At 40.6% G+C, this 72,089-nt stretch overlaps 2 protein-coding genes across 5 annotated transcripts; one reads left to right on the top strand and one right to left on the bottom strand.

The window, feature by feature from the left end:
• Positions 1-5,090: 5,090 nt before the first annotated feature.
• LOC307005773 (uncharacterized protein) lies at positions 5,091-15,250 on the bottom strand. 2 transcript variants are annotated; one of them, XM_079626225.1, is made up of 6 exons: positions 14,993-15,250; positions 12,971-13,347; positions 10,744-10,819; positions 10,344-10,422; positions 8,055-8,241; positions 5,091-7,943 (listed from the first exon to the last, which is right to left on the bottom strand). In XM_079626225.1, the coding sequence occupies exons 2-6, from the start codon at positions 13,343-13,345 to the stop codon at positions 7,419-7,421; spliced, it is 1,242 nt and encodes a 413-aa protein (XP_079482351.1). In that variant the 5' UTR covers positions 13,346-13,347; positions 14,993-15,250; the 3' UTR covers positions 5,091-7,418. The 2 variants fall into 2 exon arrangements, with proteins under 2 accessions (XP_079482351.1, XP_079482352.1); XM_079626226.1 differs by having other exon boundaries at positions 5,094-7,943; positions 14,988-15,206.
• An 11,501-nt stretch (positions 15,251-26,751) lies between these two features.
• ca14 (carbonic anhydrase XIV) lies at positions 26,752-71,755 on the top strand. Of its 3 annotated transcripts, XM_079625099.1 has the most exons (13): positions 26,752-27,172; positions 27,416-27,436; positions 29,299-29,478; positions 32,375-32,520; positions 42,888-42,983; positions 43,086-43,152; positions 43,305-43,462; positions 50,618-50,744; positions 57,947-57,970; positions 58,151-58,235; positions 58,432-58,495; positions 68,770-68,823; positions 69,749-69,876. In XM_079625099.1, the coding sequence occupies exons 1-12, from the start codon at positions 27,106-27,108 to the stop codon at positions 68,815-68,817; spliced, it is 1,083 nt and encodes a 360-aa protein (XP_079481225.1). In that variant the 5' UTR covers positions 26,752-27,105; the 3' UTR covers positions 68,818-68,823; positions 69,749-69,876. The 3 variants fall into 3 exon arrangements, with proteins under 3 accessions (XP_079481225.1, XP_079481224.1, XP_079481226.1); XM_079625098.1 differs by lacking the exon at positions 58,432-58,495 and having other exon boundaries at positions 69,749-71,755; XM_079625100.1 differs by lacking the exons at positions 58,432-58,495; positions 68,770-68,823 and having other exon boundaries at positions 69,749-71,755.
• The last annotated feature ends 334 nt before the right edge of the window (positions 71,756-72,089 follow it).

Raw genomic sequence — 72,089 nt, 5'->3', positions numbered from 1 at the left:
GAGTCATGGGCACCAGCTGGGATGAGGTTAAATCCCACTCAATCCAAACAGATTAAAACTGTCAAGTACCCCCTGCAGAACACACTTGGCTCACTGAAACTATGCTTGATTAGAGAACTACCTGCCTCAGTCAGTATAGACCTCTACCTCAAAAGCTCTGGGGGCAGTCATGGCCTTATGGTTAGAGACTCCGGCTAGTAACCCAAAGGTTGTTGGTGCAATTCCGGTACCGGCAGGAAAACGCCCACATCAGCTGGATAAAACACACCGAGTTTAACAGCCTAGGCTTCCTCTCATTATGAGAGCATTTTGAGGCTGTAGCATCTGCTAACATCTGCATCTGTCTCTGGCCCTTCCCTAAGTGAATGTAGGCCTTTTAGCATCCCTATATGACAGCCTTATCTCATTGTGGGACTCGTTCGGACAAGGCCCAGCCTCTTTCTGCATTCTGGGAAGAGAAGAGTAATGCAGGTTGGTGCAGAGGCATGATTGATAAAGACCTAGAGTTAGATCTTCAATAAGGCCTCCCCAGTACAATGGGTCTTTTTGGGCAGGTTTTAGGTTCATGTGTTTTAGGCCGTCTTTCACTTCACAAAGATACTTTTTTTGGTTTACCCAACCCCGCCATGCAGAGCTAGCATATGGACTTGGGCAACCAGAGTAGGCTCCACTCAGCTCGCTGAGCTACTGCTCAAGCGATGGGTTGAAGGTGGATGGCTTGCAAGCAAGCGCTACTCCCCTAGGCCGGGCGCAGAAAAAATTCTGTCAACTCTAGAGCCACTGGCAGGCCCGCACCCTGTTAAATTCTCAGAGGCAGGTGGTTGGTACTCCCTGTCGATACAGGGTTGTTCTGAGTACTCCACTTTCAGCTCTGTATCATTCTAACTTACACCACTATGGTTTGGGTCGAGCGGAAAGTTCTAACCTTCACTTCATTTTGGTTTTCGAAGTACTCTCCCTTGAAGCCAGAGCATTGCCATGAGCTGACGCCCATGCTTATAGATGGTAGACCCCTCAGTCTGGGGTCTCCATTGAGGCAGAGTGGTGTATGTTGTACTCCCCTTGCTAAAAGGGTGTTTTTGTACTCGTTTTTGCTGAGTATACTGCCATGGGCAACGTGTTTAGGTACCAGGATATTGTAGGTGCTGTATAAACAGCTTATCTGCCAACGAAGGCTGCGCTGTCAAGTAGTAGGCCTCAGCAGGCCTCCTTGACGGGCAGCCCCCAAAAAAGGCTCTTTAGGCCAGTTTGCCTCAGGTGGTTGGCATTAGTAGTTCGGGCAGTAGACTCATTGACGGGTAGTAGGCCTTAACAGGCCTCCTCGGAAGAGAGTCCCAACGTTGTGGGACATACATTATACTTGCGACCATGTAGCCAGCCTCAAGAGGCCTCCTGTAGGTGGCCCCGATATTTGTGTTGGTGTAGTATGGTTCCCAACGGTGTTGTGTTTGTAGCAGAATAGACTTGCTATCAGCTAGTAGGCCCTACCAGGCCTCCCTGAAAGCGAGTCCCCAGCAGTATGGGTAGATGGCTGACAGCACTGGCTTGCTTTGTAGGCCTCTCAAATTCTCAAAGTGAGTTTCGAGTGACGGGGTATACAGCCAGCAGTGTTGACGGTCTTGCACTGGCCTTAGCAAGCCTCCTTGACCTTGAACCCCAATATGGGGTGCTTGGCTATTAAATTTACTGGCTAATCAGACAATTGGCTTCAGTGGGCCTCTCTGGAGGCGAGCCCCGATTATGATCAGCCAAATAGGATTTACCACTGTATGGTTGGCCGTTTAGGCCTCCCAGAAGGCAAACCCCCAACAACGTGGGTAATCTTTGCCAGCTAGCAAGACCACTGTCAGGCAGTTGGCCTTATCAGGCCACCATGTAGCTCAGTCCCCCACCTTACTGATCCATGGCAGTCAGTTTCTTACCTAAGAAAACTTTCAGGCCTTAACAGGCCGCCCCGTCACAAAGCCCCAGGACTGGGCACCTGGGACTGACACCCGGAATCGGGGTTAGTAGCAAACCATTTTTTTAGCATGCTATCAGGTAGTAGGCCTAGGCCTCCCTGTAGGAGAGTTCCCACGTATGGGCAACTGGACAGCTAGCGTGACTGGCTATCAGGTAGTAGGCCTCACCAGGCCTCCCTGTAAGTGGCTTCTCAGTGATACTTGGTTCTGGCAGCTAGAGGCCGCTTGCTATCAGTTCAGCTGGCCTTAGCAGGCAGCTTTTGAAGGCGAGCTTGCGCCCTAGCATGACTAAAGTGTTCACTTTCTGCTACTGGTTCCCTCCCGGAACCTCTTTTTTATCAAGCCCACAGCCTGGTTTACCTACCAGGCAGGCCATGTGCTCCCCTCACTGAAGGTCACTATGAGTACTCGGCCTCCTGGTCAGATGGTCGTAGGCCTCTCGTAAGGCCTCCCAGCTAGATCAGCCTTAACCTGTTAACCTTCACCAGAGCGAGGACGCTCTGGAGCGTTTTTTTTTTTAAATAGTTCAAAGTTACTATCAGATTTAATGTTATTACCTTGACAAACTATACATCATTAAAAATATATAAGTCTCACGTTTCAGTATTTGACCACTATTGTATTCTGAGAAACTTATAGTGACAGTTATGTCTTAATTTGTGTCAGGATTTATGTAATGAAAAAATGAGTCGATACCTTTAATATGAATTATGAGCGTCAGCTGCTCCATTCAGAAAAAAACTCCGGTGCTGTCATGAGAACGCGTGACAAAACAACGTTCCTCAGGGCTTTTGGCTCAAAAATGTGCAGATTTGGAGAAATATTGATATATTATCATAGGTTTACATCATATTTCTATAGACAGGAATAATATTTATTGAATTTATATCCAAATGCGTCGATGTATACATAAAGAGCGCTGGATACTCTGATGTACTGTGTTTTCAATCCATACAGCAGGCTGAGGGCGCCATTTGCACAGTTTTTTCCAAATATGAAAGCTCACGAAGAAGAAATAACCTGTGACCTTCCAGGACGTCACTGACATAAACACAGCTAACGTTAGCTTTCAGAGATCGCTATAACATGCAGATAAAGATGTTTTGAAGACAATAAACATGATTGCAATGATATTTGATTTACCTGTGTTCTTCGAGCCATGTCAGGTATTTTTATAATAATAGATTATATGTATAATGTAATGCTAATCGGTATAGACTTTACAATAGTGCAGAATAATATCAAATCATATATTTTCTGTCTGATTTTCTTTTCTGAAGCCAAATAAGCTCATAGAAGATTATTTAAAACACTCGACTTGCACTATAAAGTAAGTTTGGAGCACAAAAAGGGTTTTAATCTCATAAATTGTCGTGTATTGATGGTGTGCTAAGCTAACATGCTAGCTAGCTCTCTAGTTGCACCTGCCATCTAGCTGTTATTTTTTATGATTTTTTTTCTAAATCGGAATGCTTACTGAAATATTTCTTTATTTAAGAAAGGCATTTGATACAGTTTCAAATGTGAAGTGAAGATTATGAAAGAAATTAGGGGGTGAAACACCGTGATTAGCCAGTCGTTAGCGATTATAATGGAGACAAAGGAAAAGAATATTTATGGCCATAAGCAGGCTGGAAAGGTGTAAATGTGTGCAGGAGAGACTGACACTGAATGGGGCTCGTTTGCACCACAAAACAATAGAGACAATAGACTGAATAGATGCTAATAGATGACAATAAACACAAGTTTGCATTTTAGAGTCAATTCAAAATAAAGTCATTTGAGATGATCTTGAAAAACATTTAACAAAATACAGAGTTTTAGACTTATCACCTTCAAATTTTAAATATAACATGGTCAGACATGTGTCTTTAGCTGGAGTGCATTTCTAGAGTGCTGACGGGCCAACTTCAATTTAATTTTCATGAAGATGTTTCATAAAAATAAATTTCTAATAACTTACACAACTTTGAAGCTATTCATAATTTTTTTTTCATTATGACAATAATTCATTCTACATTTCCAATAAAGTGCCAGGTGTCAGCTTTCAAATGAGACCGTACTTGAGCTTTTAGGACAAAGGGTCAATTAATTGAATCTTTTTTAGGTTGGGTATGCAATTTCTGGGGATTTTTCAAAAGTGGCGCTGAAGGCTAACAGGTTAAGTCCTTTTCAGGCCTCTTCAGTGCTTTGAAACACTAGCGCTGGGTAGATCTGTGGATCGAGCAGAGAAATTCCCCTCGCTAGCAAGGGTTGTAAGCACTATGCTGAGTTATGTTCTCCAGGATACCCCGTCTCTCAGATCCCTCAGGTTGGATGCCTTACCTTAAGGCAAGTGTCCAGAGGCTCTATCTTCGGTCAGACAGGAAGTTGGACAGACTGAAGTGTCCAATGTAAGGCAATGTAAGTCCCTTCCTGGTGGCATTTCAGGTGAGTATGTTCCCCTGAATAGAGACTGGCTGAGGCTCCTTCGGGTTCCCTAGCCACATTCCCTAGAAGGGACCCCTTCTAATTTGAAGCTGTGGTCCTAGGCCCTTGAGCAGGCCCAGGTAGGCCTTTCATTAAACAAAGTTCATGGAGGTTTTCCTGTGAAGCATATAGCTTGGAAATGCTGTCACTAACAGCCCAGTGTGACCTGAGGGTAAGTCGTTCTGGCATTTCATTTGAATTTGCAAGTTCTGACAGTTTTACTGCCAATGGGCATGCACTTCCCTTTAGCATAGTGGCGTGGGTATATCGTTCCCCCAACGAGACACTGCGTCTTTCCCCATGCCTCGTGGCCTGCCTATCAAACAGTCCCTTCAGACGATTCCTTCCAGGTCACACGTTGATGATGTCATGGGCTGTCGGCGGTCAATAGGATTGCCGTGATTCGATAGTAGATTCAGACACCTGTCACGCCTGAGGCGTTCCCCAAAGCGTCAAACGACGCAGTGTCTCGTTCCCTGTTCTCAGGGAACAGAGGTTAGTCGTAACCTAGACATTTTCAGGAGAAAATACTCATTAATGGTGTTGGCATGAATTTGCACATGGTTTGTCTTAAAGCATATTATAAACACCACATAGACAAAACAACATTAAAAACTTGATTTCTGATGTACATACACCAATAAAACAAAACTCATTCAAATAGATCATTCCAAAATGGATTATTTATTAAAAGGTTTGTCGTTGAAAAAAGCATGAATAACAGTAAAAAGCAGAGAAAAGAGAAAAGTAAATAAGGGATGAAGAAGGGAAATACAGGTGAAAGACAACGTGACTGGAAAGGAGGACAAACAGCAGAAAGATTTCCAGTGTGTAGAGTGCATGGTATGACAGTTATTTAAAAATACAGATTGAACAAACAATATACATCCTTTATGAATCTTTATGCTCTTGGTCTTTGTCTTAAATAACATGTACAGTATAAAACATGACAAAATAAAAACAAGTGCAACGTCTACAAAATCATTACATAAAAAGTAAATTACATATAATAAAGGTGATGCAGTTATCAATTCATTTTTTTTTTACCGTGGCAAGAATTTCTATAGCTATAGGGCAGCTGGACACCAAGCAATTCAAATCTCTTTAAAAAAAATCAGTAATTTAGCAGCATGTGAAGTTGATGCAATTGTTGTCCCATTAATTGATGCATAAGTGCAATTCAACAATATAATTCATCAGCTCCAAAAATAATGATCCAAGAGATTTGGTGGTTTCTGGATTCAACTGATTGCAGTAAAATTATTAAATGTAAATGTAAAATACTTTGAATGTTGCTATGACAACCAATTGACTGACATATTTGTTATTGGTTACTGTAATTCACTGTGCTTTTAGTGGTAAATTGATACTTTGAACACAAAGGCAGTTTTCTCATGAATAAAAGTGTGCATAAGAAAGTTTTGAGATTTTGTGTTCTCTACCATTTGATAAAAATACACAATCAACAAATACGAGTATGAATATGAATATCCTTTTTAGAGAATAGGCACAGGTTTTCCAATATCAGATTTCCTTCATTTTTTCCCTCTACTTTCCACGGAGCAACTCCATGAGAAAAATATTCCATGATTGATCAAGCTCTAATGACCTCAGCTGCCATATGGATAAATACATATACAAATAAACATAAATAAATATTAAAATCAACAATTGAATAAATAAAGGTTGGCATATTAGGACTTTTTTATCCTTTCTGCCTTCTGACCCTTGTTTAAATGGATGTTTCATATCGCTGAACAGCCTCATTCAAGCACCTAAATTCACATCTGACAGGAGGAGCAGAAGGTTTTCCCATCTAGCTTTCTTCAGTGCACTGTACACAATATTTCAATCAAGCAGACTCAGACTCTGGAAATGTTCTTTTCTCTTTCAACCTGGATATTACATAATCGCCTACATTATACCAGGTTGAGATATCATCACTTATTTGTATTTTAGTTGCGGGTACTTTTTCCAGTTCGAGCAGTTGTCACAGATTCTACAGCAAATAAAGTGGTTTGATTTACATTTGAAACCCCACCACTGCCAACACACACACACACACACACACACACGCACACGCACACGCACGCACTCACGCACACTTATAAAATGCAGTAAAATAAACTGTAACAGCTTTTGTTACAACCCACTCATAAATTCGCAAGATATCAGATATTGAAAAGTCAGTTATGATCCTGCTACATTTTTCCTCAGAACTACAAAAAGGGCCTTTCATGCTACAACTGTGTTGTATTACTGGCAACTTTTTCAAATTGTAATTAACACAAATATAATGCCAACATTCTCAGTAGCAATTTGAGAAAACAACACACTTATAGTAAAAATGAACCCTTTTATTCTATGCCATATACGTTCTATTAAGTTCTACCGCTGGCTTGACCTTGTGTTATCCTTCCATTAAAATTATTGCTCTCTCATCTTAATTTGATCTCATTTTAGGATTAAAGCAAAGTCAGTGTCTTTCCCTCAGATTTAAACACACTCCTGAAGGCAATGAACATCTGCATAATACAGAATTTCCTTAAAGGTGAACTGTGTACATTTTTGGATGTTAGAATACTGTCATGCAAACACGGTTTGAGCATCTTGCCAGCACAACACTGGCTCAACCAATGCCTTGATTTTTGGGCAAGGCTTTCTGTTTGGCTGACCAATTCCTGATGGGGGAGTGTTTGAAAACCTATTTGAAATGATTATTTTTGCAATTCTATTTGGTGATGGCAGTGGCACCAAACTCACACACTTCACCTTTAATTTAGGTACTCTCATTTCCAGTTTAAAAACAGACAATTTTTTAACCCAATCGATACCAAAAAAGTATTTTATGTCGAGTTTTAACTTCTTCAAGATTCTTTAGAAATACTTTTCCAATCACTGTAATAGACAACTACTTCAACATCCCATACTTCAATTCTTCTCTGACACAGAGAAGACTTTCGGCTGCTTGTGCTTGGTTTTTCTGCATTAGGTTTGCAAAGGACTTTGCTTTTCTAAGTTTGAAGGCTTCTTTGTGATTTGTGGGATCTGGGTGTATTCCTGCAATGGACTTGTTGTCCCTAAACTCACTGGCTGGCATTGGCATCCAGCTGGCTCTGAAAAAGGTGTGGTGGAAGAGATGAAGCTGTCCTGCGTGGCTGGACTGCTCCTGCTGGTGAGAGGGGAAACTGGAAGGAGGACGCTGCCGCTCCCTCTATCATTAGCCATTCCGCCTTTATGAGAGGGACCAGATTTAGGTGGGGAGAAGATGGGAACATTGTGCATCCATGTCAGTCTTGAATCTGACCACCGGATGACCTTGTGCTCCAGGGTTTCACTAACTCGCTTGTCTGATTGGTTCATGCGTGAGGAAAGGGATGGGGTCCCTGAAGAGCCCTCCCCTTTATCAACATATGGCCACTGATGTTGCTCTCCACAACATTTGGTGCGCTTACACTCCATGGGAGGAGAAGATGAGGGTGAGTCTGTGTCTGACCAGCTCAATCTTCGCTTCTGCAAGAGCCAAGAAAATAAGAAAGGGCATCAATGTCTACAAATTCACATAGTGTAAATGGAGTACACCAACTAATATACTGTGTGCCTCTTGTGTGCATCTACACGAACCTTGACTGGAATATGTAATTGGTCTTTGTGCTTGTGTGGGGGAATGGTATTGCTTTTGCCATGGGTGGAAATGTTTCGAAGTGAAAAGTCAGCAGGGTTAGGTGTCACGGAAACTTGAGCAGTCACTTGAGGGAACCAAAGCTTTAGCATTCCCTCTATCTGCAGCAAAGTAGGCAAGTACTTCTCTCTGTACACATACACACACACACAAAAAAAGACAATAAGCAGAATAACATAAATATATCTGAAATACATTTTTGTTAACATTATGTAAAACATATTTGGACAAACATGAGTGAAACAAGCCCATAGTAAATGATGAAGTACATTAACATGTGGTCAATGTGCTAAGATGTCTGTGTGAACTTGAGGGTAAAACATACACTTAACAATAACTTTTTACATTATGAATAATAGTAAAAAAGTGAAAGTGACTGCCAAGTATGGTAACCTATACTCAGAATTTGTCCTTTGCGTTTTACCCATCCAAGTTAGTGCACACACATTAGAAGTATTGAGTAGTGAACACACTCACACTGCAAACCGGGAATGCCCGGGGAGTGACTGGAGGTTAGGTGCCTTGCTCAAGGGCACCTCAGTCATTTCCTGCTGGTATTGAGAATCGAAAACCGCAACCTTTGGGTTACCAGTCTGACTCTCTAACCATTAGGCCAAGAATGCCCATAATATGTTTAACTTTGTAAGTAACCGATTCTGCAACATCTGTGCTAATCTATGATCAGTGATTTTTGATGTGTGAGGAGTCATGTACAGCAGATGGTTTTTGAGGAAACACGGTTTATTGCTGTTTATGCGTCAGTAAATCAAGTCAGTGTCTAAATGGTCAACTTGAACATGAAAATCATTTAAATTAATTGACATAGCTGTCAATAAGTGTTGTCTGTGAGTCTATCAGTGATTTGTCCCCACAACTCTAGTTATAATCAATGATGCTGTCTACACTGCACAATGAATCTCTATTTACATTGTGTTAAATAGATTTCGTGTTCTGATTTTCGCCCTCTCTCTCATCTGATTATTATGAGAAAGAGTTTGAGGCAAGAGGAGATAAATATGTGCATTTATGAGGTTTGCAATGGGATAAAATCAGTGATATGAGCAAGCAACACAGCAGGAGGCACAATGGTCTCACCATTCACTTTAGACTGAATTTAAAGAAAAGTTGCTTTAACTTTAAAATAGTGAATACAAAGAAAATTAAATGTTTTCCCAAAATGAATGAATCCATAATGACCTTAATAAATTACTGAGTTGAAATTCAATCAACAAACTGTCAAATTTGAAAGAATAGATCCTATGAATATAGTTTTTTTAGTGGCAAAAATATAAGTCGAACAACTGATAAAGTTAAAATACAGGTTTTCCAGAAAATTAAATATGTTGTAAATTCTTTATTTTTAATAAAGAAAACCCACTATAAACTTTTTTTTTTTGCTCACAAAAGTCTGCATTTATTTGATCAAAACTACAGTAAAACCAGTCATGTGACATATTATAACAATTTAAAATAACGGTTTTCTATTTTAATATATTTTAAAATGTAATTCATTCCTGTGAAAGTTGAATTTTCAGTAGTCGTATGTCTTCAGTGTCACATGATCTTTCAGAAAGCATTCTAATATTCTGATTTGGTGCTCAAGAATGTATTATTATTAATGTTGAAAACATTGCTTAATATTTCCGTGCTACATTTTTTTTCAGGATTCCTTATTGACTAGGAAGTTCAAAAGAACTGCATTTCTTTTAAATAGATTTTTTTGGTAACAATGCAAAAGTCTTCACCGTCACTTTTTATCAATTTCATGTGTCATTGCTGAATAAAAATATGAACTTCTTATAAAAAGGTAGTAGTTAATCTACACATATAATACAAATTTCCACTGATTGTCTATTTACAAATGAAATTACTTCTTAATTTCTGCCTGTTGGTTTCCATTGTTGTTTATTTTTATGATATATTAAAATATGTTTGCACTTGCCAAAAAGCAATGGCAGAAAGGAGTTAGTATGGCTTTTTATAGCACCTTCTGCAGATTTTTTTTACAAAAGTTTGGTCTATGTTCTTAGAAAGTCCTGATGTCTATACATAACAAGACTTTGCTCAGAAGATGGAGTCTCTAATAATGTCATTGTACATGCAAACAAAAAGGTGAAATTATATATAACAACTCTAAAATATTGCAATTTAACCCTGTTTGAGTATTCTCTCATGATAGAATAGCATCTAATGTTATGCCAGAGTTCTTATAAATGTTCACACTCTCTCACCCAATATGTGGTTTCTGCAGCACTCCCACAATCCTCTGAATTCTGTCCATTGCAACACTCTGCTGAAAACTGCTCAGACCTGCCAATCACAAGCAGGTAAACGTGTTGATGAAATCAGACAGTCAGATTAAATCACTTCCTGCACAGGTTTATGTTTTCTACTTATGCAATGAAATGTGCAAAATCTGAAAAGAGAAATAAATGGACTTTTTATAAAAAAAAGGTTTTAATAAAAAAAAGAGAATCAGAAAACAGGAGAACAGATGCAGATAAATTACCACACACATAAAAAGGCTGATACACTCTAAACTACATATTATTACAGGCCCATTACAGTGGTATAACTTCAAATAAAGGGATGTTTAAGACTGGACACAGAGACAGCATGCTTTTGTCTCACCTTTGTCAAATCTTCCTTTCTTCAGTCCGTTTAGAAGCTCCAGCAGAGGCCGAACAAACCCCTGGAGCTCTAAACACTGAGGAGGAGAGAAAGCCACAATCATGTGATATTCAAACTAACTCTCTAAGATCCTGTTTGCATCTGATATAAATATATCCGTTTCAGGCAATCCCATAAGTAGACAACACTAAAATCAGATTTAAATGGGGTCAAAAGGTTCTGGTGAAAACACTAATGCATCCTGATGTGTCCTGGAAGATAGTGAAGGACCACCAACTCACCTTGCAATCAACATCTGTGCAAAACCAAAGGTTTTAAACATTGCTGGCCATGTGTGTCTTACAGTATAGAGATAAGAACCATCTGTTCTCAGAACATCTTCTGTTTGGCAAGCAGATATAAGCATCTGCTAAATGAATAAATGGAAAGGAATAAAAGTAGACTATGTCGTGTGAAGCATGCTTATCTTATGTTCATTTAATACAGGTACTTGACTATATAAGTCTTCAGCTCAAAACATTGTTTGCAGAATCAAAATTCAGGTATCTTTGTGATAATCACTGTGCCGACATGATGCACAACAATACACTGGTATAGTAAACTGTTAAAGGTAGGGTAGGCAATTTCGGAGAGGTTAGCAATAGCAAGCTAGCTTTGAAAACATGATATCCCACCGTCCCTTCTTTGTGCGCACGCTTCGGATCTGTCAGTCAGCGCGAGTAAGATCGTTTTGTTTACAACCAGCATGAGTTTGAAAATCACATTTCATTGGTTTAGACCAAGCATGCCGCACAAGTCCTGAAAAGTGAAGCCAAAACGTCTCGATCGCCCCCAGGTGGTTGGTCCCAGTATAGGTCATAAAACCCGCCCTCCCCATGAAGTCTATAGAGCATCACAGTCCCGCCCACAGCCCGAGAGAGCTTTGGTGCCGGAAGTAAAATTCCTATTCATTTCTCCCATTGACTTTTGGAAAAATCCGTATCTAAAGAGTTTTAGAGCATGTCTGAGGATAACCAGCTATGGCTGAACTCATGAGCATACAACATATCATTTCAAGTGAAAAAACGAAGAGAAAATCCAAAAAAAGGCAAAGGTACAAGACTGTGTACATATTTTCATCTCCGAGCGAAGGAACTACTCATCCCATAAACCACTGCGCCTCACTGAAGTCGACTGAAGCCATAACTGCGAAAGAGCCTTACCAAATAAATCAATAATTTGACACAAAATATTAATTTAAAAACGATTTATATGGCTTCCGCTAAAGAAAACAGTCCGTTCCGTCTCTACGGTTAGAATCCTGCTTCCATGGCAACGCTCTGTTTTTTCACGGACCTTCGCGGGGTTTACACGACTTCCACCAATCAGATGCATCACTGTGGGATTGTCGGATTGTTCAGGATTGTGGGTAATGAAGTACTTATCGAAGACATCGAGAATAAAAGGCATTTATCTCAAAACAAGGTTAGTGCCCCATGAACTTTTGGCGTTTATATGAGCATATACAATCGCTTAGTACAGCCGTAGCTGGTTTTAAGTCTACCATGTATGGTTACGTTTTTATGGCTTATACCCCAACTGTCAATGGAGAAATTGTATTGAATTCTTACTTCCGGCACCGGCTGTGGGCGGGACTGTGATGCTCTATTGGGACACGATGGAAACTAAAGAATCAAATGACACTTTTTCCGTTTTCTGTTATTTTAGGTAGTTTTTAATCATGCTGATTTAAGTTTAAGTGTTCGTTTTTTAAAACAAGTTTGCTCTTAGTTAGTTATTTGATGCTATAAAAATGGGAATGTGACGTCATGATTGACAGCTGTGATTGACAGCTTCTCTAAAATAAGTAGTCACTTAGGCACCTACAGACTTTTTGGGGGGTTTTCGGGAGGAGATTGGAGCATAAACTTTAATTTCTAGATGGCCATAACTGTTTATTTCACACAGTTAACTTTATACTAACCGTTTCCTCTTTAACCTATTATTGATTGCTACCAGGATGTGAAGAGTTTCAACCAGTATAACAAAAAGTGTTTATGAAACAACCTACCCTATCTTTAATTCAAAGACCTTCAAACACAAGTAGTCACAGGAGTCATATTTGTAATGCATACAAGTACTAGTGGTAAAAAGTAAAGGGTCTCAACTGACTACATTTGATTAGAACACTCGAGACAGACGTTAATACCAGGTGTAAACTATTGAGAATTGGTGGAAAGATTCTCACCTTACGAGCAAACCGCAGGTCTCCTTCAGTTCCTCCATTCTTCCCTCGCTCGCTCTCAGAAATGCTACAACCTAATCCAGACGAAGACGAGGAGGACAGGGAGAGAAATGATGAGATGGACGAAGACGCTGACCTAGCGTGACTGTTGCCCTGTGTCCTCTCAGGGTCACTGAATCCATCACACGCCCACTGAGATCCAGGACGCTCCTGCTCTCCGTTCAGACTGTAACCACTTCTGTTAGAGAGAATGGACTGAGACGAATGCCTGTCCCTGTCCTCCAACAGGTAAACATTTGTCTCACCATCACTGAACAAGAAACTGTTGTTGGAGCATAGCGAATCCGCTTGAGAGGAAGGAGATTCTGAGGACTGCATGACTGTGGGAAAGAGATGGAAAAAATATATGTAGAACAGAAGAAATTAAGTAGGCAAAAAAGCAAATTTGCACAAATTGTGGAACCCGAAAGTGAGACCACTAGTGAATTTTGCATTTAACAATTTTTTTTAATTCCAAATGATTTTATCAGCATACCAATTTAATTTAAATGAGACACTTACATGAATGTCTGTATGTCTATATGTACGATTGGTTTTGCTTTAATGCAAGCAAGGAAATCTGACCTTTTGTACCAGACCTTCAAATTGTAAAAAAATATTTTTCATTTATCAAATGCTTCATTTAATGCTAAAACTATTGATTCCGAGATTCAAATTAGATTTGAAAACCAAGGTTTTCATTGTGGCTTTTCAGACACTAAATATTCCAAAATGAACCCAATTTCGATAAAACCAAATAAAACCAATAACATCCATAATGTTTTGTCTGAGACATTACAGAATACATGGGGTCTGTCTAGAGTAGACCCTCTGAGATTAGAGAGAAGCGAGGAACATGCAAGCCTGTGCATGCATGGTTGTGTAAGTGTGTCGTCTAGAGCAGGAAAATTGGGGGAGGGGTGCAGTGGGATGCTTTAACACTAGTGGTTAAAGAAGGCAGCTAGGGTCTCTCCATTTCTTTTTTATTTTCTCCTCTCCTCCCTCTGGCACACACACACACACACACACACACACACACACACACACACACACACAGGGGCAGGGGCATACAAACACCCGGAGACAAACACACACACGCACACACCCTCACTTTTCACTCGCTCATGTCACCCGCCCCTCCCCCAAACATTTTTAATATCTCTCTTTTTTTTTTCCTGCTCTTTCTCTTCAAGTGTGCCTCTGTTGCAAATCCATAGTAAAAACAAAGTATGCGTCTCTCCTCCTGTATTCCTTTAATAGGTTTCTCTGTCTACCCTTCTTGTTTCTCATTCAGACTCTTTCTCTGTGCTGCTCAGACAGTCAGCAGCAATGAAAATGACAGTTAGGGTCACTTATGGCTCCACTTCTGTTGTGTACACACACACACACACACACACACACACACACACACACACACACACACACACACACACACACACACACACACACACACACACACACACACAATCAGCACTAACTCCCAACATTCCTTTGCATTGTTATGCACTTCTTGACGAAATTTCAATTATTTTCAACTTTATATCCATAAAACATAAAAATTAAATAAACCTTTACATGTATTGCTGTTTGTGTTGTGATAATGCCCTGACATTATCATTTGTGTATAACAATTTTATGTAGGCTATTCATAGAATACATATAGGCCTACTACATACTATACAAATGATCCTTCTTCACACACACACACACACACACACACACACACACACACACACACACACACACACACACACACACACACACACACACACAATTATTGCACGTGACTTAAGTCACACACACACACACACACACACACAAAATACACACGCCGAGTTGCAGTGATAGGACAATTTCAGATAAATGAGGACTATCAAATAACAGTTTAACAATCAAAAGTGAGCAATGCAAATAGCAATCTCATACTATTCCTGTTTAATGACATTATGTTACCTAATAACGAATTGTTTTGAAAACATACCTCACCTTCAGGCGCGCCTGTGAAATCAACGCAAACCCTTCCCGGCGATCCCTTCTAGTCTATCCCTATCCCTATCCCTATCCCACAGACCAGCTCTCTCTCTCTCTCTCTCTCTCTCTCTCTCTCTCACTCGCTCTCCTCCTCACTTCCCGAGTGTCAACATGTGCATAGACGCACGTGCCCAATTTAGTGCCATCCACGCACAGACTCTCGTTGGCCGCTGCCGTCAGATAGTAACCATCTTATTGGTCTACACTATAGCCAGTAATTGCTCCGCTCTTCTGCTACTGGCCAGTGAATGACTCGTAGCTCCGCCCATCCGTGTCATGTGTGTGTTGGCAAACTTGGCATGGGTGCAGCGGACCCGAAGTGTAAACACACGCAAGTCGAAAAGATACAGTACGTGCTGAGGGTGTGTGTGTGTGTGTGTGTGTGTGTGTGTGTGTGTGTGTGTGTGTGTGTGTGTGTGTGTGTGTGTGTGTGTAATGTAATGTAATTTATTATGGGATAGAAGATCATTACGCAAGAAGACAACAAAACCATAACTTCATTCTCATTATCATTATCACGTGGTAAGCGAACACCGAAAGACAGCTAATTTACGGACCCACGACAGACCATGTCACCCGACACACGTGAAGTCTAGTTTTAATCTCGATGTAGTTCATATTAACAAGATTTCGTTTGCACAATAAATGAAGTTTTTCGTTGATGTTTTTGTTTTGGATTTAAATGTATGAAAAAATAATGCACAACAATTTTGGATTGTTTTTAATTGTTGCATTTATAATAAATGCATTACGTTATTGTAAATATATTTTTATACAGCCACACTACACCCACTGAAATGAAATCTATCTATCTATCTATCGATCTATCTATCTATCTATCTATCTATCTATCTATCTATCTATCTATCTATCTATCTATCTATCTATCTATCTATCTATCTATCTATCTATCTGTGTTTACATAATATGCGTTTGTACTGTGTATAATTATTTTGTACATGCTATAAATACATACCATGTAGGCTATATTTTTTTAAGAAATATTTGCATGTCGACTACTTTATATTTATATATAAACTATATACATATTTTATATAAATAACACATTTTCTTAAATATACACATGCATGTGATTGTATTTATACAAAATAATTACACACACATAGAGTAGCTATTATGTAAACACAAACTTTAATTTTGGATGCGTTGCCCAGCACTAATCCTTCGAAACTGCACTGCTGACAAATGCTGTAGCTAGCCTTAATCCTAACTCAAAAGAGTTAACTAATTAATGATTTAACTAATTTATGTATATTTGTCGTGAGTTGTTTGGTATTATTCTGGGGACATTTTCTTCCTCATAATGTTTTAACAGCCCTTCCATTGTGAAATCAGTAAACAAGCATACAAATAAGACGTCTCAAATGTGAAAGTAGTAAAAATGTATCTGATGCGACATGAGTAATAAGTTAAATAATATTGCAATCAAATCACTGATTCTGACCATTCCAGAAGACATGTAAACTGGCCTGTATCCCTTTAAGAGCAACATGCACACGGACGTGAACTGCAGCCTGAGAGATTTGTGAATGAAATCCATAGCCACGCCTTTAATGCTTACTCGGCCAATGAAAATTATGACAACCATTATGACACGCCCTACTCGCCAATGATTGACCAATGGCGAAATCTTCATGGGCCAGGAGCGTTGCGTAAGATTGTGCAACGGTTTCACGTTGAAACGGATCACTACGCTGTGAAGTTTAAAATGGAGGAAAGGTCAGGATTCAGAACACCAAAACTGAAACGTTAAATCATGTATTTTGGGCGGTTTTAAAAATGTATTATTTTATTTATAGACCCGTTAAATCTCAAATGTTGGGAGAACAGGGGCGTATCACGTTGCTTACGCACAAAATGGGCATAGAAATTTGCGTACGAACGCGATTTTCCCATAGACAGTATATAAGGATTTTCCACGCACATATCGGGATTTATAAAAAAATAAACTAAAGGCGTAAATTTGTGCGCATGTGGGATTGAATGGGTGCACCCAATAACATCCACTATGGTTTCGGACACTGTCCCCTCAATAGCGGGGGCGATTTCGGATTCAGTCCATTAATAGCCCATTATTTTGAGAATAAATCACATAATAGTGCATAATATAGCCTATCAATTATATTGAGTTTTAATCGCATAAACTCAATTGTGTAGCCTAGTTTTATTTTTTCTCCAACAGCTCATATATCTATGGCATTTTATATATATTTTCTCCAATAACTTATATGCATATAGAATGGTGCATAAAACAAACGTATACGTAAAAAGGGGTTTAAATAATAAGCTCATGGTGAATGCAAGTGCTAAGTGCGCATGGCAAGCCGCATTAGCATTAAATACCCTGGCTATGGCAAGCCGTTTTAGCATTAAATACCCCTTGCTGTACTAGTCATGATTTAGTTTTGACTAGTCAAAAATCAAATTCCAGATACCTTAATTCCAATTTTGACTTGTCGTAATTGTAATTAAAGGGATACTTCACCTCTGGAAAGATGAATGTGTATTTTAAATGGGTCATTTATGTAGTAGAAATGTGAAATTATTTTTGAATTTGGAGCCTTCTAGACTGAGAAAAGCCAGAAATTATATTTTTGGCTTATGGGGACGAAAGACAACAACTCCCAGAATGCACTTGCTTCACTGCCCTACGAGGCCACACCTACTGTTAAGAGAGCGCAGTTAAACTAGTGAGTCTCTGTGACGAGTCTGCCCGGTAATTTGAGATCGCCAAAAGTGTCTAGGATTCGGCTTTTGCGTTTCAGTCGCCATTCATTATGTTTACTGTGGCAGGCAGGACGAGGCTAGGGCCGCGGGAGAACGACGTGAGGCCGGTGGCGTGATTACTGATGAGATGCACCTGCGAGACGCACCGGTCTGATAGGCTATCTCTCATGGAGGAGCGGGAATTTTCTTAGCAATGGTTAAACGCACATCAACCGATCACTTGTTTAGCGTTCATGTAAACACTATATTCAGATTCACCAATCGGAATGAATTCAGTTAGATTGAAACAAAAGGTGTGCATGTAAACAATGAATGGCGACTGCAGAAAGCAAAAGCCGAATCCTGGACATTTTGGACGATCTCGACGGTCGGACATGTCTGTGAAAAAGGATGGTAACTCCTACTACTTTCTCCACAGAATAAGAACCCGTTAGCTTAACGTCCAAATAAAAGATGGCTGACACTGTTCGTACATTCTGTGAGTGAGATCCCTCCCTCTATGGGCGGGTTGAAAACATGCAGATCTAGTGCCTTCTACTGGCTGTAGTTTTTAGCCTCTGGCCAAAACATATAGCCTGACTACGTCAGACTTCGTACTTCCGCTCAATTTCATTTCGCTTCTGTACTTAGTCTGAGACATCGACATGTCTCTCAGTTTTCCTCCGGCCTGAAAACAGCCGGCCAATCAACGAACAGAGAGCTGGCTGAGAGCCGTGACGTAGACGCTAAGCGCCGAGTTTGAGATTGGGGAAATCGAAAACGACCGCGGATATGGAGACAAGGGATGCAATTCGCTCTGTTGTGGAGAATATTCCCGGCATTTCCAAACTGAAGGACGAACAAGAAGAGTGTTTGGTAAACATTTTGAATGGAGGTGATGTCGATATGTGATATCTAGGTCTCTTTTATCTGTCGAGCTCGAACTGGCACCCTTTTGACAGGTCAGTGTCTCCTTTTTTTTTCCAGTTCGTAAATATTGCCATGTCATGCTGTAATCTTGCAATTAAGTTGCAGCATTTCCGACAGACTCGAAATGAACACAGAGCTGTGTTTGACAGAACTAATCCTAACTTTGACAGTTGGCTGAAAATATGTTCCTGTTTCTCTTTACTGTCAAATATTAGTTTAGAGGCCCCGATTGTGCCGTGGATGCGTAGATTTACATCACATAAACTACAAAAGTCGTTGACAGCCATTCACTCCGGTATTTCTCTCGATGGTTTCGTTTTCGCATTATTTATAATGTGTTTACAGTGGCAGTTTGATGCTGCTGTGCTGGCGCATAACCAAACGTTATGTGATTGGCTTAATACTTCAGACGAGCCCCCCCCCCTACTTATTCATTAGATACTAGTACCTATTTATTAGATACTTGTACTTATTAATTAGCTAGTACTTATTCAATAGATACTAGTAGCCTACCTATTTATTAGACACTAGCATATTTTGTAATTGTTACTAGTAACTATTCTTATTTTACTAGTCACAACTGCTTTTTTACTCGTCTTATGTTATGACTAGTCAGAACGACAACTGTAGAGTTCAATTACAAATTTTACTAAAATAAAAAATCTTACTAACATTTGGAATAAATACTAGTATCTAGGTACTAGTATCTAGGTACTAGTATCTATTTAATAGGTACTAGTATCTATTTAATAGGTAGTATCTACTTGATAGGTACTAGTATCTAAAGAATAAGTCGGAATTCACATTATGACTAGTCAAAACTCTTATCTTATATAGCCTACTGATATCTTAAACAGACACGCAAATCATGATGCAAATACACCTTTGCTAAGCCCCACCTTTTTTATTAACCAATCCTACCTTGGAAACCGTTGTCTTCCACCATTTTGTCTAGGAATTGTATAGCAAAGGTCCTGCGTCTTTGGGTCATTTAAATCTGCTTTATACAGAAGTAATTAAAATGTATGAAAATAAAAAATATCTGGGGCATGTGTAAAAGGGACATATAATATGCAGAGAAGACTAAAGAAGGTTTTTGTCCAATTCTATATCTTAAAGAAGAATGTTGAAATGTGCATGCTGTGGATTAAATTACGTAGCCTTTATTCCCAAACAAACACATTTAAAATCAGTAATGATTTGTAGTGGCCTCATGTCTGGTGCAACATTTGCTATAATTTTAAAATAACTTTTCAATGCACTGGCGCTCATCACTGAACACAGCAAAATCGTCATCACGGATCTCTTGCTATAATACAATACTCCCACCTTGTGGGTTATTACCGTATGACATGCAAACTTGCATCAACATAGAAAGCACAAATCACAATCCATAATGTACTAATCTAATTTATAAAACTGTGCTTAAGCAAACTAAACCACAGACTAAAACAGTGGCTGTGTGGTTAGAAGATAGTTTTGAAACACTTAAAGGATGTTTCACCTGCGCTGACTGGAGCATCTTCCAGAGTACAAACATACCGGTATGATGCCACTGAGTCAATAACTAGTTATATCCTTTTTTGTCTGGATAATGTTGTGGAAAAAAATACATTATTGTGTACACTAACAACAAGTCTTATATAACAAATGAAGTGGAGGAGTACATTAACAGGAAAAAAGCTGCTTTCAGGAACGGTGATCGGTTGTAACTGAAGATTGTACAACAAGAGCTCAACCAGCTGCTCCGGGAGGCCCGAAGGTGACAAAGGGATATTATAGAGGAAAGCTTTGCTGTATCAAACTCTAAAGGACTGTGGGATTCAGTGAAAGCCATAACTAACATGGCAACTGTGGCAGAAGACCTTTTATTTCCATGAACACATCATAAAGTGAATTAATTAAATGTATTCTACTGCAGGTTTGAAACGGAGGACCATTCTCAGGAGTGTAACACTCTGCTGGGGTTCTTCCCATGCGTTGTGGAAATGTGGACAACCTAATGTGGAAAAACATGTGGTACAGTCTGTCTTTAAACAGGTGTGTGGCAAAAAGTCCACTGGCCCGGATGGCATCTCAGCATTTTTGTTAAAGACTTTTGCAGAGGAATTGACCCCAGACTGGTGGCCCATTTTCCAACAATCGGTAGGCACTCACACTGTTCCCAGCCTCTGGAAAAAATCTGTTATCATACCTGTCCCAAAGATAAATGCCCGATGGATAATAATGATTACAGACCAATGGCGTTAACATCTGTTGTAATGAAATGTCTGGAAAAAATGCTGGTATCTCTGCTTAGAGCCAATACTGATCCGCTGCAGGATCCTTTACAGTTTACTTACGGGCAGAGGAAAGGTACTGATGATGCTGTCAACAGTATTACGCACCTGATTTTAAAACATGTAGGACAGCAAAGATTATGCACGTCTGCTCTTCGAAGACTTTAGTTCTGCTTTTAATACAGTTCAACCTCACCTTCTGATCCAGAAAATGAGCCAGTTTATTTATTTATTTATTTAGAAAAGGGACAGTGTACATTAATTAACATTCATAAATGTAAATGTACCCAAATTAGCCCGAAGGCTAGTTTTCATTGGTAGTTGAATGTTAACGCTTTCCTGATCAATAACACTCTTTTTTAACCAGCCATACTCAGGTTGTGAGGATCAATAACATCCTATCAGACTAAAAAATAACGCACACAGGTGCTCCTCAGGACTGTGTGAGCTCACCTGCGCTCTTTACACTGATAAAGCTTGGGTTGCTGAATATTCGATCTCTTACTTCAAAAGCACTAATAGTTGATGATTTGATTTCAGATTATAACCTAGATGTGCTGTGTTTAACAGAAACCTGGCTAAAACCAAATGATTACTTTGCTTTAAATGTGTCAACCCCACAAGATTACGGTTATAAACATGAACCTCGTCTGAAACGCAAAGGAGGAGGTGTTGCTGTAATTTATAGTAATATTTTCAAAACCACTAAGAAATCTAGCTTTAAATATAATTATTTTGAAGTGCTGGTGCTTAATGTAAAAATATATAGTGTAAACGATAAATCACGTTTGAAAATTCTACTGGCTACTGTATACAGGCCACCAGGGCACCATACAGACTTTATCAAAGAATTTGCTGACTTTCTATCAGAAATAGTATTGGCTGCATATAAAGTACTAATTGTTGGTGATTTTAATATACACATAAGTAAAAAAGATGCATTGGGATTGGCATTTAATGACATTGTAAACTCAATTGGAGTTAGACAACACGTGTCAGGATCATTGTCGTAATCATACTCTAGATCTAATACTATCACATGGAATAGATGTTGATGCCATTGAAATACTGCAGCAGAGCGATGACATCTCAGATCATTATCTAGTCTCGTGTAAACTTAATTTAGCCAAGGCTGCAAAGCCGACTCCGTGTTACAAATATGTTAGACCGATATTTTCTGCCACTAAAGATTGCTTTATCAATAATCTTCCTAATCAGTTTCATCATCTCAGCATCCCGGATAGCTTAGAAGAACTTGATATTGCAACAGAAACTTTTAACTCTTTTTTTTCCAGCACTTTAGACACAGTTGCTCCGCTGCGATTAAAGAATAGTCCAACGCCGTGGTACAACGAGCACACTCAGGCCCTTAAGAGAGCAGTGCAGAAAACAAAACGGTAACATTTTATAATAACTGCAGGCTATTAATCATTAATTAAGCATTAGTAAACAGTTAATTCATAATTTATAAAGCATTAGTAAACAGTTAATTAATAATTTATAAAGCGTTCATAGACATTAATAAGCAGTTTATAAATACAGCTATAAATGCTTTATTCTTGATTTATAAGTATATCTATAATGTGTTTAATAATTGTATTGTCATACTTTATTGATGATCAATTTATCATTTCTAAATTAAGTATAGCATTATTTACAAACCAGTTATTTGGGAGTTGTCAGTGATTCATAAGATCACTTAGAAATTGTAATGTAGTAAATTCAGAAAGTTATAAAGCATTTAGTAGGCCTACTGGTCAGTTAACTATTTTTGTGAGCTCATCTAAAGTGAGGACTATTTATGCCTTGTAGAGCATTTACAAAGGAGATTTAAAGGCTCATTTGTCTTCTAAACTGAAAAAAATAAACAAACACAACACAGAGATACAGAACATAAATAACAGCCTTTAATTCTCTTTTATAAATGCTTCACAGGGCATAAATAGTCCTCACTTTAGATGAGCTCACAAAAATAGTTAACTGACCACTACTAAATGCTTTATATCTACCTGAATTAACCCTTAATTGTCGTAGAAATACATGTTAATAAAGCATTTACTAACACACTAAGTAACTATTACTATCTCTGAATAATAAGATGTATACATGTACATTTAAATAGTTTATTAATCATTTACGTACATTTTCTAAGTGATCTTATGAACCACTGACAACTCCTAAATAACTGGTGTGTAAATAATGCAATACTTAATTTAGAAATTATAAATTGATCATTAATAAAGTATGAAAATACAATTATTAAACACATATATATGCTTTTAAATCAAGAATAAAGCATTTATAGCTGTATTTATAAACTGCTTATTAATGTCTATTAATGCTTTGTAAATGATGAATTAACTGTTTACTAATGCTTAACTAATGATTAATAGCGTGCAGTTATTATAAAGTGTTACCAAATTGGGTGCGAAGTACAATACTTTAGACAAAACATATTTAAGTAAATGTAAAATTACAGATTTTAAAAACAACTTAAAAATGTAGAGGTACACAAAAAAACTACTCAATTACAGTAGCATGAGTAAATGTTATTCGTTACTTTCACTGGCAAAAAACACCAGACCAGACCAGCCTTATAACTTGGTGAATTTCTGTTTTGCTGGAAGAGGAATCAGAATGTCAGAATCTAGCTATTCAAGTGTTTGAACAATCTAAAGGTATGAAGAAGTTCCACGCAAGAGAAGGGATGCCTACCAATTTCACACAGCTACTTTCCTTAATGTGTGAGTCAGAAGTGAATCCCACTCAGAGAAAGAAAACTGAAACTGCTAACAGTGAAACTATCCAATTACAGGGCAAGAAGGAGGGCCTTAATCCATCATGTGCATAGTGTTTCAGTAATCATCATCTCAGTCATTGTCCTGAATATCAGAGCTTTGATACAGTAGCCAAACAGAAATGGATTGTTGACAACAACCTTTGTTGGAGATGTGCTTGGGGCGCGTAGCACCAAATGTTGGGCCCCGGTCACAGAACCAAGGGATTGGCCCCTTACAACACCCAACACCCAAGACTGTTTTATTTTCACTATTATTCAAAACTTTTTTTTTTTTCACAAGGTTATATTCAGAGTACCAATTGCAATATCATAGCAAGACATTCTAAAACAGAATTTTTTTTCCACTATTTAACTATTTTGTTTATTAGAAAATAAAAATATAAATTAAATAAGTGAATTATTAACATTAATAATATAAATGTAAATAATAGCTACATAAAAATTTAGCCTTCAAATATTTTTCAAATTTGAGCGGACAGGAATTCGGAACAGGATTCAAACAGGAACGCTGTAAAAGTGGACCGTTTGAATGCAGCCGTCTATCTGTGTGTATCTAATTAAGTCTCTGTACTCAGTAAAACCGTGCAGAAAGACTGGTATCGTCTCATTTGCACAATTTATTTACTTTGTATAAAGTACCGGTAGGCTACTTTTGACAAGATTTATTCACAAAGTTACAATTTTCTCTCGCAAGCCTCACCATTCCAAGAGTCAGAAGTTGTCTGCTCTCCTGCAGCTTTTTTCCCACTCTTTTCTTTTTTGATAACCTGATTTAGGCTTCATTTTTTGTAGTGCGAGGCTCCTTTCCATGCCACAAGCTGAATTTAGCCGCTGTACTACAAGACCAAACCATTTCTGCTTTTGATAGGGGGATCGCTAACATGGGAGGGCACAAGCTGCTAGGCATTTAAAGAACATTTCTCAGTTTTACGGATGGAAAATTGAGTCTTCTGAATTTTTATTCCCACCCATAGCATATTATTATAACTATGTGATTTTGTCATTTTAATATTATGGATTATCAATATATATTTGTGGGGCCCCCCCTCGCCGAGGGCCCCTGTTACTCAGTTCCACTATTACCCCCTGTCCGACGCCCCTGGGGGCCCATAGATAATCTAAGTGTGACGTAAGAGGAAAATGTACATTGTGTCAAGATCGCCACTTAGGAGTATTGCATGAAGTAACTACTTGCAAACCAGATTCTGGGATTTTTTCTTTTTTTTAGCAGGCCAAGTGGTCTTAACTCTGTTTTTCTGAAAATTGTGAAGTCACAAAGGAAAGACTCTGGAGATGTATGCCATCTTAGACGACGGTTAAAAAATAACCATGCTCATGTCTTCTGCGACAGAGAGTTTAGGTCTTCATGGGGCGGCAGAATCATTGGTTTTTTCTAACCATTCGGCAAGGTACAGAAAAAAATCCTTTTACATTTCTCTAGCTTCTCATAAGCAAAGCAAATACCAGATACAAGGTACCTTTACTGCTCAAATTATTGATTTACCTGAACAGACTTATCTAGTGCAGATCCTCAAGTGACATTATCAACATCTAAGAGGCATCCCTCTGGAGGAGTTTCAGAAGGTTAAACCTTTGTTATTAGTGGGAGCTGATCATCCTCACCTTCTTTGCTCTAAAGAGCGAGCACGTTTTGGGTTTCCTGGAAGTCCAGCTGCTTTGCATAATGGACTGGGTTGGACATTGCAGGGACCTACTTCTTTGGGTGAGAAGCTTAATTCCACAACCCAGTGTTTGCTTCCCTCTACATGGATCAGTTGCATAAGGATGTGGATAAGTTATGGCAACATGATGTACCGGTACTTCCTTTCTCTCAGACTGCAAAGCATGCTCTGCTTACTAAGCAAGATAAGGATGCTCTTGAGTGTCCACAACAGAAAACAAAATGTGAAGAAATGAATGGGATTAAGGGACGTGTGAACTACTTCGAGTTCAGAATGCAACTGTTCTTAAAGCATACAGAGAGGCAATAATGTCAGCTTTGCTTCGAATGGAGAGACAGCTGGCTAAAAATCCCACTGTAAGTTATCCAGTCGATGACTTGAGTCAAGAGACTTGCTGAATTGTCTGCTACTAGTTCTCGGTTTTTACTAGTTCTTGGATTATGAATGTAATTTGATACTTTTAAATTTCAGGCTCTCTGCAAATCTAATGCAGCTACTGTGTTTTTCCACAACCTGGCTCTGCATTATGGAGTCTTCAAAGGCATATTTATCGTTTAAGTTGCTCGATCCAGTGTTAGCATGACGTCTGTTATTTACTACTTGTTGTGCTCGAATCAGTGGGCAGAGCAACTGAACTTAAGTGTTTGTGATGTCACCAACCCGTGAAGAAGATCATTGTAGTCCCTACCAGCCGTTTGTTGTAGTCCTTAAAAAACGATTTCTGTAAAAGTAAATATCTCCCTTTGCTTTGAACTTTGAGCTTCGTAACTTTGCAAATGTTGTTTATTCTCAAACAGCAACATTACACACTAACTAAAGTAAAAAAAAGGTGAAATCATAATAAATTACCCATTTAAATTACTTTTGGGCTTTAGAAACAGACGTTCTAAAGTTTCTAGAAACATTCTTTTTTTTTTATATATTCAACACAAAACGTATTTACATTACTTCAATTACATTCCGTTTGAGAGATACAAATATCCAAATGTCATGTATCTGTAAATTATGATGTTTTAATCAATGTCTGCATTATCATGAATAGTATATCTTTTTATACTGTAGTTTTTTTAACAGCACCGTGAAATTGACAATTTGGTAGTTTGGTAAAAAAGTTTGTAAAACATTAATTGCAGTTTACAGTAAATAAACTAAATGGATTCTGAACTTTCTATTCTCTAGCTCTGGTCTCTCTCTCTCTCTCTCTGACTGTTTCTATTCATTCTCTCTTTATTATCACCTCAGTACCCCTTCAATCAGGCTTTGCCTCAGTCCTCCCCCCTCTCAGCTAGTTGTCTCATACACATTTTTCAGTGTCCAGCAGCAAGTGATTTTCTCGTTCATTTGTCCTTTTCTCCTTCCAGTTCTCTCTCTCTCTTCATGGTGCAACTTTTAATCTTCTTGTGTGTTTTGCAATGGCCTCTTTCTTCCACAATTCAGCTTGCTGGACCAAATCATTCAGATACAAAAAAGGACCAAGAATTACTTTTTCTTTGTGAATGTTTTTCGATACATAGGCCTACATTTTTCAAGCCGTTCTGCTGTTGACCTTTTAATACTTGGATTTCCACCATTTCTAAATTTTAACTGGTGTGTCTACACCAGCTTTTCATTGTGTGAGTGTGTGAGGCCTGTGGAGAGGAGGGTGAAAGCATGGACCTTGTCTGGATAACAGTGTCTCTTTCTCTCTTTTTGAAGTGTGTGGACTGCTCAGGAACAGGTGAGACTTTGATTAGTTATGTATTACTAATACAATAGCATTTTGTAACAATGATTATTGTTACTAAACACATGAAAGGAGAACAAGTTATAAGAATTATAGTTTTGATGCTTCAGCAACGTTTAATTGTGGAATAATTCAACTGCTTGATGTGTCAGACACTAACTGTTTGAGTCAAAATAAAATAAAATAAAATACGCACCAAATCTGTTGTAACCTTATTATATTCCTCCTCTTTTTTAGCAAAAGAATGGACATATGCAGGTAATACAGTTCTTTATTTTTTCCCTCTCGTTCTCCATGATTTTATGACAGATGTTATTTCACTCGCATTGTGTTATGTAGTTGCGATAAGGATATCAAAGATAACCTATGCATAATGGAAATTACTTATGAATTACTTCAAAGATTCTGTGAAAAAGCCTTGAAATTGGCCACTTGGTTGTTTTTCTGGATAATAATATTTCCATATTGTAATCAAGCTAACCTTTTTCCTCAACTATGTTCTTCTATTTCTTTTTCTTTTCAAACTCTCTTACTTCCATTTCATCGCTTCCATAGCATCACATGCTTACATGGAGAGAGTGCAGAGTTTGTGAGAGAGAGAGAGAGAGAGAGAGAGAGAGAGAGAGAGAGAGAGAGAGAGAGAGAGAGAGAGAGAGAGAGAGAGAGAGAGAGAGAGAGAGAGATGTCCACCGGTGCAAGAGGTTGCATCTAAGTAGCTTAATTTGATACAAAAGAATGGCATGATGAAGAATAGGAGGCTGCTCTGCTTGAACAGCAATGCCATTCTGGAACAACCCCATGCAATCTTGTGACATTCTTATCATAATAAAGCTTTTGGAAAAGCTTATTTTAGCCATATTTTGCGTTGCATGTGCTAAACTGGTGCGTAATATGTGCTAATAAGTGTCCAGAACTAAATACACAACAGCAATAAAAAGAATAAGAATATGCTGAACTGCAAAATGATGTCCGGTTGATCGCATGCAACCCATCAATAATTTGTCTAAATAATTTGTATAAATAAATGACATCAATTATATTTTGCTTAGTTAAAATTAAGCCTATTTTAAAACTGTTTAGATGGCGATGACAATTAAACCTATTTAATATGGAAATTCTCATTATTGTACTGTAATATAATATTTAAGTATTTATAAGGCATGCTTGTATTTGCTTATTTAATTTTTTGCAGATATAATGAAGAAAAATATTGTATTCTGCGTTTTTATTTACAGTAAATTACTGAGAGAAATGAGGGGTTGTTAAAATGTGCTTCACTGACATATGACAAATAATGTCACAATGACATGATGTATATTTTTCTTTTATTTGAACAAAAAAATATTTTCCTTTATTTTTCTTATATGCAAGATTTCTGTTGGAATGATTTCTACTGTTACTACACACACATTCCAGGACACTTTTTCAGGGCTGTACAATGTGTGTGCCATTGTTGTGATCCAACTCATTATTCATGAATAAAACAGTTACTTGGTTGAGTGATGCTTTGTTCCCTGTCCATGTTTGGGACAGCATGCAAGAGGTAAACTGACAGAGGCATGGAATATGTGTCTTGCAGTTGTCATAGAGATCTCCTTGGCAACCACAGATCAATGAGAGCAACCCTGCCTCCCCCTCCCCACATTTTGGAGTGGAACAGGGGTTTGGGGGATATTCGTGGTGAACAGTGGGACTGAGTGGGCCTCTAATCCCTGTGTACACATAACTGACTTGGCACCAAGCTGAAAGACCCAGACCCATATGCAAAGTTTTCTTTTGTTATCCAATAAAACAACTTTTTTCTGCCTTTTCTTTATTTAAATTTTTTGGTTGCTCTGTCCCTCCTTTTTCTTTTTAATAGCTAATTTCACTACAGAATATTTCAGCACTTAAAACATGTGTGTAGTCTATGGGTTTGTAACCATGTATTTCCTCATTAACTTTGCATGACTTAACACTTATAGAACTTCACTATGAGCTTTCAGAACATAAAGTAAACACTCACACACACACATTCTCCCTAAATGCTTTGATTTATTTTGAATTTACTAGCATTTATATAATTTATAATTCCACACCAACGTTCACCTCGCTGTGGCACCCTTTTCTAATTGTGTTAGGTGCTGTGGGACAGCCAGAATGGGCTGAGTTTTTTCCTGAATGTGGTGGTTCCAGCCAGTCACCCATAAATGTGGACACATCGCAAACACTACATGACCCAACGCTAATCCCTGTGGAGCCCCTGGGATACAACCAGCCTGGTAACAGACCATTCACCCTCTCCAATAATGGCCATTCAGGTAAATTGATTTTTTTCACCCATTCAAACTGAACACACACTTAATCTACTCCTAGAGTTTTAAAACGAAAACTCTGCCATCCACAACAGAATGGATTATATTCACCCGTTTGGTGATAGTTTTGACAAGTCAAGTCAAAACAAGCCAATTTTACTACTATAGTTATTTTCACAATATATGGTTTCAATCATGATGTTTATGTGTAACATTTCTTAATATCTTAATTTTTTATAGCAAATTCAAACTAAGTTTGAACTAAAAGGCATAAAGGGCACATAACACACAGTTTTTGCCAATCTCATTGTTAATCTTGAGTACCTATTGCATCTTCATATCTCCAAAGAGTCTTTAGTTTTATCAGATTTATAAAAGACAGATATAGCTGTACCGCTTCTTTCCGGGAACAGTCGAGCTCCTGGAGGCATGCCGTGGGCGGAGCTCAGGAGCTTACGTGCCGATTGCCAACAAAACACTGACATTTGATGCAGATTTACTTACCACCTGCAGTTCCGACTCACGACCAGGAACTTTTATCGCTAGGACCACTCCATCTTTCAGTTTCAAACGATCTGCAAATCCAGCGTCGAACTGGGCCTTGTTTATAAAATATTCCGACAACCAATCTTTAACTCTTTAAACAGTGTAAATCACAATGCATGAAATTGCACAGACATCCCCTTTAAGATTTTGCATTATATAAAAAAATGTAGGTAAAGCTTTAGATTACAGTTCGGAAAGTACTGCGTAATTAAGTCGAATTTATGGCGTAACTTTCTGTAATTATAGTGTACCTATGAAGTACTTCCATGCAAGTAAGGGAACAATATGTAAAGTTTGGGGAATACAGGGGTAACAACCGGGAGAATTAAAAACATATTTATACTGTATTATAGAACTAAGGGGTACTTATTTTACTATCAAGGTTTCCGAGTCAGTGATATTAGATTGTGTGTTATGTATTTTTATTGTAGGCTACTTACCCTGTAACTACATGGAACAAGAAGGTAACAAGCACCACTACATGAAACAAGAGTATCTTTCACCAATATTTAAACAAAAGTTGCAATTGTTTTAGTTTTCAGTGCACTTTTGTTAAAAAGATTACTGTATAAATGCATATATGTATCCTGTAATTAAAAAAAAGCCTATTGTATTGGTATAACATTATTACAAAAAGGTATGCAGTGTATGTTCTTGCTAAATTGGTCCCAAATGTGATTGTTGTATCATAATAGTAGAATAAGTACTTAGTTCTATAATACTTACAGTATAAATCCTTTTTTTTTTTATTCTCCTGGTTGTCACCCCTTTATTTGTTATGAGATTGGTAGGATGAACCCAATCGCAGACAGCAGATAACTCAAACAGGGGTTTATTAAAGACAAAAACAGAAAACAAAACCCACAAGGGGGCAAAACAGAGGCAATACAAACGAGGGATAACTAACTAGATAACACGTGACAAAAACTAGACTATTAACAAACAGCAAATACAAGATCAAGACGTTCTTCTCAGACAAGGTACTCACGGGTAGACACTCACAAAATGTGACACATCAAACAATGAACCGGCACAGGGCAGCAAACACATGGGGATTATATATGGAACACTAATGACGAAGACAGGTGAAACTGACTAGACAATAATCACAAGAAGAGGATAACAAGGGGCGGGGTTACGTAACGAGACAAAACAAGCGCATGGTCCAAACAGGCCATGTGCTTGGACACAAAACATGGGTCTGTCATGATCCTGCCTCAAGACTAGAGAAAATCAAGGACACGAGGGCAGAATCATGACATTATTCCCCAAACTTTACATGTTGTTCCCTTATACATTACTTACACATAAGTACTTTATAGGTACACAATAATTACAGAAAAGTACGCTGTTAAATCACTGTAATTACACAGTACTTACCGGGCTGTAATCTAAAGTGTTACCAAAATGTACTTTAGATAAAGTGATACTTTTTGAAAAAATTACTTGGATGCTAAATTCCCTCTTCAAAATTTATAAATGCCTTTGCATATTGCATTGAAATGCACACATTGTGCACAGAGTGGCTACACAACATTTGAGCATAAAACTGTGTGACAGTGAAATACTGGGTCCAACTTTATATTAAAGGTTGTGTAGGTAAGAATTGTCTAAAGAATTTTTTTTAAAATTGGCTTAAACTGTCTTTATATACCAATACATAATTAAAATGTAAGTAGGCCTACTTTGAAAAAGAGAGTATAAAAATTGAGTGACTATAGTGTATTTAATCTTCAAAAAACACAGCTCATTAATTCCTACCGGGACGAAACAAGTGATAGGCTTGCGCGACTGTCACTCTCCGTCGCCATGACTACCGCCGCTATTATTGGCTCTGCCCACGTGCGCGCACTCGCGCACCCGTTTTTAGGTGGGACTGAATGGAATTAATGAGCTGTGTTTATTGAAGATTAAATACACTAGAGTCACTCAGTTTTTTATACTCTCTATTTCAGAGTGCTTGCATTTTAATTATGTATTGGTATATAAAGACAGTTTAAACAAATTTGAATAAAAGTTTTTTTAGACAATTCTGACCTACCCTACTTTTAGGTGCCTACTATGTACTAACATTTAAATTAATCTTTTGAAACAATGAACTCATTGTGTACATACATTTTTATGTTGTACTTAAATAAATAAAAATCCTGCATGTAATTAGGTCTGTAGCCTAATTTATGTATTTACATTCTGTAATTACACTGCTGATCCTTCATTTTTTATTTGAAAGTTTTTTATTTATTTTTTATGTAAGTACATAGTAGTTAAAGACAGCTAATTAAAAGTGTGACCAAATGCATTTTGTTAAACATGACCCTCTTCTTTACCTCGAACTTTCTCTTGTTTTCTCACACAGTGCAAATGACATTGCCACATTGGATGGGCTTTGCTGGGTTGCCATGGTATTATGGTGCTGTACAGCTGCACCTGCACTGGGGTAATGGAGTGGGCGTAGCTACAGGAAGTGAACACACCATTAATGGACAGAGCACTTCCGCAGAGGTGTGTGCATATGTATCAGTGTAAATATTTTTTTAAATACAGCTTAAAAATATCTCTAGACAGATCAATACACTGACCACTGCATTGCTCAAAAATTTTTCTCAATAGTAGATTACTTATGTCTTAATTTAGACTGTATGCTCAGAATAGCATTCTACTTGGAGGGTCAGTAGTAGGGGGAAAGGTGGGAATGAGTACAGGGGCCTACAGCCCCGGAAAATCAATTTCAAGTGGGCCCAATGCAATAAACTGTACAAGGTGCCCAGAAACCTAGCGACATCACTACATACTACCATTCTACTTTCACATTTGCCAAAACGTACAGTACACAACAAACCAAACTGTATGGAGTGCAGTTTAATGCAATGCTATCAAGTTTACTGTCCATTTCCAGTGTGAATCTGAAATAATATCAGCTATGATTTTAACATCCTTTTCATTATGTGATCATTTACATTTATTCATTTTGCAGACGCTTTTTTCCAAAGCGACTTACAAATGAGGAACACAGCAAGCGATTCATCGTAAAGAGGCAAATAAACACAAGAAGTGCTCATAATACAAAGTTTTAGACATTGCTTTGAGTAGAATAAGCTAGAATAGGGAGGGATTAAAGGAAAGAGAAAGCATATCAAAACATTTTATGATGAGGTGAAGTGCTCATGGAAGAGACAAGATTTCAGCGGTCTTTTGAATATTGTCAGGAATTCAGCATTCTGGATGAGGATAGGGATATCATTCCACCAGCAAGGAAAAGTGAACGAAAATGTTCTGGAGAGTGATTTTGTGCCTCTCTGTGATGGTACCACAAGCCGTCACTCATTCATAGATTACAGGCTTCTGGTAGGGATGTAGACTAATAAGAGCGAGTGGAACTTGGTGGGTGCTGAGCCTGTGATAGATCTGTAAGCAAGCATCAATGCCTTGAACTTGATGCGAGTAGCAAGTGGTAGCCAGTGCAGAGAGATAAAGTGAGGTGTAATGTGGGCCCTTTTGGGCTTGTTGAAGACAAGATGTGCTGCCGCGTTCTGAATCATTTGTAGAGGTTTGATTGCATATAATGGAAGTCCAACCAGAATTGCATTGCATTAATCAAGCCTAGAAATGACAAGGGCCTGGACAAAAGTTGTGTTGCATGCCCAGTTAGGAAAGGCCTGATCTTGCTGAAGTTGTGTAGTGCAAACCTGCATGACCGAGCTATCTTTGCAATATGGTGTTTGAAGGTCAGCTGGTCCTCAAAGATTACTCCAAAATTTCTGACCGACCTTGATGGGGTAATTGATAATGAACTTAGCTGGATGGTGAAATCGTTCTGTGGAGTGGGATTGGCAGGGAAGAAGAGAAGCTCAGTCTTTGCCAGATTGAGCTGCAGATGATGTTCTTTCATCCAAGTCAAGTCAAGTCATCTTCATCTATATAGCGCTTTTAACAATGCAGATTGTTTCAAAGCGGCTTTACAGAGATAAACGGATAATTTAAGGTAACAGATTGTTTTGGCTTTATAGCGGTTCTTGAATAAAGATATTGTCCAGCTAAAGTTAGTTTTGATTGATTCCCTTCCGTCGCAAGGATCATTAGTTAATAAGTTAGAGGCCGCTAAGACGACACCATTCTCTCTACACACACTTTAAACGCGAACCTGGCTGTGAGAAGCGCTGATGGCGCTCACGTGCGCACTAAGAATTAATTCTATAGTTATGCGCATTTGAATGTATGTGCACAGGTTTGTAATTCCCTACAAACCAAGCCTTAACAAACTACTTGTCTGGCCTTAAAATTTTGATACAGAATTTTATCACTTCGGGGGAGATACGTGAAACCGAAATGATCCCGACAACGCTTTATCTGTAGAGAGGTAAAGGTCCTTCACAGGGGAGAGAATAGTTGGCACTTCAGCACTGCGTTGTCATCGGGTCCAGGCGAAGGTCCTTCGTCAGATCTGGATACCTAATCTATGCAGCCTAACATTGAGTTATAGAAGTCTATAATGTATTGCTAGGTCAAAGAGATGTGTCTTTAATCTAGCTTTGAACTGACAGAGTGTGTCTGCTTCCCGGACAATGGTAGGAAGACTGTTCCAAAGTTTTGGTGCTAAATAGGAAAAGGATCTACCACCAGCAGTCGATTTTTATATTCTAGGTATTATTAACTGTCACGACACGCACACACAGGGAATTAGAAATCCAAAAGCAGTATTTTAATAAAGGGTAATCCGTACTCACAACCAGTCCAGGCAAGGGTCAAAATCCAGTAAAGCAATCCAACAGACACAAGAAACAGGCAGAAACAGGAACGGAAGTGTGGGGACATTAAACAAGGACTCCGTGACAAACACTGAAACAGACAGGGTAATATACACAAGTGCAAACAAGGTGACGAGAAACAGCTGAAGGAAATTAACAATCAGTGACAGACAGGATTATGGGAAATGTAGTGAAAATGCCTAGACACCGTGAAAACTGAGACCTCTAGTGTTAAACCCAGGGAACCACCAGACACTGTGACATAACCTCCCCTCTACGGAGCGGCTACCAGACGCTCCAAGACCACAAGAAACAAACAAAACAAGAGTCCAGGCGGGAGGTGGAAAGGTGGAGGATCAGGAGGTGGGATGATGGGGGGCCAGGTCCGTGGAGGGGAACAGGAACAAGGGGGAATGGCTTAAGCGGCGGCCAGGGCAAAACAGACAGTCCATCGGGTGGCCAGGGCGAAGCAGACAGTCCATCGGGCGGCCAGGGCGAAGCAGACAGTCCATCGGGCGGCCAGGGCGGTGAAGACCCCTCGGGCGGCCAGGGCGGTGAAGACCCCTCGGGCGGCCAGGGCGGTGAAGACCCCTCGGGCGGCCAGGGCGGTGAAGACCCCTCGGGCGGCCAGGGCGGTGAAGACCCCTCGGGCGGCCAGGGCGGTGAAGACCCCTCGGGCGGCCACGGCGGTGAAGACCCCTCGGGCGGCCACGGCGGTGAAGACCCCTCGGGCGGCCAGGGCGGTGAAGACCCCTCGGGCGGCCAGGGCGGTGAAGACCCCTCGGGCGGCCACGGCGGTGAAGACCCCTCGGGCGGCCACGGCGGTGAAGACCCCTCGGGCGGCCACGGCGGAGACGACCAGGGTGAAGACGACCACTCGGAACAAGTGAGCCATGGCGGTGAAGACCAAGGCGGGACAGGGACAGACCCTGGCTCAGGAACTGCAACAGACACCACCGGCTCAGGAACTGCAACAGACACCACCGGCTCAGGAACTGCAACAGACACCACTGGCTCAGGAACTGCAACAGACACCACCGGCTCAGGAACTGCAACAGACACCACCGGCTCAGGAACTGCAACAGACACCACCGGCTCAGGAACTGCAACAGACACCACCGGCTCAGGAACTGCAACAGACACCATCGGCTCAGGAACTGCAACAGACACCACCGGCTCAGGCACAGCAACAGACACCACCGGCTCAGGCACAGGAACAGACACCACCGGCTCAGGCACAGGAACAGACACCACCGGCTCAGGCACAGGAACAGACACCACCGGCTCAGGCACAGGAACCGACACCACCGGCTCAGGCACAGGAACAGACACCACCGGCTCAGGCACAGGAACAGACACCACCGGCTCAGGCACAGGAACAGACACCACCGGCTCAGGCACAGGAACAGACACCACCGGCTCAGGCACAGGAACAGACACCACCGGCTCAGGCACAGGTTCGGTGGCGATCATCCTCTCCGAAGACACAGGCTCGGTAGACGTGACGTGAACAGGCTCGGCGGCGACCATCTTGTCGGAAGACACAGGCTCGGCAGACGTGACGTGAACAGGCTCGACGGCGGCCATCTTATCCGAAGACACAGGCTCGGCAGGTGTGACGTGAACAATCTCTGTGGCAGCCATCTTGTCCGAAGACACAGGCTCGGCAGACGTGACGTGAACAGGCTCTGGATCGGCAGACGTGCTGTGCCTCCTCCAAGCATGCAGTACTGCCACAGCATAAAAAAGGAAGACAGCCCTCCTTACCGTGGCCGGACTGATGGTGGGTATCTCCGGAACGATCTCTGGGATGACAGTGGGCTGCACGGGAACAACAGCGGCCTGCACGGGCACGGCCTCCGGGACGGCCGCGGGCTGCTCGGGGACGACCTCCAGGGAGACAGCGGGCTGTACTAGAACAACCACCGGGATGACAGCGGACTGTACCGGAACGGTCTCCGGGACAACAGTGGGTTGTTCGGGAACGTCAGGAGTGCAGGAAGCTCTCCCTCTCCTCCTCTGCCGCCTCTGATGGCGACAGGCAGGCTCTGGACTGGATGGGATCGGCGGCGGATGGAAGTCTGGGCTGGACCTCACCACCTCAGGTTCCATGAAGGATCGAGGTGGAGAGTGATACCTGGACTCCCCTCTAGCACCTCCTCTCCTATGACCTCCGCGGGTCCCAGAAAATTTTGCCAGCCGGGTTCCCTCGAATGACTCTCTGGGAGCTTCTGAAAGGGGTGTGGAAGCTTTCCTCCTATCAGCTTCCTCAGTCAATCGGGCCCAATAAGCAAAACACTCAAAAATGTTCATACGAGGAGGAATCTCTTTAGGTTGAGAATTCCCCCTCTCAGTGGCTGGAGACTTAGGAGACCCCATACCGCTGGATCTCTGCATGACGGAGTCCTTCTGTCACGACACGCACACACAGGGAATTAGAAATCCAAAAGCAGTATTTTAATAAAGGGTAATCCGTACTCACAACCAGTCCAGGCAAGGGTCAAAATCCAGTAAAGCAATCCAACAGACACAAGAAACAGGCAGAAACAGGAACGGAAGTGTGGGGACATTAAACAAGGACTCCGTGACAAACACTGAAACAGACAGGGTAATATACACAAGTGCAAACAAGGTGACGAGAAACAGCTGAAGGAAATTAACAATCAGTGACAGACAGGATTATGGGAAATGTAGTGAAAATGCCTAGACACCGTGAAAACTGAGACCTCTAGTGTTAAACCCAGGGAACCACCAGACACTGTGACATTAACTGGCTGGAATTTTGAGATCGCAATAGACGTGAATCTTAGTTGATCATCTTAGGACTATAATGCCTTAAGAGCTCGCTCAAGTACTGCGGAACTAAATTATTTATTGCTTTGTAAGTAATCAGCAATATTTTAAAATGTATACAATGTTTAATAGGCAGCCAATGCAGTGTTGACAGAACGGGGCTAATATGGTCATACTTCCTGGTTCTGGTAAGAACTCGAGCTGCTGCGTTTTGAACTAGCTGTAGTTTGTTTGTTAAGCGTGCAGGGCAGACACCCAGTAGAGCAATACAATAATATAGCCTTTAGGTCATGAGCGCATGAACTAATTGTTCCGCATTTGTCAATGAGAGCATATGTGAATATATACTCTAATACTCAAACCAGTGAGTGGAGTTTCTATGTTGCCCAGTGATGAGAGGGTGGACAGAAGGATCTGATGATTCACAGTGTCAAAGGTAGCAGAGATCCAGGAGAATGAGCACTGATGATTTAGAATCAGACAATCCGCAAGGCTGTTGTTGTAATGCAGTCTCGGTTGAATGGCCGTTCTTGAACCCAGATTGGTTAACATCCAGCTGGTTATTATGTGAAACAAAAGATGATACCTGGTTGAATACAACTCATTCAAATGTTTTCTCTATGAATGGTAGAAGAGAGACAGGTCTGTAGCTATCTACAAGTGATGTGTTTAATGTGTGCTGATGGTTGTAGTTTTGTCGGTGAAGAAATTAGCAAAATCATTAAAGTGGTGGTGGAGGGGGACAAAAGAGAGTTGAATGTTTTGAAAAGTTTGCATGTGTTTGAAGTTTTGTTGATCTTTTTGTCTAAATATAAAGATTTTTCAGCATGGACTTCAACAGAGAAGGATGAGAGCAGAGATTGAAACATACTCAGGTCAGAGGTTTTTTGGGGTTTTTTTTGCGCCATTTTCTCTCTGCCGCCCTGAGTTTGGTCCGATGTTCATGAAGAACATAAGATAACCATGGGTTAGAGGGAGTACCATGCAGTGTTGGGAAGTAGCTAACTACAAGTAGCAATGCTACTAACTTTAAAAAAATTTAGTAGCTTGACAGTAGCTCAGTTGCTTTTAAAACAGTGTAGTTTTTCCAGTAGCTAACTACGCTTTCCAACAAGTGGCGTTGTAGTGCGACCAAAAAGTTTTGAAGAGCCTTCAAAGCATTGAAGCAGTGCAGCGTCTTCTTCTTATTAGATCACAAACTAAAATTGTGCATTACTGCCATCTATTGTTTTATAACGCATATTGCGGCTTTATTTAAGGACGTACAGGAGCAGGTTATTTCACATGATTCAACTCTAAATTTATGAAAACAAAAGATTAAAATCCTGTCTGCATCTATAAGACTAAAACACATTCAGGTGAATTATAGCTTTTTAAATGTATTAATTATCCTTCTTTATCGCACTCTATATCAAATATCTGTTTCTGGTTAATAATTACAATGATGTCCCGCCATAGTTTTATAATGAACCTAAATGATCACCAACATTGTTTTTTGCGCCATTGCTTTGAAAACAAAATCACGATATTACTGTGCTTTATCACACAGCAATGGCTGGGATCAAATTAAATAGTTTGCGGCCGGTCTCAGAATGCTGCAAGCTCCATTAGCGCATATGCTTTGAATTTAACATGCATTTCTGACCACTCCTTTGTATCCCATTTTTTCCCCATACATTTTGTTCTTGCATTGATGTTACATTTAATTTTGCACTTTGAAAGTCAGTTTAAGATATATGCTATATTTGAGCATTATGTGTATCATTGGGATAGTTAACAAAATAAAGCAATACTCTTTGAAATCATAATTGTATTGCATTATGTTGTTTTATACCCCAAATATGCATTACTCATAACATTCTGCATGAACAATTATTCAGTTATTTGTAATGTCATGTAATGCAATTGTAAAAAATAAATAAAAGTAGTTTCAATGTACTAATTTTTTAAAAGTTTCTACTTTTTGATAGTACCTTATAGTGTAGCTAACTACTTTTCAGAAGGGTAGCTTGACTGTATCTTAACTACTTTGACTTATGAGTAGCTTGTAGGTTGTCAAGCTACAGTTTGAGAGTAGCTTCTCCAACACTGGCAGCACACGCTGGCCTGGAAGAGAGAGGACAGATATTGACTAGACAAGAAGTTAAAGTGGAACATAAAGTGTCCATTGCGATATTTACATCCTGATCCAGAGATGATAATTAGGGAAGAGACGATGACACAAGTTAGAAAAGATGGGAGGGAGATAGTGAGCGCAGGTTATGTCTGAAAGCAACTGGTCGAGGGGTTGGTGGTGCACAAATAATAAGTTCTAGATTAAAAGTAATGAAGAAATGATCGGAAATGTGTGGAGGTTTTACCCAAAACTTTCTGTGATGCAGTTGCGAGTGTAAATTAGGTCAAGTTGTTTGCCTGATTTGTGAGTACCTGCGGTGATGAGCCGGTTTTAGATCAAATGAGGCTAGGAGAGAGTGAAAGTCTTTAGCATAAGGCATCTCTAGATGAATGTTGAAATCACCAAAGACTACAAGAGGGCTCCTGGATGTGGGCACATCCAGCTCCTCTACAAAGGTACTCAGTTGACCTGGGGAACAATAAATTACTACAATATGGATTTTAACAGGAAATATTACTGTGATAGCATTGTAATGAGGTTCGTTGTTAGGGGAAGAAGGAGGCGGGAACCGGCGAACATTCAAAGACTTTAATCATAAAATAAAACAAATACAAAATGAAAGTATAAGCCAGCCTCGCAGACGACTGCTGGCCACACAAAACACAAAACAAAACACAACATAAAATCAGGCCTGTTCCTCTCTCGATCTCCACTGTCGTCGATCCTCCTTTTATGCTCCCGCTCCTCCGTGAGAGATACGAGACCGGTGTGTTGTGCAGGTGTCGCTCAAGCCACCGGCCTCGCGCCGTCCTCCCATGGCCCACGACCTCATCCTGCTCGCCACAAGCATGAAATGCAAACAAAATTTTATTGCAAAGAGAAGAGTGAGTTGAGTACTTCTAATTGTTATAAATGAGAATACCTGTGTGAGAGAAAGTGAAGTTGTTAGAGAGAGCAGTGGGGATTGTAGAGTCCTCTGGACAAATCCAGGTGTCGGTCAAGCCCAAAAGATTGAGAGTAGATTGAGTTGCAAAGACTGGAATGAAGTCAGCTTTGTTGACTGCTGCCTGACAATTCCAGAGACCCACAGATACAGAGAGATGTGCATTAGAAGAGGAGCAAATAGGACGCAGATTATCAGTATTGTGCTGCCTTCTGTGTGTGATGGTAGAGCATTGTTGAGAGACAAGGAATGTACTGAAAACCCATAAAAAAAGTAAAATCAAAATTCGATTAAAAAGAATCATAACAACCATTTTTACGACATAAGTAGTTGCACCAGAGTGCTACAGGAGACCACCAGAGTGCCGTAGATGATCACCAGGGCAGTGCAGGCGAAGCAGAAGTCCACCAGAGTGCCGTAGATGATCACCAGGGCAGTGCAGGCGAAACAGAAGACAACCAGAGTGCCACAGGAGACCACCAGAGTGCCATAGAAGATCACCAGGGCAGTGCAGGCGAAGCAGAAGGCCACCAGAGTGCTACAGGAGACCACCAGAGTGCTGTAAAACACCAGAGCAGTGCAGGCGGAGCAGGAGACTACAGCAAAGCTGGAGACCATCACGGTGGAGCAAGCAGGGGCTAGCTGTGATAAAACAGTCAGGAAACACTGGGAACTCAGAGACAGGCTGTGTGACCATGACAGAACAAGTAGGAAGGGTCTCGATGACTGTGATTGAGAGTCCAGGTGCGGATACCACCTTCTCAGGGCATGGATGTGAAACCTTATGTGTGCATGGCCAACACACACAGGATGGTGGAAACCACCATGGGAAGCATTAACGACAGGGGAAGAACCACTGAACTTGAGGGTTTTGGGATGTCATGACAAAGGTACAAGAGCTCCTCTGCTGTATCCATTTCTTGGTCTGCTGTTCTGTAATGTGGGTGAAACTCAGATACGAGGAGAGCAGGATCCAAATGCAGAGTTTTATTAAAGTAACAAAAAATACAATTAATTTAAAGACCAGAAAACAAAACACAAGGAGAACAAACTGAGCACAGAAACACAAACAGACAACTGTCATGTCCCTGGGCTGATCTGTCCATTTTTTTCCCTGTTTCTGTCGTGTTTGTGTTGGTTTGGACTACGTGTGTTCGATTTGACAGTTCACCATGTGCTTCTCTGTTATCGTGGCATCTTATCCAACCCCTTTGTTATTCCATTCATTACCTCGTTATTGTATCACTCCTTCCACCTGTTCTGTATCTATTTAATCCTTTAGTCCCCTATTTAGTTTCATCTAGTGTGCTGTCTTGTGCCAGATCGTTGTTTGTGCAAGAATATGTTCAAGCCTCATTGTGTCATGTTCTGCCTTGTCTTGTTGGATTCCAGCCTCATTGTATTGTGTTCTGCCATGTCCTGTGGGATACTACTTTGCCAGTTTTGTTTTTGTTCCCCACTGCATTCAGCCCTGGTTGCGCTCTCGATCTCTGATCGTGGATTGTCTTTGTCTCCACTCTGCTTCACATGCCGCCCGAGTGCCGCCAGTCCCCCTCCTCAACAGCGCCGCACTACACTACACTATACTACATTGTTTTGACTCTTCAGCCGTTACATTCATCTACGATAGATGAACGCTACCACGGAAGTTCCACTGAGATTGTTCCTGTCAAGATTGTTGGGTGCTGGTCTGGATTATTGACAGCCTTTTTGTTGCCTTTTTGAAATGATCTCCGTTTTTTTTTTTTTTTTTTTTGGTGCCTGCAGACTGAGTCCTTGTCCTGGTCTGACAACAACACCAAACAACAAAAACAGGAAACACAAGGGCTATATACACACATGTGCAATCACTCTTCATATTTCAATGCAGAAAGAAAGCTTTAACAAAGTAGCATGGTCTTGTTCCCAGTGTCTTGCAGTGTCTTGTATACGCAGTGCCTTGTTCCCCATTAAGTGAACCAAGGTTACATATGTAAAAGAGATGATCACTTTCATGTGTTCACTCAACGCTGTATCAGTAGTTGACACTAAATAGAACCATGTTCATTTCAGCCATTTAACCAGAAACCCATTGACTTCAGGACGATGGAACCGAATGTGCTGAAATGATAACTTGCTTCCAAGTTTTGGCCTACAAAGTGATGTCATACCTGCACCACTCTATAGTGTCAGATTTCACAACGTTGAGTGAACCTATGAAAGAAAACATGTCAACATTATGTAAGATGCCTAAATATATTATAACCTGAGCACACACTCTCTTTTCTCTCAGCTCCATATTGTCCATTACAATACAGAGGTTTATGCTAATATATCTGAAGCTAAGACCCAAGAAAATGGCCTGGCTGTGTTAGGGATTCTAATTGAGGTGATTTGTCTTTAATCAAACCCTATATTTATATAGTATTTTTTATATATATATATAAATTACCACTCAAACTTTATCTCATTCAGTTGTTTGCTTTTTCAGGCAGGTGAAGAGATTAATCAGGCATATGGTAGTATTCTCAACTATCTGGGCCGCATCAGATATGCAGGCATGTATTTGTGTGCATGTGCGAGTATGTCTACTGTATATGTGTGTGATTACCGTTCTTCAGCCTTTTGGGTTACTTTGTAAATCAACATACAAGACATACAATTTCATTAAAATGTTTACAACTTTTAATATTTGTTTGATTTATTTCAGGCCAGAAGGTGGCTATCCCTGCATTTGACATACAGTCACTGTTGCCTGACAACCTCAGCCAATATTTCCGCTACAATGGCTCACTTACCACTCCACCCTGCCACCAGAGTGTCCTCTGGACCATCTTCAATGAAAGGGTGAAAATCTCTCATTCACAGGTACAGAGAGACTGTGTGAAATCTCAAGCAATACTAACTTTTTATATTCATTAGTTCAGTCATGACAATTCTTGAGATAAATTGTAATATTCATATTAGTGGATGTGACAGTAGTAGTGGCCTGGGTGTAATATATCCTCTTAGGCTGCTGCTGCTGCTGCTGCTACTGAAAGTAGAAAGACACCCACAGAAATGCTGCGGCTATCATGTAAAATATGTTATTAATAATAAGTTATAAATAAATCTAAATGAGCTAAATTAGAGGATTAGACAGGTGGTGCTGGGGAGGAGGGAGACAAAAAGTCTGATAGCATGCTTCAGTGAACCAGCTTACAGTAAACAACTGAAACAAGACTATTTAAATGTTAACTTAGAGCAAGAGTCCCTTTCAATGAAAGCCAGTTCACTTGGTGGTCATATTTGTAATGACTCTGAGCAGCTATATCAGATTTGCAAGTCCAACCTCTAACTTCTTGAATGGGGAAATTCAAAAATCTCAAAAACTCTCGTTTAAATAACATATTTCAAATCAGCAATAAAATCTGACATGAACTGTCTGATAAATGTTTTTTTCTTGTGCTTAAAATAAGGCCAAAATCAGATATTTTAAGTTGGTCCAGCACATTGTGTAGTCCCAAGCGCAGGTATCAGGACACTGACTGCTTCTATGGGAACATGAGCTTCTTACAGAAACTGCAGTAATGCAATGACTTTACCAGTTTATTTAGAATGCAGGAATTAGTCAGCCATATTGCACGCTTCTTTTTCTTTCATTCATAGTAATATGAGTGAAATGTCTTGGTATATGTATGTAACCCTTTTGCTCCTCAAGTGTTTCTGCATTTTGTGGGTGTGACTGGGGAAAGGTGGACTTATTTTATTAGGCTCTTTCTCCAGATCAGGCATTAGGTTGAAAATCTTCTTTACATAAAGATAAATTTTAACGGTGGACAGGATGGAACCGTGTGGGGCCAAGGCAGATTCAGCCTCCTGGCCCCTCTGAGAAACTTAACGACCAAGTAATTTTCCCCAATTGATTGCTCAGCTATAGGAGCGTATATGAAAGAAGTGAAGGCTCCCGTTGAGCGCCCATAGATGGAGGCTCCACAACTCAGGTTGGGGATGCCAAATTGTCCCTCCTGTTTGGAAGAGGAGGTCCCTCAGAGGAGGTCGAGGTCCCGACATTTTGCTAAAAACATTGCTTATAATTTTCTTTTTTTAAAGGGAAAGTTCACTTTGAAATTAAATGTTGGTATGTTTTAGCTTACCTCAAGGGCATCCAAGATGTAGGTGTCTTTGTTTCCGCAGTAGTTTCAATTTTTATATTTTTAGGTCAATCCGTTCTTGTCTGTCAGTCATATAATGCAGGTATATGGTCACCACCTCAAACAGCATGCACAGAGAAGTCCAAATTAAACAATTCCCCATCGTAAGTACACATTGATGGCCTAAGACACGAAACGAGCGGTTTGTGTGAGAAAACAACAGTATTGTAAGGTTGGAAATAATCCAAGATTATTTAAAAGCAACAAAGACATTTGCTTTTCACTAAGACATTTTCAGGACAGCAGTGATCTGGGCCTGTAGGCCAGATGTTTGGGACAAAAGGGAAGTTGTGATCATCTGATTGGTCAGTTTGAATGTCTCACACCTGGGTGTTAGTCACATGGTCAGGGGAAATTACAAAACAAGATTGCAATGGTTCTTCTGTCTCTTTGTTTTGGATGCTGAGCTGGTCTTGAGACAGAGGCTCTGCCTTTGTCTCTCTTTTTCTCTCTCTCTCTCTCTCTCTCTCTCTCTCTCTCTCTCTCTCTCTCTCTCTCTCTCTTTCTCTCTCTCTCTCTCTCTCAGGTAATATTTTACATTTTTGCTGGGTACAAATGGTTTAAATTATCATTACATTACATCCATGTTGTAACTATTTTAAGTGTAAACATAACCTTATTGCACATTGCACTTTTTTAATTCATGGAGTCAGATTAAAACGAGATAATTGGATATGAGAACATGTGTCTTATTTAACCAAATTCCTTTGAGACGATGGAAAGAATTGAACACGCGCGTCCTTTACCGGCTATTTGGAAACCGGAAGTTGGGCCGAATAGCCGGCTTTTACAGTATTTATATAGTTTTTACCTCTTGTACACAACCACGTCCAAGTGATCTGAGGGCACGTGCGCTTCCTGGTGTGTGATGTGTGCTTTCATTGCAACTTTCATTGGTTTCCTTTCACAGTTCCCTTTCAAAAGCTACTCTCAATGTGTCACAGGCATCGTCTCCACCACTCTGTCTTCGTCTGCACTACAATTCCCAGAATCCCTCTTGTCTTCACACCTGAACTCACTTCCTCATTACCCACCTGGTTATCGTCTTGTTCATCTGTCTCACCTGTTTCTGTTCATCAGTGTTTGTATGTTGGCCCTGTCCCAAATGGCACACTCCGGACTTGTGGACTTCCTCAGAGTCCACACTTTGGTGACGTCATGTAGTGCAGACTTATAGGGGCCTTGGCACGAGTCCACGAGGGCACATTGAGAGGTATTTTTGGGACAGACTCGATCGGCACGCCGGAAATAGGAAGACGGTCCGGTTGTTGTTTAAATATTATATTTCTACATTTACATATGACTCAGTAAAGCCCTGACATTCGGTTATATTTATTTAATGAATCATAATGCGATCATAGCCTATTATTCAGTGCGCTATTGATGTTTATATTAAATATAAATATATATTTATATTTATGTTTGAGACATCAACCACTGGTTGATGACCATAATGGTTGTATAAACTGTAGGTAATAACTGGTAAAATGTACGCATAGGTCATAAAAACCATAATGATATTTACACTTAAATATTTTCTTCTCATGTTAACGTGAGCGAAAGCTCCTCCCATTCGTTGTCTGATTGGCCTTTCGCAAATTCGCAAGGACTCCTGGGTAATTAAAGTGCGTGAAGCCTGCATCTATGCGGGCTTCGCGGAAGACCGCTTCAAGGGTACAAAGGGGGCGCTGCTGAGCACACTTCAGAGCGTTAAAATGGTGAATGGGACGGTCTACGGACTCGTAGACTCAGCGAGCACGCGCAATTTAAGTCCACGAGACCAAAAGTCCACATCAAGTGCGCCATTTGGGACAGGGCCTTAGTTACCTTCAGTTCAGTCAGTCTTTGTCTGTTCCGTTTTTTTTTTTTTTTTTTTTGTCTGTTTACCTGTGCTGCAACCAAATTGCCCAAAAGGGATCTTAACAAAAGCTTGACTTGACTTGTTCTTATATTTGTTAAGTGGTTTTGGTGTAATCCTGCCTGTACCTGTGGAATTATTTTACGAGTAAAAGTATATGTTGGAATCTTCTGCCTTATCTATATTTTTCATCATCTTGCACCATACCGTGATAGAAGAACGGACCATTCACAGCGCGTCAATCCGAGGGAGCTTCCAGATCTGACCGGTCTGGACTGGAAAGACGATCTATCGATGCCTGAAGTCCTTTATCCCTCCGTATGCCATCTCACAGCCTGATCTTCACAACTTTCCAGGATCTTGTCCCGTCGAGATCGTCCAGCCTGCCCAGCCAGAGACGATTCGCATCCAGCCTGCCCAGCCAGAGACGATTCGCGTCCAGCCTGCCCAGCCAGAGACGATTCGCGTCCAGCCTGCCCAGCCAGAGACGAGTCGCGTCCAGCCTGCCCAGCCAGAGACGATTCGCGTCCAGCCTGCCCAGCCTTGGACGATTCACGTCATGCCTGCCCTGCCTGAGACGATTCCCGTCATGCCTGCCCAGCCTGAGACGATTCCCGTCATGCCTGCCCAGCCTGAGACGATTCACGCCTGTCCAGCCAAGCCTGCACTTCACGCCAGTCCAGCCGAGGCCGCACTTCACGCCAGATCTGCCGAGCCCAAGGCAGTATGCGCCATGCCCAGCGCAAAGCCCTCTTCACCGCTGGTCCTGCCCGGCTCAGAGCCCTCTTCACCGCTGGTCCTGCCCAGTGCAAAGCCCTCGTCACCGCTGGTCCTGCCCAGCCCAGAGCCGCCTTCGCCGCTGGTCCCGTCCAGCCCAGAGCCGCCTTCGCCGCTGGTCCCGTCCAGCCCAGCCCAGAGCCGCCTTCGCCGCTGGTCCCGTCCAGCCCAGAGCCGCCTTCATTGCTGGTCCAGCCCAGCCCAGAGCCGCCTTCGCCGCTGGTCCCGTCCAGCCCAGAGCCGCCTTCGCCGCTGGTCCCGTCCAGCCCAGAGCCGCCTTCGCCGCTGGTCCCGTCCAGTCCAGACCCGTCTTTGCAGCTGGTCCTTTCCAGTGCTGACCTCCCCAAGAAAATTTTGTCCTCTGAGGGGATCGTGGAGGCCCTTCCGACACGGTTCCCATGGCCACTCGAAGGGACGTCTCCGCCATGGCCACGGATGCTTCTATTAATATCTTGTCTGGCTGTTCTTTGGCTGATGAATTAAATGGCAAATAGCCATCTGGAGATGGACTTTGAGAATGCCACCTTTGAGCGCTCCTCCCGTGATGATAAAGTGCATGATGAGTTACTCGAGGTGGTCAATCATGCAGTAGCCACATTACAGCTAGACTGGCCACAGGAGAAAGAGCAAGCGCTCCAAGTTGGAGCAGATTTCTGTCCATTCAGCGGATCATACTGGTGCTGCTTACTATAGCAGGCGTACCAGAATTACCTGCTGAAAAAGAAAGAACCCCGTAGAAACTACTGCCAAACACATCTCCTTGGGCTTTGAGAACCGTAGAATACAGTTTGCGCACCGTCCTCCGCATTTCATCGGAGTGGTCTTCACTATCGTAAAACCGGAACAGTGGCAGATTCTGCTTTAGGCTCAGGACCTGTCCCTGGAAGCACAAATGTTGCAGCAGATTTAGTGTCTAGACGGGAGGTGACACACAGGGATTGGAAGCTCCAACTCGATGTAGTCAGTCAGATCTGGGAAACATTTCACAAAGCAGAGGTGGAGTCAAGTCAAGTCAAGTCACCTTTATTTATATAGCGCTTTTTACAATACAGATTGTATCAAAGCAGCTTCACAGTGATAACATGAAAATACAAAAAACAATTTCATCGTCGTCCACTTTTAAGGCAGATCTATAATATTGTTGAATATTAAATGTCCCCAACTAAGCAAGCCAGAAGGCAAGGCAACAGCGGCAAGGAACCAAAACTCCATCAGGTGACAGAATGGAGAAAATTAATGGAGATGGAATGGAGGTGGACCTCTTCGCTTCACAGGAAACACTGATGAACACGCAATGTCCCCTTTACTTCTCGCTTTACTTCTTGCATGGCGCAGAAAGCGCCTTTTTGCGTTTCCACCAATCGCTCTGCTCTCAGGAGTCCTGGCCAAGGTCGTCAACAAGGGTCTTGCCTCTTGCTGATAGCGTCTCGTTGGCAGAGAGTTTGGTTCTTGGAAATTATATCCCTCCTTGACGGTACGCTATGGGCAATACCGAACAGGAGGGACCTTCTCCAAGCTTAGAGAAGGTGGACTTCCAGCAAATGTAATAGAGACTATTAATAAGTACTAGGGCTCTCTACACTAGTAAAATATACGTCCTTAAGGCGAGACTATGGACGTAGAATAATGCCATATGTTTTTTAAATAAAAAAGCCTGTTGAATTGCACTACTTGAAAAAAATATGAATAGCATTAACCATGCTTACATTTTAATGCATTGTATTTTTAGGGCTTGCATTTTTATGGGCTGAAATTCAACATGGTTGTATATTTAAGCTGTGAATATTTCAATTCAAAACATTTCAAACACATTTTCATTATTAGAAATTCAATAATCCATATTCAACTTTTCATATTTCACTTCCAAAATATTCAAACTGTTTAAAAATACAACCTATAATATTCAACAGGCAATTTTCAGTCCACTTTATTTCGCTTTATAAATTCGCTTCCACAAATTCAGTGGTTCAAATTTGACAGTAAATTCAACATTGACATCCAGGAACTGCAGGAAAAGCAGTAGATTACCGAGCATAATCTCCATTTGCTGTTAGTCGACTTCACCATCAGGGGGCGCAAGCGCGTGTTGTTGACGAAGATCAGAGCAACAGTTAGAGCAAGCCATTCATTCATAAAAACTGATTTATAGAGATGTAAGTGTATTTGTGATTATTATGAGCGCTGTTTTTATGTTTAATTAGTGTCTTCATGTGTAGCCTACATGTATCTTTCTCTACTGTGAACGAGATTATAATGTTATTTCCCCGATGCTGATGTACAGAATAAATGTTACATTTGAGATAGACATAATTTCTCTTGGTTGTTTAGTTGCCTTAACTTTATATCGCGGAGATGTGCTGCAGGCTACTGGGTTTCCCTTGCTCAACCTGCGCAACACACCCAGATTTGGCATGCCTTTTCCAACCCAACAGTTATATTGTCCAGTCTCATGGTAAGACCTATGTAAGGAACCGCCGTCACCTTCTATGAGTAACTGAATCACTCTGTCCTACCACCACCACATCTCTGCCCATGATCTCTCCAGAACCCCATGCAAGCCCATGTGCTGCAGTGCTACATGACACTCCAAAAAATGGATGTGACATCATGTCACCAAAAAACAGTGACAGTTGCAGGCAAGAGGATCTAGCTCCACTAGTTGTCATTCGATCAGAAATTCAAAGATTTTGTTACACACTGATTGCTAACACAGCACGCCATTGTTTATAATAGACGGTAGCACGTGCTACATGTTGTTAATGTTTATTTCTATATTGCACTTATTAAAGTAAAAAAAAAAAAAAAGGGGAATATGTGTGTGTTGTTGCACATATTTATATATGGATGGCAGCCGGATGTTTGCAAATGGACAGAGACCGGAAAGGGAAGCGGGTGTTCGGATGCTACGAGACGTCACACATTAAACCAGTTCATCACAGAGTTATCAAATGACACCTTTGTTTTGTACACATCTACAGTAGGAAACAACGACTTTTAGAGAAAAGTGGTGTGTAAGAGAAGTTTTATGTTGTATTTAAGAAAGAAAAACTTGTTTTTTGCGAATGAGGAATTTGTGAATAGTAATGTATTGAAGAGGAATTGTATTTAATAAAGATGTGTTAAACTTCTCTTCTCTTCTCTTCTCTTCTCTTCTCTTCTCTTCTCTTCTCTTCTCTTCTCTTCTCTTCTCACTAGCTAATGAAATTAGAGACACTGTTGTACTCCAGCAAAGCAGAAGAAGCAGAGCCCATAGTTCTCCAGGATAACTATCGTGCCACTCAGCCACTTAACAACAGAACTGTCCTGTCTTCTTTCATATCTGGTAGGAGAAAGAGAGAAAGCATGAAAGAGGGAGGGGGAGAGAGGATAGGGTTGGGGTTGGGGGATTATGGAGCTGTGCAATTTGTTTGCATGATGGCTGATTAGTTTTTCAAAAACGCCTGTGAACACAGAGTTTATTGTAATCTCGTGTGTGTGTGTGTGTGTGTGTGTGTGTGTGTGTGTGTGTGTGTGTACACAACAACAGTTCATAGCAATCATGTCTGTCAAGCTCCAAAAGGACAGCATCAAAAGAATATATACAAATATATGGCTTCCGTGGTCCTCTGAAACTAGCTTTGCTGAGGGAAAACTATTTGTCACAAATTGTCATGGTCACCCCAAAAAAAAAAAAAACTATTCCAAAATGGGTCCCACTTTATATTAAGTGGCTTTAACTATATGTACTGACATTGAAATTAATAATTTGATACAATGGACATATTGTATACATATTGTCATGATGTAATCAAATATGGAAGCAAATGCAAAGTGAAATCTCAGATTCATTAAAGTCTCTTCAGTGATACAAAGTCTCTCACAAACTCAGTTCAAAGAGAAAAGCTGGGCGGGTGAATCAGGGACTTCGATGGTCGTGGGTGCAGAATCCAAGCAGGTGCAGAGTGCTGTGGTGATGATAATCCGTGTAACGAAGAACAACGAACAATAATCCAGGAACGGGGATCTCACAGGACATCAGACAGACAGGAACACCGGAACAAGGCTCAACGACATAGACAAACAATTTGATAGTGAAGAGAGAAAACTGTGAGCATTTATAAGAAGAGATGATGAGTCACAGCTCCGGACACACCCACAGACACACGTGGCAAACACACAACAATAACACAGAGCACGAGACAAGAAAACAGTGCATTCATGAATCGTGACAGTACCCCCTCTCCTAGGGACGCCTCCTGGCGTCCCCAGACCTCCTTACCTGCCGATTGTAATCATCGATAAGGGAGTGATCCAGAATGTCTCTCGCAGGAACCCAACTTCTCTCCTCCGGACCGTAACCTTCCCAGTCCACCAAGTACTGGACTCAGCGTCCCCTCCGCCTAGTGTCCAGAATACGATTTACCGAATAGGTTGGTTCCCCATCTACGAGACGCGGCGGGGGAGGAACCGGAACTGGCGGGTTAATTGCTGAACGAAAAACAGGCTTAATCTTGGAAACATGGAACACGGGATGAATTCTCCTGTACGCAGGAGGGAGTTTGAGGCGGACTGCCACCGGACTAATGATCTTGGTGACAGTGAACGGGCCGATGAATTTGGGTGCTAACTTATTAGAAACGGAGCGCAGAGGAATATTCTTGGTAGAAAGCCACACTTTGGAACCGACGGTATATGCGGGAGGCCTAGACCGGTGGCGATCGGCATTGGCCTTGGTGCGCGCCCCCACCTGGAGTAGAGTATCCCGAGTTCTAGTCCAGGTGCGGTGACACCTCTGGACGAAGGCGTGTGCGGAGGGGACCGCGACTTCGGACTCCAGACTAGGAAAAATTGGTGGCTGGTAACCTACACTACACTCAAACGGGGATAGGCCCGTAGATGACACTGGTAACGTATTGTGGGCGTACTCCACCATAGATAGTTGCTGACACCAGGAGGAAGGGTTCTTAGAGACCAAGCACCGCAACATTCATTCCAGATCCTGGTTGGCTCTCTCGTTCTGGCCATTGCTCTGGGGATGAAACCCAGAGGAAAGACTGACAATGGCCCCCAGTAATTACAGAATTCTCGCCAAAATTTGGACACAAATTGGGGACCCCTGTCGGAAACCACGTCAATCGGGAGGCCATGTAAGCGAAAGACGTGATCTACGACGGCAACCGCTGTCTCCTTGGCTGAGGGTAATTTGGGCAAGGGAATGAAATGAGCCGACTTCGAGAACCGGTCCACCACGGTTAAAACTACCATGTTGCCCAGGGAGGGCGGGAGGGCGGTAATAAAATCTAGAGCGATATGGGACCAGGGTCTCGAAGGGACTGGCAGCGGTTGGAGTAACCCATCTGGGGAGCGATTGGAAGTCTTACCAATGGCACAAATCGAGCAAGCCAAAACAAAATCGTGAATGTCTTGGGCCATACGTGGCCACCAGAAACGTTGCTTAACCAGAAAACTAGTTCGGTTCACTCCTGGGTGACAAGCCACGTTGGAACAATGACCCCACTGAATAACGTCTGACCGTAATCCCTCCGGCACAAATAAGCGGTTCGGTGGGCACCGGATCGGAGGCGTTACCCCTTCTAAGGCCGTCTTGACCTTCGATTCGACCTCCCATGTAAGTGTGGAGACAAATAGGGTCTCAGGTAAAATACACTCGGGAGTAGACACGTGTTCGGAACGATCAAAAATGCGCAACAAAGAATTGGGTTTGACGTTTTTGGAACCCGGGCGGTACGAAAGAGTAAAATCAAAACGACCGAAAAAAAAGTGCCCACCGAGCCTGCCTGGAGTTCAATCTTTTGGCAGTCCGAATGTATTCTAGGTTCTTGTGATCGGTCCAGACGATAAAAGGTACCCCCGACCCTTCTAACCAGTGATGCCACTCCTCCAACGCTAACTTGACCGCCAACAACTCTCGGTTACCAATGTCATAGTTACTCTCGGCTGGAGACAGGCGATGAGAAAAAAAACGCGCAGGGATGCATCTTCCCGTCCGTGGGAGAACGTTGGGACAACACCGCACCTACCCCCACCTCTGATGCATCGACCTCCACCACAAACTGACGTGAGGAATCAGGGGCGATCAGAATCGGGGCCGAAACAAAGCGGTCTCTCAGTTTGGCAAACGCGGCATTCGCCGCGTCTGACCACCTGAACGTGGTTCTGGGGGAGGTCAAGGCAGTCTGAGGCGCGGCTAGTTGGCTGAAATTACGAATGAAACGTCGGTAAAAGTTAGCGAATCCCAGAAACCTCTGCAGGGCCTTGCGGGAATCTGGGATTGGCCACTCCACCACAGCCTTAACCTTTTCGGGATCCATACGTATTCCCTCGGACGAAATGATGTACCCCAGAAATGGAACCGACTGTGCGTGGAATTCGCATTTCTCCGCCTTGACAAAAAGCCCATTCTCTAGCAACCTCTGAAGCACTCGCCGGACGTGCTGCACGTGTTCCTGGAGAGAAGAAGAAAAAATCAATATGTCATCCAGGTAGACATATATGAACTGATCGACCATATCTCGCAGCACGTCATTGACGAGTGCCTGGAAGACCGCTGGACTATTGGACAAGCCGAACGGCATGACCAAGTATTCAAAGTGCCCCCTGGGGGTGTTAAAGGCGGTCTTCCATTCATCCCGCTCCCTGATGCGGACCAAATGATAAGCATTACGTAAGTCCAATTTCGTGAAGAGGGACGCTCCCTGCAACCTCTCGAAGGCAGAAGACATCAACGGCAAAGGATAAGTATTCTTTACCGTGATGTTGTTCAACCCACGGTAGTCAATACAAGGTCGCAGAGATCCGTCCTTCTTCCCCACATAAAAGAACCCCGCCCCCGCTGGAGAAGAGGAAGGGCGAATGAACTTCGTTGCTAGAGAATCAGAAATATATTTCTCCATAGCCTCCCTTTCTGGAGCAGAAAGCGAATATAACTTGCCTTTAGGCGGAGATTTACCTGGCAATAAATCTATGGCACAGTCGTAGGGACGATGCGGAGGTAGGGAAGCAGCTCGAGACTTACTGAACACCTCCTTCAGGTCGTGGTACTCTGCGGGCACGATTGACAAATCCACCGCCTTCTCCTGAAAAACAGACATGGGAACAGACGGACAGGCAGACACAAGACAAGACTTATGACAATCAATGCTCCACTCTGTGATAGACCTCCGGACCCAGTCCACTTTGGGGTTGTGTTGAGTGAGCCAGGGGTGTCCGAGTACAATGGGGGAAAGTGGTGAGTCCATGATGTAAAATGTCAATGTTTCTGTGTGGTTTCCTGATGTGATGAGTGTCAAGGGTTCGGTAACATGTGAAATCCTGGGTAGAGTTTGACCATTGAGTGCGTGAACAGCAATGTCGTGTGTGAGGGGTTGGAGGGGAATCTGAAGGTGATGTGCGAGCGTGTAGTACAAAAAATTACCTTCCGCCCCAGAGTCCAGCAGTGCGTGACAATCGTGCTGTAGTGTTGAACATCTAAGTCTTACCGGGAGGAGGGTGGATGTCGATGAGGTCTTTTCAGTGGAGATCCCACCCGATAGTAGCCTCATTGTTACTATCGGGCTTGGCCTTTTGACGGGCAGGTGTTCACAAAGTGCCCTGATCCTCCGCAGTATAGGCAAAGGCCCTGGGATCTCCGCCTCTCCTTCTCCTCCCGGGAAAGCAGAGCTCGCCCTACCTGCATGGGCTCGGGATCATGGGTGAGGCTGACCGCGTCCGCGCCGCTGGACCACAAGCCTTCTGCTCCTCGGAGAGGTCTGTTGGAGAGGGTGCGGCGCTCCACTCTTGTCAGTTGTGCGTCCACCCTCAGCGCGAGATCAATAAGTCCATTTAAGGTGGTAGGCAGGTCCAGGGCGTAGATCTCCCTCTGGACGCGGTCAGCCAGCCCATGCAGGAACATATCCCACTGCGCCTCGTCGTTCCAGTTGCACTCTGCCGCCAGGGTCCGAAATTCGATTGAATAGTCCGAGACAGACCTTTCTCCCTGCCGCAACTCGGCAAGGACTCTAGCCGCCTCCCTGCCGGCACCGGCCTGGTCGAAGACCCTCTTCATGGCCTCGGAGAGTGACTGGAACGACTCACAGCATTGGTCTTGATTTTCCCACACCGCCGTTCCCCATAGTGCCGCCCTCCCAGTAAGCAGAGTTAAAATGAATGCGACTCTTGATTGCTCTGTATTGAAGGTTCTCGGTTGCAAAGCGAAGTGCATGGAGCACTGTGTCAGGAACGCCCGACAAAACCCAGGATCTCCGGCGTACATTTCGGGCACAGGCAGCCGAGGGTCTGGCTGGGAGAGCGGATCCGGTTGCGGGGGGAGGGGAACGGGCGGCGCGGGTGGCGCAGTGGGAGCCCGTGGTTGTTGGATAAACTGGGTGAGCTCAGACACCTGATTCACCAACGCCTGAATGGCCCGTCCAGTATTGGCCAGTCCCTCCTCCTGAGCATCCATTCTCTGAATACTGGCGCCGATGAATGCCTCCAGGGACATCTGAGCTCCACCTGCTGCTCCCATCGATTGATCAGATTGTTCTGTCATGATGTAATCAAATATGGAAGCAAATGCAAAGTGAAATCTCAGATTTATTAAAGTCTCTTCAGTGATACAAAGTCTCTCACAAACTCAGTTCAAAGAGAAAAGCTGGGCGGGTGAATCAGGGACTTCGATGGTCGTGGGTGCAGAATCCAAGCAGGTGCAGAGTGCTGTGGTGATGATAATCCGTGTAACGAAGAACAACGAACAATAATCCAGGAACGGGGATCTCACACGACATCAGACAGACAGGAACACCAGAACAAGGCTCAACGACATAGACAAACAATCTGATAGTGAAGAGAGAAAACTGTGAGCATTTATAAGAAGAGATGATGAGTCACAGCTGCTGCTGGTGCTGATTACAGATTGATGAATGAGACTGATTGCTCCGGACACACCCACAGACACATGTGGCAAACACACAACAATAACACAGAGCACGAGACAAGAAGAAAACAGTGCATTCATGAATCGTGACACATATATGTTTTTGCGTTGTACTTATATTTTAAAAACACCTGCTTGTAATTACAGCGGTAATTCATTTATGTACTTACATTTGTAGTTACACTGTTGACCTGTCCCTTACACCTTAAACCACCCTTATACCTACCCAGCACACCTGTCCCTAACCTTACCGGTATCACACGTCAATAGCAGAAAAAGTATTTTACAATACAACATGAACATAATAAGTACATTGTACTTATTTTTCTATGTAAGTAGTACTTAAAGCCACTTAATATAAAGTGGGACCCACTTAAGACTTACTGATATAAAATTAGAATTAAACTTTATTTGGAGTATTTCTTCATTGCACAATGCACATTATGTGCAATATTCTTAATTTTAAGCCAAAAATGTGTTTTAATATATTATGCAAGATATTTAAAATGTACCTTAAGTGTACTTGCAATAGTTCCACTTTAGCACGATCAGGTATACTTAAGTATATCTTTAGTTGGACTTCTGCACAATTAAAGTACATTCAGTACAAAATTAGTTGTTCCAATTTAGCAGACTTTAACAGTTTAGTACACCAAAAGTACATTATATAAATGTTTTTGTATTATACTTAGCACAAAATAAATGTATTTCAAATACATTTTAGTATATATTTTTTTCATTTTATGCTGCTTTCACACCATGACTTAAATAATTACCATGACAAAGTAAATAGGGTCAATTTAGATTTCATGAGGACTTTAGTTACTTGAATAAGAGTAAAAAGGTATCCAATGACAAATATACTCAAGTAGCAATTTACTAAGTCACTTCGGATCATATATAGCCTATTTAACAATACAATAACATGTTAATATTTAGATAGATATTGAATTTAAATTATTATTATTATTATTATCGTAGATAGATATATTTAAAAAAAAAACACAAAAGAGACTAGGCAGCTGTAGCCCAAATATCATTGCATGCCCTGCATTCATTCTACATCAGGCATCTCTTTGTCAGAAATACTATACAGCAATCTGTGACACTATTCTGCATATGTGTACTGGAGTGCCACATTCTGCTATAGCACATCCAGAAACCTGTCCCGTTTGGTTTCAACAATGTCAAACTACTATGTGACATTGTTTAATCTGACATGGACATGCTTTGGCAAAAGGGAATATTATAAGTGCATTTATAACAAAAATTACAGCCTGTTTCACACACAAAACTAATGTATGAATTAAGACGACTTGGAATTTACAGATTGAATCTTGATTATTTTCCTTTTTAAACCTGACATACTATGAACTGTCATTGCATAGAAAAGAGAAACTTAATGATTCTTCAAAAATGTGGCCTTTTGTGTTTCACCAAAATAACAGCACACCATTTTGGAATAACATAAGGATGAGTAAATGATGACAGAATTGTCTTTTTTGGGTGAATCGGTTTGTCATTGAAAAGATATGAATGTTGCTTAAAAAAACATGCATAGAATCGTGCTTGTGCTGTCTAATTCTTATTTGTTTCACTGTCTCTCTCCCCAGTCTCAGTTCAAATTTATACTGCAGGTGAGAAACATTTTATATTATACCAATTACCAATAATCTAAATTTGTATTAAAACATTTAGTATTATTTGTTAAATAATTTTGTATATTTTCAATCAGCTCTCTTAGAAAATATCTATGCTAATTATTGCTCTATTATTACAGTTCTCTTGATAAATGTAACATTTTGTCTCTGTCTCAGGTGAAATCGCAGCGATTGTGATCGGGTCTCTGTGTGGATGTATAGGTTTGGCTGTTATCATCTACTTCATTGTGAAAACTATTCGGTAAGAATTTTAACAATCCACATGTCTCGTGAGCTAGTTAGAGATGTTTTTTTTTTTTTTACATTCTTAGTTACACACAATCGTATGTGTTCTGCTTAAAACTTGCCAATAATGTATATTTACTCTGTAATTCCTCAGATGAATTCCATTTTTTTTTTCATGTAAGTCACTAAACAACAAGATTATTGTTTTCCAGTGCTAGCTGGAAAGAGTGTCATGTCTTCATGAAGGGTGGACAATCAGGAATACAAATATATACAGTAAATATAAGAAATTACATCAGACGTTTAAAAGAAAGAAATAATATAATACAAACTACATAGATTATAGGCTTCCCAGAGCAAGCAGCCATTGAAACAATAAGTCAATGTTGATGTGTCAACGCTAATTGCATTGAATTAATGTTATAGAGTAATATTGGTTCAGTATAACTTTTGCACCCACAATTAATGTTGAAACAATAGTGAGATTTCAATAAAAAATCCATGGTAATGTCATTGAATCAACGTTACACTATGATGCTGGTTCTACATCATTGCTGTTGAGTCAACATTGAAATGAACAAAAAGAATCCTTGGTAATATTGTTGGATCAATGTTACATTGTGGTGTTCATTCTAAATCATGTTTGTTCAAACATTGAAAATACAACTGAAATGTATCTGTCAACATAAAACAATGTTGCCATCTGATGTACCCAAAGTTAATGTTGAAACAACATCCAATGGCCAATCAACAAATTCCTGGCCATTTCAAAGTTTGGACTTAAAAAAAAAGGTATTTTATGGTATCTAAGGTACAACCTAAAATATTTTAAAATTACACCTTTTTAACGCAATCAATGACAAAAAGATACAAAAGATCATTCTTAAAAAGTAGAAATGGGACAAAAGCACTAAAAACCTTTATATAAAATAGTTTCAAGAGTCATGTCATTATAACTACAAGTTGTCTAACAGTTCAAGTTTTAAAAAAATCTGGCTTACATCAGACTACTGCCTTTGGGTTCTTTGGGTTCTCTGAAATCTAAAAAAGGAAGCAGGATGTCACTTAGATCATACTAAGTCATACATACAGTACAATCACGTTCAGAAATATTAATATGTTAAACACATATATTTTATATAACACATACAAGTTTATGTAACAGTTTAAATTGCTCAACACAAAGGTATTTTAACTATGCATTAAAATAAAGTATCATTAAAAAATGGATAGTTCACCCAAAAATAAACATTTTGTCATGATTTACTCACCCTCAAGTTGTTCCAAACCTGTATGAGTTTCTTTCTTCTGCTGAACACAATATATTTTAAAGGAACACGCCAACTTTTTGGGACTTTACCGTATATTCACCGTATCCCCCAGAGTTAGATAAGTCCATACATACCCTTTTCATCTCCGTACGTGCCATAACTGACACACCCACCGCTAGCCTAACTTAGCCCAAAGACTAGAGGTAAATGGCTCCAGCTAGCATACTGCTCCCAATAAGTGACAAAATAACGCCAACATTTTCCTATTTACATGTTGTGATTTGCATAGTCACAGCGTGTACAAATAACAAGGTCACAGGAGACAATGTTCTAACCATACACATACTGGGAACTATATGTGATGCGATCTGGGAAAACCCACCACATGGTGAAATTTGACATATTACAGGTTTTGATACCACATTAAAGCTGGTTTCAAGCCCATTCCAAATCTGTTTTTGTTTCTTTCATCTTTGTCTGTAACAAAAGTTATGGTTATCTGAAGTCGGCTGATCGATATGATTTTCAGGAATTGAATTTTGAGAAAAAACAGGTTTAATTAACTGCCACGTCCTGCTAGCGGGACGACTCATCATAGTTCATTCAAGTCATCATATATACAGTGGGGAGAACAAGTATTTGATACACTGCCGATTTGCAGGTTTTCCTACTTACAAAGCATGTAGAGGTCTGTCATTTTTATCATAGGTACACTTCAACTGTGAGAGACGGAATCTAAAAATCCAGAAAATCACATTGTATGATTTTTAAATAATTAATTTGCATTGTATTGCATGACATAAGTATTTGATCACCTACCAACCAGTAAGAATTCCGGTTCTCACAGACCTGTTAGTTTTTCTTTAAGAAGCCCTCCTGTTCTCCACTCATTACCTGTATTAACTGCACCTGTTTGAACTCGTTACCTGTATAAAATACACCTGTCCACACACTCAATCAAACAGACTCCAACCTCTCCACAATGGCCAAGACCAGAGAGCTGTACAAGGATATCAGGGATAAAATTGTAGACCTGCACAAGGCTGGGATGGGCTACAGGACAATAGGCAAGCAGCTTGGTGAGAAGGCAACAACTGTTGGCGCAATTATTAGAAAATGGAAGAAGTTCAAGATGATGGTCAATCTCCCTCGGTCTGGGGCACCATGCAAGATCTCACCTCGTGGGGCATCAATGATCATGAGGAAGGTGAGGGATCAGCCCAGAACTACACGGCAGGACCTGGTCAATGACCTGAAGAGAGCTGGGACCACAGTCTCAAAGAAAACCATTAGTAACACACTACGCCGTCATGGATTAAAATCCTGTAGTGCACGCAAGGTCCCCTTGCTCAAGCCAGTGCATGTCTAGGCCCGTCTGAAGTTTGCCAATGAGGAATGGGGGAAGGTCATGTGGTCTGATGAGACAAAAATAGAGCTTTTTGGTCTAAACTCCACTCGCCGTGTTGGGAGGAAGAAGGATGAGTACAACCCCAAGAACACCATCCCAACCGTGAAGCATGGAGGTGCTTTTCTGCAAATGGGACAGAACGACTGCACCGTATTGAAGGGAGGATGGATGGGTCCATGTATCGACAACAAACTGTAGTAGTGGCCTAGCCAGTCTCCAGACCTGAACCCAATAGAAAATCTTTAGAGGGAGCTGAAAGTCCATATTGCCCAGCGACAGCACCGAAACCTGAATGATCTGGAGAAGGTCTGTATGGAGGAGTGGGCCAAAATCCCTGCTACAGTGTGAAAAAACCTGGTCAAGAACTACAGGAAACGTATGATCTCTGTAATTGCAAACAAAGGTTTCTCTACCAAATATTAAGTTCTGCTTTTCCGATGTATCAAATACTTATGTCATGCAATACAATGCAAATTAATTACTTAAAAATCATACAATGTGATTTTCTGGAAATTTGTTTTAGATTCCGTCACTCACAGTTGAAGACCTATGATAAAAATTACAGACTTCTACATGCTTTGTAAGTGGGAAAGCCTGCAAAATCGGCAGTGTATCAAATACTTGTTCTCCCCACTGTATTTTAGTAATCATCATTGATTAAGTATCATTTGAAAAGCTTACGAACTTAAAATTCATCCTGTGAAAACCGTTTTGAAATTGGACGATTGAGAATCTTTTAAGTGAGCAGCTACTTCAGACTCCGTTGTTCTCTTGTGCTCCGCTCCGCATGACACGATAACGTTGGATTAAAAAAAAAAAAAATCTTGCTCTGGCGGATATGGTGAATAAGCTAAAGTCCCAAAAAGTTGGCATGTTCCTTTAAAGAATGTAGTGTATTTTTAAATATTACTTTTTTTTGTGATTGTGTTTCAGTGAGAACAGGCTAAACTGAATGGTGATCAATTACATTCCTTACATTTAATGGTGATTCAGGAATATGAATGATTACCTTATAAAGCAGTAATCAGGAAGCAGGAGATAAGGCACAGGATAGCATCAGATCAGGTCAGGTGATGCTCTTAACTACAACTCGATGGGTGCTTCTCATTTCTTACTTGTGCATTCTCGTTTCCTCACTTGATAGGATTTGTGAATGGCAGTGAAGTGTAACTGACGCCGGTAGTTTACATGATAATGACAACTTGGCGAATGTAGTACATTCAGATAACATTCATACTATATAGAACATACTTTTTAGTGGTTGTTAAGTAATTACTTATTATTATCAATGTCACCATTATCACGAGGGTGCTTCTCTCATTTCTTTAATTGTCAATCCTCATCTGCCTTCACTCCTCCTAAAGAAAAGGTGTTGCTACCATTGAGTAATACAGGCAAGATATGGGCTGTCACTTGCACTTTAAGAAATCTTGTTGGAAAATCTTGTTGGAACTTTAATCAGGAAATTCCTCATAAATATTACTAAAGCAAGATGCCCTTGTTAAAGGGACACTTCACCCGTGGGAACATTAATCTTTATTGAAAGTGGGTCATATATGTAGTAGAACTGTACCAAAAAATTTAGAATTTGGAGCCTTCTGGACCGAGTAAAGACAGAAAGTAATTTTAGGGCGAATTTGTAAGGAAAACCACAACTCCCACAATGCACCATTTTGCACAGCTCCGCAAGCCACTCCCACTAGCCTATCAGATTCAGAGAAAGCACTATTTCGTTTACAGGGATAGCTACCGCCAGAGTTTGAAATTCATTTCACAGAGAAAATATCAAGTTTGTTGCCGAAATACTCCTCGTTACTATTTATTTAGAAATTGTTAATTACTGCATGGTACCAGGTTGTTCAGTCCGAACAAGGAAAGGAAAAGAAGTAAGTTTTCATTTCCTACCGAGAGATGCTGAGCGATGCAAACAGTGGCTAAGAGCGATTAACCACCCGATGTATTCGCAAGACAATGTATTCACCCGATGTATTTTGCAAGATTCGAAGACCTAAAAAACAAGAAGATTTGCAGTCTACATTTCAAAAATGAAGACTTCCAAATAAATGTCATGGGAATGAAGAAAGTCGTTCTTTTGGATACCGCAATTCCGTCTGTGTTTACGTTTCAAGATGACGATAAACAGCCTGGAACATCTGGCACTAGCAGCGCTAATCGCATTCGCTTGGAGGTAAGAGTTGCTTGACTCTATTTCTGATCACACAAATACAGTCACAATGCTACTTTACACAATGCAGTAAAGTAGGGCATCACAAATGAGTTAGTTGTATATACGTTGGCTGTTTACAATGTAAACAGACGCCGCTGTCCATATGCGGTCCGAAACTAGGATGGTCCACAACACAAACCTCCTTGCCCGCTTCGGAGATTTCGTCCAATAGAAATTGGCATCTTTGAAATTCTTTGCAACATACGGACTATCTGATGCTATCTCTGTGTCCGTAGGTGCACAGTGAAAGCACAGGCACCACCAGTCCGCCCCCGCTCGAACTAACGTTAGTCCGGGCTCCTCGTCCACGACAGGCAGGTCTTCTGCCTCGGCTGCAGAAGCTGCCTCCTGTTCCTCCATCAGCCTCAGCTGCTCTTCACTATATTGCGGCTCGTAAAGATAACCACGAACATCGGATTCGAGCAGCAGATTTTCAAAATCCTCTTCATCCATGTCCTGTTTTGTCTCTTCCGTCATAACCTCTTAGTTCCACAGCGCTTGTTAGCTTAGCTTCCAAACAAGATGGTGGATTGTGCTTTCTGTATCTGCAAGTGAAGTCCCACCCACTGATCTGTAATAGGTCTGTAGCGTGTGTGGGTCCCACCCCCTGGATAAATGATGAGCTAGTGTTTGTAGTCTTACCCTTATTCAAAGAAATTGGACTTCCTGCTTTTTATGACGCAAAATGATGATTTTTGCGTCATAAAAAGCAGGAAGTGGAACACTTAAATCCTTATTTCTCCCATCTCAGGGGAAAATAAGGGAATAAACCAAGACCATTCGAAAATGTGATTGGGTTTCTAAAGATACAAAGTCTAATGCAAATGGGTGAAGTGTTCCTTTAAGTGTGTAGGAAAATGTATGGTTTATTCAAAAACTTGAATCACTTTTTTAAATGACACAAAAAAACAAACATGCAAAACAAAAAAAATAGAGAATTAATAAAGTAGATGCACCTGTCACAGTTATGTTCAGTTAGTTTGTTTTCATGGACTTTCAGTTTGTTTTCATCAGTCACATGTGTTCCATTGTTTGATTTTCCAGCCAGTCATCAGTTGTCATGGACACTCATCTAATCATCACACCTGTTCGTTATCATTTCATTATCTCTGTGTATTTAGTTCCTCTATTTTCATTCTTTGGTTGTCGGTCGATGTTTGTGTTTACCCCATGTTTCACACACGCACTGTTAAACCTTCTGTCTGTTCCTGTGTTTGTTGTAATATTAAAATCACTCCGTATTGGATCCCGTCTACCTTTGTCTTTGTTTTGTGACAGCACCGTTGTTTGAAATTGTGCCAGAGAAGTTGAGTGAATATGTCAGGTGGTTCAACAAACAATACTTTTGTATAGGAGGCACCTGTTTTTTCTCAGAGGAAGTATCAATTACTGAGAAGTACTAGGACCATCCCTAGTGGGGACAAAGTTGGTAATGAACACAATTTAATTCAAGGGGAAAACCCATCCACCCCCGAAACGCGATTTCAAGGGGCCCACAGAAACAGCCTGCACCGTGGCCCAGGATAACCCAGCTTCAGCCCTGCTGAGAAGTGTACGTGCAGAACCAATACATGTGTTTTTATCAGTGGACATTTTCAAACTACAATGGGTGTTTTTCAACTGCTTTACCCAAAGATCCACCACAAAATCAAACCTCCAGTGAATTAGAAAAAAAAATTGGGTTAAGTGGTTGAATATGCCCATCGTGGTTTGAATATGGCAGTGGTGTATAATAACGAAGAACAAATACTTTATTACTTAAAGGAATAGTTCACTTCAACAAGATTCTGTCATTTACTCAAGTTGAACAATCAAGTTGTTTCAAACCTGTATAATTTGTTTCTTTCTGCTGAACACAAAATATGTTATTTTGAAGAATGGCAGTAACCAGAGAGTTGATGGACCCCATTGACTTCCATAAAAATAATATCAACTGTTTGGTTACCGACATTCTTCAAAATATAATATTTTGTGTTCAGCAGAAAGAAACAAATTATACAGGTTTGAAACAACTTGAGAGTGAGTAAATGACAGAGTTTCCTTTAAGTACAGTTTTTGTATATTTGTACTTTACTCGAGTTTAAATATTTTTGTTGACTTCTACTTTTACTTTACTACATATTAAAGAAAATATTATACTTTTACTCAAATAAATTTTTTCAAACACTTTCGTTACATTTGCAGCTGCAAAGAGCAAAAAAATAGCAGAAAGCAATCTTTTCTGATCGGTCATAGCGATATCCAGTTTGCAAAGGAATCGTTTGATCAGTTCGGTTACTTTGAATTTGTTAAAATGGATCACGAAGAGGTGTGAATGATTTGTTTTGCAAATCCCATCTAAATCTTGAGAAGCACCAGCACACCGAGCAATGCGCAACAGCTCTTCACTGGTGACCTACAGTAAATTGAGGTCTCTATTGATGTTAGTTTTGGTAGCCTAAATACATTTTAGGCTTAAAGAAAAAAAATTAAGTTCAGAGTTGTTTTTGGACCCCTTTCACTTTCATTGTTTGGAAAGAACAGCTTGTTTTCTTTAGTGTTCTGCAGAAGAAGAAATTCCTAAATTCGCGTCAGTAAATTATGTATTTAATAACTATCTAAGGCAGGGATGTTCAACTTCGGTCCTGGAGGGCCACTGTCCTAGAGTTTAGCTTCAACCCTGACAAAAGCTCTTTTCTAGTAATCCTGAAAACATTGATTAGCTTGTTCAGGTGTGTTTAATTAGGGTTGGAGCTAAACTCTGCAGGACAGTGGCCCTCCAGGACTGAAGTTGAACATCCCTGATCTAAGGAATATACACAGGATAGCAAGAGGTTAACAAGGTACACCTGAAACTGATTAATCACGATGGTAACAAACAAGACATCGGCTGTTTCTCATTATGCGTTCTTCAGCGATCTTGCGTTCTTGAGTATTGGAATTGAACTTCGAGAACACTAGTACAGAAGGACTAGTACTTCTGTAGACTAGTACTATAGAGGACGCATGAAAGTGCCTGGATGAGTTCTTGATATCGACGATACATCGAATGTAAACTTGAGAGAATCGAATCGTTAAAAATCCCAGAAGATGCTGCGGGCAGTCGATGTATGGAAAAGCCTGTAAGCTTTAAACTTCTTGTCTCAATTAAGAGATTGCCACTGCACGAATGAAAAATGTGACAGCTCGTAAGAGTAAACATTTGTCCGTCTCTTTTGCTTAATTTTAGTAAAGTAATGAAGACCTTAAGAAAGCTAAGGTCCTAAGGTCGCCTGGCAAGACCGGTCTCAACGATGACGCAAGTTCGTTCTTTGCGTTCTTGGAATTGAGAAACCGCCATCTACAGAAACAAAGGCAAACAGGAACTAAACAGGAAAGGGGAAGCAATGAACAGAAAATAAACTTCAAAATAAGAGTCCACAACAAGGAACCATGATACAGAGATCATGACAGTTGCCATTGTTAGAATCACCTGTGCCATTATTTATAAAATGTACCTGTACTTTTAATACTTAAGTACTTTTAATATCAGTTTCTTTGATACTTTTACTTAAGTATTTTTCTTATAAGCAACTTTAACTTTTACTTGTGTCAATTTCCATAAAGTTATCTGTGCTTTTACTTGAGTATGACGATTGGATACTTTATACAACACTGGAAAACGGCCCACTGATTGGCCCACAAAAGCAGACCAGAAGCTGAAAGGACTTACGCCACTTGCCTGAACAGTGGACATATTTTCTCGAAGCACACAACGGACATAACAGATGCAAACTTTCTTGTTGTTGCATCCCATGAAGCGGAGGGAATAAAGACTATTGGCTGACTGCAAGACCATTGGCTGACTAGACATAGAATTAATTTTTGGATTATAGTCCGCTCTGGGGCGCAGTCAGGGCCGCAATAGAGCAAGATGTCCAGATGCAGGAGATTCTTGAGATTCTTGATGCTTTTGCCAGGAGTGCGCTAAAGCGTTCGTTTGGGTTCTTGGGGTGGTCCACGTTGAATCCAAAGAAGTTAACTTGAAGATAAAGTTGCCGGAAGAAACAGGAAATGTTGTCTCAAAGAGATTGAGCCAAGATCTGAACCAATCAGACACTCTTAAAGGTCCTATCAGTTCACACCCATTTGGTGAGGTGACCAATCAAAGATGACCCGGAGAAAGTCTTTGTTCCATCGTATCCCCATTTGCATGTTCATGGTGGCATTGAGAATTTGTGCAGTCTTTACACAAAAGTATGGTAAAAATATCTTGATGCAATTTATCATAAAATATTGTACACCATTGATTATAAAATCAAAAGAGGATTCTTTTGATACCAATGTAGCTCAATTTTAGTGACTACGCCACCTAGTTTGTTCCACCTAGAAAGGCAAGAGGCATGGGCTTCCGTACAAAAGTCTTTATTAAAGTTAAAAGTTGTTGGCCAACAATTATTTAAAACCAACAATTAACAAATGTCATGGTCGAATGAAACAAAGCCAAAAAAAAAAATAATAATAAAAAAAAGAATTTACAATAAATCTTCACAGGGGCTGGGGCTTCCTATAGGGAGCAGGCTAGTGTGACAGCAGCAGGTCTACAATAGAAACCACGCCAATCCGAATCACACCCACCAAATTCACTGCAAATGACACAAAAGTAGTGACACAGCAATAATAACACCACAATAATGACAATCTTGGTGAAGCAAAGCCAGTAATGCAGCAGACAACCAGCCCACTCCAGGAAGCCCTCAGCTCCTAAAAAAAAGGAATACAGATAACAGATATCAGAATCAAATAATAGCTCCCGAACAAGTCTACAAAAACAAAAATAAATAAATAATAACAGCAAAAATCAACATTCAAGCCCACGTAGACATTAGCTCGGACGAAACCGAACGCCAAAAGCAGCAGCGTGGCTTAAAGAGCGAAGGGTGGGGAGAGAGCCGTTTTGTGGCGACTGCTCTCACTCAGCCCGCCTTAACGTCCAAGAAAAGGACCTTAAAAACAAACAAAATGTTACGACCTCAATTTAACAAGGTTGTCTAAAAGTTACCTACCCGAAAATGAATCATCTAACGGTTTACATACCCGATGATACAATGAAGGAATACTTGACTGCATATGCGAAAAACTCATTTAATAGCCTTGTTGACAGCGACAGCTGGTGTTCCGACCAGGGCTACGTTAAGCTGCGATGCCACATCGATAGAACCCCTGCAGGCACCCCGTACTGAAAAACAAATGGCTATAACTTAAGTCAAACCAAACTTCCTACAATGCCCCAAATCACAGAATTAAACTTACCTAGGAGTAAGCAGCACCCCACACGCACTTGGATTGTCAGTAACCCAATGTCACACTAAACAAATAAAGTCTGAAGAAATGACAAAGTGAACTTCAAGATCCAGAATGGGGTTCACAGAGTCAGTGGAGAGAGTAAAAGAAATGGCAAAATCGCCCATATCAGGCTTCGTCTCTGCCAACTCGACCTGCTAGCCCCATGACAGAAGTCGCCAAGCCACCTTCCAAAAACTGATCTAACTAAATTATTAGAATGTAGTTTGTCTTGTATTTCTGTTTTCGTCTTTAGCGTCAACATTCTTTGATCATGTTTGTCTGTGATTACTTTGATGGATTGTGGTTGGTGATATGATTGTTTCTCCTCATAACATGACAGCTTAACTTCAAGCTGGGATGTCCTGCCAAGTATCCGACCTGCTCCTGAGCCCAGGTCAACTTTTTCAATAACCTTTGATTCATGACCTCTAACCCCTAACCCTTAACCTCAGTAACCTATAAAATCAACTCTACAAGGATAAATTACTTAAATCACTTTAAAAAGTCAGGAAATATATTTTGTAGTTGACCAAAACCATATATTTTTTAATTAATTATTTATTACATTGAGCACATAAAATATGGTAAACAGGAACCTGTACTTGACATGTGAGAACAAACCTTGTTGATTCTTGTGGAAGCTCAAACTTGCTTGTGTGACATGTGAGAACAATCCTTATGGGTTTACACACATCAAGCAAGCGTGTTTGAGGTTCCATTTACCACAATTTATGAGCTCAATGTACTTTATATGCACATGTGTATGGTAAGGGATGCGTGCAGTGTGGGTAAGGAAAATTGAATCATCAGCATAGTACACTGTACTCTTAGCTCACACATGTTACAATTTTTATTTTTATTTTTGGCACTAATCAGTTGTTCCACACTAGGGTAACTAGACTAAACTGAGGCTTTAATTAAACCTACCAGGAGGAAGGTTTAACTTCAGATTAACATTGTTTCAAATAATACACATGTATTATGTGGACTATGCCAGCGAAGATCAACACATATGTGTGTGTGTGTGTGTGTATAAATACATACAGTACATATACACATATATGTATTTATCTCCCCTCTCTCTCTCTCTATCTCTCTCTCTCTCTCTCTCTCTCTCTCTCTCTCTCTCTCTCTCTCTCTCTCTCTCTCTCTCTCTGTGTGTGTGTGTGTGTGTGTGTGTGTGTGTGTGTGTGTGTGTGTGTGGGCCTATGTAAGGCAAGCTATTTAGTTGTATACTGTTATTATTGGCAATAACAATATACTCTCAGTTTATTCAGTTCAACCAAATCATTCAAACATGTTTTGTTTTGTTTCACCAGAACACAAGATGTGGCTAAAGAACACAAACAGGATATGGCTTTAAATATGACTTCTAACCCAGGAAAACCAGAGGAAGATCAAGATGTCCCTGAGCCTAAAACTTGATTCTTAACAATCCATGTGTATCTTGGCCTTTTTGTCTTGGGTAAAGTGCCTGAGAAAATATGGTTTCACTTTATTTTGATAGTCCCTTTAACATATTCTGTTGACTATAAGTAACGTTGCAGCTACATGTCTACTGTGTTAGTAGAGTATTAGACTGGTAGGGTTAAGGCCCCGATATACTCAAGACAAAGTTCTTTTTGGTTTTTCGTTTTGGGTTAAAACGAGCAGCAATACTGTTAGTGAAAATCTGATGCCGCCAACACTGCTAAGAGCAACGGTTAGATGAATATGTAAATATGTGCTGTGGGCTTTCCTCTCTCAATAACAAAATAAACACACAATAAAATTGAGAAAACAGTATTTTTTTTAATAAAGCATAAGAAAAGCATCTGATTATTGCAACGTGGTTATTGTTTGCACGAGTTCTGCAATTCAGTCCCGTCACGTTTATTTATAGTAGGCTATAGCACTTTATACAATAGATTTGTTGAAATCAAGCAGCTTTACAATATTAAACTTGAAAAACAGTGTCAGTGTCTCTTTTCATCAGAAGTACAACTTAATTTTCTACTATAAAGCAGCTTTCCAGTGTTTTCATGATCACTCGCGAGTCACATCTCACCTCGACAGACTGCAGGATAAATTAACAGGAAAAGATTTCCACATGAAAGAAGGCGTCCACCTTTTATTGCCATGGACCAATGGTGGTACAAAGGTGTTTACCAGCTGAAGCAAACTTCTCTGGAAAGTTTGCTTTGTCAAGCTGTTTCGAACTCCCAAAACGAACTCCAAACGAAGTTTGTTTTGGCCTGATTTTGTTCGAAATGACGTCACATCAGTTCGAGTGTCAAGTATAACCTCAAGTATATCAAGAATAGCCTTTAGGGTTAGAATAAGTTGACATGTACTTGCAAAGTTACTTATAGTTAGTAGAATGTCTGTTCGGGGACCATCACAATAAAGAGTTAGCAGGTATTAAGTAGAGAATCTACTAATACTCTAATGAGAGTTAGTGCGTCGGACTGATTTGTAGCTGCAAAGTTACTTATAGTCAACAGAATGTTTTAAAAGGAATCACCAAAATAAAGTGTTACTTTATGAAAATGTATATTTTAACTGTGTCTCCAACTCTCTTTTTCTAATTTCTTAGTAAATTAACCCCCTTTTTTATTTTCACCGTTTTCTCAATGTTATATTAGTTGAGGGCTTCTGTGTGGCTCTCACTGTGTGTGGTTTTGTGGAGATACTTGTTTTGCATTCTCTTCACCACAGCTATATCGATTAGGCTTTATTAAAATGACCTCTTATGACTGTGAATTTCACCAATACATACTATAAATAAGTTAGTAGATTACTGAAATTATGTCATGATTTCCTCCTGTGGTGAAATGTTGTGATATTGTAGGCAGATATTAAGTGTCTGTGTATGTGTTGGATGACATATAAACACTGAATCATTAAGAAGGATGCCCTTTAAACCATTTAATTAGTACTGATCAGGTGGGTTAGGACAGCTCACTCTCCCCGAGCAAGTCACTATAAGCTGGGACAATGCAAGTACTTGGCTCTGAGATGCTAATACAAGTGAAGCTGGTGTAGCATCAGGTTAAAATAGCAAGAGGTGACTATAATCATCTTCTGAACATTTCTGTTTCTGAATTTCTGTTTAGTTTCTGGGTTCCCATTTTCCTTAGTTCCCTAGTTAGTCTCCTAGATTGTTAATTAGTTCATCGCACCTGTTTCTGTTCTGCCTGATTACCCCCCTTGTATTTAAGACCCGAGTTTTCCTTTGTTCCCTGTCTGGTATTGCCAACTTCTTAGTTAATGTGGTTATGTTTATTTTCCTGAAATCTCTTGAGTTTTCCATAGTGGATTTATTAATTAAAGACTCTTTTGTTTTCATCTCCTTTGTTGTGTGCATCATTACACCCACACCTGACAACCACGTAGCTGTTGGATTAAGGAGTAGGGTAAAGTACAACTGCCACTTTGTCAAAACCCCATGCTGTCTGCATCCTTACTGTCTGACCTGGTTGTAAACATACAAAAGCCTGCCCTTCAGCTCAGTAATAAAGTTTCTTGTAAGCCTGGAGAGTAGTTGGGCATGGAATGGCAGGCTTATATTGAATAAGATTACGAAGATGGAGTAAAGCGGCATGTATGTCAATATTCTCCCTATAGCATTTCTCCAGCAGAGGTTTGGTGGATCACACTGCATGTTCTGCTAGGCCATTA

This window comes from Phoxinus phoxinus, assembly GCF_949152265.1.
Source record: "Phoxinus phoxinus genome assembly, chromosome: 10".
NCBI lineage: Eukaryota > Metazoa > Chordata > Actinopteri > Cypriniformes > Leuciscidae > Phoxinus > Phoxinus phoxinus.
The sequence above is the reverse complement of the archived record's forward strand: the minus strand, read 5'-3'. Positions and strand labels throughout refer to the sequence as shown.

Excerpts from the sequence above, each read along its gene's own strand:
- LOC307005773 (XM_079626225.1), bottom strand. The coding sequence starts at position 13,345 with ATGCAGTCCTCAGAATCTCCTTCCTCTCAAGCGGATTCGCTATGCTCC. Across the intron at positions 10,423-10,743 it reads GAAAGGAAGATTTGACAAAG|GTCTGAGCAGTTTTCAGCAG; the intron begins GTGAGACAAAAG and ends TGTGATTGGCAG. Across the intron at positions 7,944-8,054 it reads AATTACATATTCCAGTCAAG|AAGCGAAGATTGAGCTGGTC; the intron begins GTTCGTGTAGAT and ends TGGCTCTTGCAG.
- ca14 (XM_079625098.1), top strand. The coding sequence starts at position 27,106 with ATGGACCTTGTCTGGATAACAGTGTCTCTTTCTCTCTTTTTGAAGTGT. Across the intron at positions 58,236-68,769 it reads TTCATTGTGAAAACTATTCG|CTTAACTTCAAGCTGGGATG; the intron begins GTAAGAATTTTA and ends ATAACATGACAG. Across the intron at positions 68,824-69,748 it reads CGACCTGCTCCTGAGCCCAG|AACACAAGATGTGGCTAAAG; the intron begins GTCAACTTTTTC and ends TTGTTTCACCAG.